This window comes from Labrus bergylta, chromosome 23 (assembly GCF_963930695.1).
Source record: "Labrus bergylta chromosome 23, fLabBer1.1, whole genome shotgun sequence".
In the NCBI taxonomy this organism is placed as follows: Eukaryota; Metazoa; Chordata; class Actinopteri; order Labriformes; family Labridae; genus Labrus; species Labrus bergylta.
The window spans coordinates 21,591,145-21,660,686 of NC_089217.1; the positions used below are offsets into that span (position 1 = coordinate 21,591,145).

At 39.4% G+C, this 69,542-nt stretch overlaps 3 protein-coding genes and 1 non-coding gene across 4 annotated transcripts in view; all 4 read right to left on the bottom strand.

Moving 5' to 3' along the window:
- rassf8b (Ras association domain family member 8b) overlaps positions 1–18,243 on the bottom strand; it is a 20,139-nt gene extending 1,896 nt beyond the window's left edge. The window contains exons 1-9 of the mRNA XM_020638808.3: positions 17,254–18,243; positions 7,001–7,171; positions 4,765–5,115; positions 3,983–4,188; positions 3,668–3,871; positions 3,469–3,543; positions 2,954–3,076; positions 2,129–2,255; positions 1–1,676 (exon numbers count right to left, since the gene is read on the bottom strand). The exon at positions 1–1,676 is cut by the window's left edge and continues 1,896 nt beyond it. Coding sequence (XP_020494464.1) covers positions 1,561–1,676; positions 2,129–2,255; positions 2,954–3,076; positions 3,469–3,543; positions 3,668–3,871; positions 3,983–4,188; positions 4,765–5,115; positions 7,001–7,139 — 1,341 coding nt within the window. The 5' untranslated portion in view covers positions 7,140–7,171; positions 17,254–18,243 and the 3' untranslated portion in view covers positions 1–1,560. The remainder of the gene's footprint in view (positions 1,677–2,128; positions 2,256–2,953; positions 3,077–3,468; positions 3,544–3,667; positions 3,872–3,982; positions 4,189–4,764; positions 5,116–7,000; positions 7,172–17,253) is intronic.
- Positions 18,244–25,407: 7,164 nt separating this feature from the next.
- On the bottom strand, positions 25,408–43,729 carry pkp2 (plakophilin 2). The gene is made up of 13 exons (XM_020638820.3): positions 43,410–43,729; positions 42,355–42,425; positions 39,073–39,662; positions 38,824–38,962; positions 34,137–34,344; positions 33,826–34,003; positions 29,845–29,962; positions 29,485–29,646; positions 29,028–29,204; positions 28,714–28,867; positions 28,415–28,607; positions 27,525–27,612; positions 25,408–26,945 (listed from the first exon to the last, which is right to left on the bottom strand). The coding sequence occupies exons 1-13, from the start codon at positions 43,600–43,602 to the stop codon at positions 26,877–26,879; spliced, it is 2,340 nt and encodes a 779-aa protein (XP_020494476.1). The 5' UTR covers positions 43,603–43,729; the 3' UTR covers positions 25,408–26,876.
- On the bottom strand, positions 41,408–41,597 carry LOC114920479 (U2 spliceosomal RNA). Its single transcript, XR_003808800.1, has one exon. It is a non-coding gene; the product is annotated as a U2 spliceosomal RNA (small nuclear RNA).
- A 2,467-nt stretch (positions 43,730–46,196) lies between the features above and the next one.
- nudt4b (nudix (nucleoside diphosphate linked moiety X)-type motif 4b) lies at positions 46,197–60,377 on the bottom strand. Its single transcript, XM_020638793.3, has 6 exons — positions 60,164–60,377; positions 59,911–60,024; positions 53,284–53,394; positions 50,824–50,868; positions 50,593–50,680; positions 46,197–49,744 (listed from the first exon to the last, which is right to left on the bottom strand). Exons 2-6 carry the CDS (start codon positions 60,004–60,006, stop codon positions 49,524–49,526), a joined length of 561 nt encoding a protein of 186 aa, XP_020494449.1. The 5' UTR covers positions 60,007–60,024; positions 60,164–60,377; the 3' UTR covers positions 46,197–49,523.
- Between the last annotated feature and the right edge of the window lie 9,165 nt (positions 60,378–69,542).

Genomic DNA, 69,542 nt, shown 5'->3' on the forward strand with positions numbered 1-69,542 from the left:
AATATTAGAAAAAAAGAGAATGTGTGGGGTTGGAGTCCCTGCTTAATGAATAAAACATGTTAGGTACCTCTGATTAAACAATGACATCTCTTTTTCTGAGGTTTTGTCATCAAATAATGTGCACAGTCAAATACAGTCATGAAGACAGATGACATCATGCCAGGAGCAACTTTCCAAAAGTAAACTTTCTGAATAGTATATGATTGTTGCCACCTGGTGGTCAGAATGGGGAAAAGCAGGTCACTGTTAACAAATCAAAAGTTTGTAAAACTGTTCAACTGAGAAAAAAAAGATATAAATGTCTCTTATACAAAAAGAAATCAAGATTTTTCACCCATAAAACGTTGAATGGTAAATAGTTTAAGTTTCTCCTATCTTCTCTTCATTTTGCTTATTCCCCTTTTCATCAAACACAAAAAGCTAATTTATCACCAAAAAAAAAAATTATACAGATAATCAAGGTTGCGTAAAAAAGAGCCAATGTTCAGTAATGCTGACATCAGTAACCATGACAATGAATCACCTGAAGTGGTGCTTAGAAGTATTTCATCAATGATATATTTGCGCATAGTTCATGATCTCCCTTGAGTTCTTTCTCAACCTTAGACTTCATGACACCTGGTTTAGACAACAGCAGAGTAAGGCATCAGATATGCTAGTAGCACAGGTGTTTGTGCATGCTCGTGCAGTGGAGTATGTTTACAAATGTCTTTATCACTCACTTCCTGAGCACTGCCGAAGTGCCCACCAGCTCCGGAGCACCCCCTGTGGGCAGCTTCGTCACTCTGACATCTCTCCATTAGTGCATGTCCAGAGGATCCTGTTTGTGCATGTGTGTGTATGTCAGCTTATATGTGTGTGTAGCATGTTCAACAACAGAGTGTAAAATTGAATTCCCCCTCACGGGATCAATAAAGTACATCTTCTTCTTCTTCTCATATTTTAAAGGTCACACACTATACTCTTTATCAACCAGTGTAAATAAGACTCAGAGCTCCTCAAAACATGTCCGTGAAGTTTCTTGTTCTAATTCCACTCTGATCCTGTATTTGATCATGCCTATAAACCCTGCTCAGAACAGGCTGTTTGTGTGTCTGTACCTTTAAATATGTAAATGAGCTGTATCTGACCACGCCCCCTCTCTGGAAGGAGATGGCCTTGACTTTCATATACACATATTCCTGTTAGAAAAACATGCATAATATGCATCAAATGTGACCTTTAATAAATGAAATGAAGATTAACCAACATCAAAATTAAGTGAATCTGCACTGTTTGACAACAATAGTTCTGCTAGCTTGTATTTGTTTTGAACTGTTAAAATGGAGCTTTTGTAGACTTGAGAGTGATTTTATGATGAATACTGGCATCAGTTTGAGTCTCTGTCCTTCAAAGATGGAAAAAGAAGCAAAACATATGAAAGTCTTTCTCTCAGAACTGTCTTCATCCTTAAGATGTTTTAACATCGTCCTCACTTTTTCTTTTCAGCAGTTTGTGAAGTTAAGTTTGAGGTCCTGGTAACATCCAATCACGCTGCAGGCTGAACAGTCTTTTTAAGGATCAAACGTAGATGCCCTCGGGGTTGAGGCTGGAGGACATGGTGCTTTGAAGAGCGCGGAGGTCGCTGGGCAAAAGCCGAGAAGAGCCAAGTCGCTTCAGAGAACCAGACTCCACTTCTGTAGCAAAACAATAGAAAGCAGTCAAGGACAAGGCACACACTTTGATTTTACAGTTTGACCTTTGAACTACTCTTTCCATCTGGGATCTATCTACTTCTCAGCTTATTGTACATATTTCCGCTGGAGGTTAAATCTTTTGAGAATGACAAAAAGGATTTTCTTCTGAGTCATTGTTAAAGTCTTGCAGTGTGTTTAGAGCTGCCACAGATTTGGTCCGTGTAATGGGGTTAGAGACTTCAGCTTCTGGAGCACAGCAAATATATCATCAAACATGTCATTCTCAGGATGACCACAGGGTGGCACTGTGTACACAACAATGTGAAAACAACCTTTGTTATCAAAGCATCTTAGTTTAAATGTGTTTAGCCATGAAATTGAACTTTTTTCACATTTAAACATGGTGATCTGGAGAGTAATAGAGTATCTGTTATATGAGAGTGTATACGTGCCTTTGTTGTTTTCTCCTGCAGGCAGAGCGGGCAACACGGTGACCTTGGTACCAGTCTGCTGAATGAACTGCTGCAGGTTGACCTGTCGGAGCTCTTTTGTCAGCTGCTCCAGCTCCTGCTCTTTTTCCTGTGATGGGAAAAAACACAATGACAACTAAAGAGATCAATAACACACTCAATGTGCATTATGAAACGTGGAGATAGTGGCTGCAGAAAAAGGGCTTGAACACACTGGTTATTCAAACCCGGTGCAAAACAAGCATCATTCTTCCTACTTTTATATTGTTGCATTATAAGCTGCTGTATTTAACATGTATAAAAAAACAATAATAGATCATACTCTGCTCAGGGTTTCTCCAAAAGTCATAACCAGAAGGAGACAGCTTAAAAGTAGCATTAGCGCCCAGATGGTTACGCAACCACAGGCGAGGGATTGTGTACTTATTCAGGCCCCTCTCTAATCAGGCGAAGAATGCTGTAATACCCTCCCTCTCTTCCCCATCTAATTACTTCATGCTATCCACACCCTGCTGGACCCTGCTTGTACAGAGAGCACTTTTCTGAACTAGGATTCATGTAGCCAAGTATCCATCGTGCATCCCTACGAGATTCAACTGTGCTTCACTGCCCACAGCTTAATGAGTTTAGATTTCTATGGTTTCACCCGTGTGCAGAGAGGACTGGGGCATAAAGAAGCATCAACTTTTTAATGAGTATTCTTTTAAACATATCCTTAAATTAAATTCCAATAACGACCTCCAGCATCACATGAGCACAAACTACCTGCTTTAGATAACAGTGTTAAAGAGTAGGACCTAAGCTGACCTGTAATCTCTTGCTGGACTGGCCAAGTGAGCGTTCCAACGCCTTGCAGCTGCTCTCCAGCCGGGCCGTGTGTTGGCTCTGCTTTTCCAGCTCTGTGCTCATTTTCTCCAGCTGTGATTGCACCTGTAAACCAGAGGCAGAGTGACTTTTCAGAGAGAAAAAAAACTTCTCAGAAGAGATGGGCAGGAGTCATTCATCCTCACAGAAAAGATGTAGAAGGACTTGTTCATGTTTGAATGTGTTGAGAAGACTGCGCTGTTTCATGATTTGTTTTGAACCTCACATTTCAGAATTCTTGAGTTTGGTCGTGTTGAAGCCCACCTTGTTTTTACATTAGCTACACTAGCTTTACATTCAGAAATCTCCTATGACCTCTTTGTTGAAAACGATATCTATTGGATATGATTTATTGTGTTTGAACAGGGTGGATGAAAAGCAATTGTGCTATTTCCTGTTCTCTTTGAACGCTACCCCATGTGTGTGTGTGTGTGTGTGTGTGTGTGTGTGTGTTGTACCTCCTCCTCATTGACCTTCTGGTTAAGCTCCGCCTCCTGCAACTGCTGCTCCTGTTGGAGACCTGCCTCCATACTCTGCATGGACGTCACATTAGGATCAAATGGAAGAACTGGTAAGGGTTTGTTTAAGAGACATGGTGAGTTTATAGAAGAAAGAATTCAGTGGATCCAGTTGTCTTCTTTATGGTTTCTTGCTCACCTGTATGCGTGTTAAGTACTCTGAGAGCTTGGCCTCACAGTCGCGCACGCCACCCTGCAGCTCGGCGAGCTGTTGCCGGAGTTGTCGCTCGCTCTCCTGCTCGATCTGCAGCTCGTTCTGCCAGAATTCCTCCTCCTCCATCTCTGCATCGTTCCTCCTCACCTGCTGTTCTAAAAGCAGCAGCTCCTCTTCTAAATGTGCCTCCTGGTAAGAGAAAAATTATCAAACCTGGAAACCTTCCTGCCCAAACACAATATAACAATAATTTTCTGCACACGGTTAAGTAACAGTGCTGGCAGCTGTAGTTTCACTGACTTCATTGGACTCGCCGGTGGCCTCCTCCCAGTCTTGCAGCTCTGCCTTGCAGCCCAGCAGACGACTCTCCAGGGCCTGAACTTTGTCTCTCTGCAGCTGCACCAACCGCCTCAGCTCTCTGGATGGACTCCCAGGTACGGACGCTACTCCAACACCTCCAACCCTGTTCAGATTGAGACTCACACCACGCTGCTGGCTCTGTTTGGCTAGATGGATGATGACAATTAGAAGCAGAAAAGAAGGGAGGGAAATCCTGGACTTCTAAAAGAACTGAAACAACTACCACTAACAATAGTACCCTTAAAGGCTTAATATGTGATTTTTCACTCTTAAATATAATAGAAATCAAGTATATCCTCTGAAAATAACTCTGTGAGTCATGACTGTCTACAATGGGTGTAACACCCAATTCCCACTGTCTGTGGTGCTTTCAGAGTTTTCAGAGTCCTATCTTCAGTTTGTTTACATCGCCGGGACCCTAACCCTAACCGGCTGACTCCTCCCCTCATGTATAAAAGTAGTTTAATTGAGGGACTAGAGAGAAGAAGAATAACATACTGTACTCACTGCTTAACTGTGTTTCTAGATCACGCTCATTTCAGGTAAATTTACATGCAGTGTGAAGATACGAGCATAATAAAGATTGCTAGCATTAGCATGCTAACACAACGATGCAGCGCAAGTTGTTTTGGTTTCATGTTGGTGCTCAAGGGCAACATCTGCTGGATCAAAAAATCACACAAAAAGCCTTTAAATATACTGGAAAAAAACTAAAAGTATACCTTCAGCATCTCTGACTTTCCCAAATATGTCCCTCAGACCCTTTGCCCCTCCAGTAAAGGTCAGAGACTTGCGCTTGGGTTCCCTTCTTTTGAGCGAGCGGTCTGTCCCTAATGGGCGGAGCTTGGCCAATGGAGGTAGGCTCTGCCGGTAGAAGCTCCGCTCTGGGACGCGAGACTGCCCGTCAGACGTCGGCCGCTCACTGACAGAGGGGCCGGTCCGTTGAAGGATGAGCTGGACGTCGCTGGCATACTGACCCCACTTGTTGAGGGATACCACAGGGTTCTCATGCGGGGCCAGGTGACGTTCTGTTTCGCGCCATTTTTCGATCAAGGTGTACCTGCCAGTTCGTCCTAGGATAAAATAACACATTGGTGTGGAGCTTAATTACTGTATAGAGATTTCAGATTGTGTTTTCTCTACCAGCATGGGAAAAGACAGGCTGGTTTATTTCACATTTCGTCTTAGAGCTTAGTTTAAAACAGACTATATAACTTCATGCATCAATTAGTTTCAGCAACATTTTAATCAACACACCTATGGAGTTGTTGTATTCCTTTTTTATTTTATGATCAGACAAAGACCTTACTTTGTTTGGCTTTAATGTTGTTCCTTCACAACTGAAGAACATAATGTTCCATTCCATATTTCTTCCTGTACACTATCTTACCGTGCAAACTTCTTTTCCGGCGTGTTTGTCAGAGCACTTTGGAGGATAATGTTAAGTATTAACCATCCAAAACCTCTGGCCTGTCTTTTATATCGCACTTTCTGAAGTGGACTACGACTGATAGTCTAATATCATATTATAAACTTTACATGCAGCAGTTTATCCTCTTTAACACACAGTCACAACTAAACAGAGATATATTTAAATTGTTCAAAATCATTATGGTCATTTATTTATTGTTCAGTCTTTTTTTAAACATTTTGACTAGTACTAAAGTCAACTTTACAATGTGCCCAAAAGAAAATCCCTAAGTTTATCAGGTATGATAACCTTTGATTGTTCAGCTCGTGCTTGTTCATCAGAACTTTGCTGCTGCTCTCTTCCTGGGAGGTCTGCTGGATCCTGAGGTATTCCTCAATGGTCTTTTCTAGGCCCCAAAGACAACTCAACAAAAAAACAAAACAATTCACTTTCTTTGTTTTGCTGTCAACATCCGGAAGAAACTTGGAGCATTAATATGCCAGGTACAGTCTGAATCAATTAAGATCAGAGTGAAAAGCAATAATGAAAGGAAGCAACAGACAGTTTCAATGAATTCTTTTACCACTCGACCACGTTTGTGCTAGGAGTTCCAAATAGTTTTACTGGCATGTATTGTGAAAGAAAATCCCAGTGGGAAAATTAAACTCATTAGACAAGTGATTGTGTTGGGAAAACTACTACCAAAAATGTCTTGTGTTTCTTTCCTCATCCATCCTGATTCAAAGATCCAGTACCAGAGCAGGTTGTCACCTTCAACTGTATCCTCATGTCTGAATGGTCTGTAGTGTAAACACTGAAGAGTGGGAAGAATAGAAATGTGCTCTAAAAGTTCTCCTCTTCCTACACACTTTGGGTCCTTGTAAAAGAAGCCATTCACATCAAAGTGCCCTGATCTGGACAAAAGGCACATAGAGCACAAAGGACGGTGAAAGCTATAACCCCTGCTACACTGACACTGTGAAAGCCACGCATGTTGTAACTATTAATCTCTTGAGGTTGGTGAGAAGTCCTTGTAAAATATCAGTCCATTTTTTTTTTTAAAAACAGCACATAGATTTCAAGTAAAAGCACATGTTCTTATGAATTCACAACGCTAGATGTCCAAAACAATCCATGCAATGACAAACTCAGACAAAGTGCCAACTAACTTCCCTGCACAGTGTGTCAATAAAACCAAAGTCTGCAGCATGACTCATCTTGTTCTGTTCAGCCCATTTATGGTGAAAATCTCTTTGTGCCCTCAAGTCACTTTTCATTTTGCTGCAATTTATCATCTCCAGTGTGTCTGACATCCTGCCTGGCCAGTATTGGACACAACCCACATTACAGATAATGCCCAAAGGGATTAGTAATACACCACTTTAAGTTTTCTCTGCAAAGAAGTTCAACCTGCTCCTTTAGGTTGTGTAAGTTATTTGATTTTAAAAAAACATGTGTATTTAAATTCCTCTTGGATTTTGTCCACCTGCAAAAACAAAAGGTAATCATAGTATAAGTTACATAGTCAAAAGTAGTTTTGAGCTTACCAATGGCTTGAGCCAAAGCAATGACTACCTCCTGGCATGTGGTGAACTCTGTGACCCCGCACACGATGCGCTGGACTCCATCCACCCACACTTTCAGCTCCATGGCCTTCATCCAGAGGCCCTCATTCCTCCACACCATACAGGGTTACTAGTAATGTTTAACTGTCCATCCTGAAGAGGAAAAACAGACAAATATCAACCTTCAGTGTTGGAAAATGAAGCCAATTTGGGAGTGCAAAGAACTGCAGTGCCTCAAGTGTCCACTTGGCTGCTAAAGTCAAACAAAACAAAATGCTGAAATCAGGGTTTCAATATGCAAATGAAATGCCAATGGGTGTCGTCACAATGACTAAAGACTATGTCCGTTATTTATGCAGTCCACAGTCTATGGTTGCAGATAAACACTTGTTTATCAAAAATATTAAAGCAGCAGATAAAAAATTCAAACAAATGGATGAAGTTCATTGTTTAATGTGAAAGGGGTTACTCGACCCCCAAAAAAGAAAATCCAGAAATACTTGATATCCAGGAGTAAAACTTCTCATTATTACATGCAGGAAAGACCTATACCTGATGATTGTTCAGAGTGAAAGCAGCGTTCTGTAAACACACCACTACAACATACAACACTTGTTCTTTGAAGTAGTTTCTTGTAGAGCTGCTGATAAATGACAGTGAGAACACACTTGTGGTGCAGTGATTGTGACCGTCTAACCGGCCTCCTCCAATATATTTTTCATTTGCCGGTGTCGGTGCAGGAAAGCTTTCAGTGGCCGCATGCACGCAGAACGAAAGCCATTTGAAAGTGCTGACACAAGCTCCTCGGCAGCAAGTCAGTCATTAGGAACCTGGCAAGGCCACGACAGCAGGCCGGTGCAGCAGAGCAGTGAGGGAGCTGCTGCTTAATGCTCAGAGCTTTGCAGCCCCACAGTGCGGCAGCCCTCCTTCTTCCCTGACTGGGCCATCAGCTCAGCTCTGATCCCTGACTTCCATATCGCTCGAGGCTTCATTTAACAATTTAGGCACCTTCCAGCTTCATCACAGCTGGGATGGGACCCCCAAACCCTCCTGCTATTTAACAACCGGTCTCCTTAGAGGCCACTCCTACTGAGACTGCATCACATCTCTGCACTCAGGGCATCTGGTGAGACATCCCTCAGAGGGAGGATGATTTGTAACTGCAGACAGATACTGAATTCTGAACCCTGTTACAGCCTAATAAATGAGACTTCACCCATGAATACAGCTTAGCCCAATAGGAAAGAAAGGAGGCGCAGTAAAATAAAGTGAAGGGAGTGAAGGTGTAACAGGCGACAGATGGAGAAAAAAAAGCAAAGAAGGTGAAGAAATAGAACAGTAGAGGATGTGTGGATCCAATAAACAGAGTGCAAATAGTTTGGGAAAATTAGGAACACAGCCTTTAATTGTGGAAGAAACAGCACATGTAGCCCACACAGAGTATAAAGGTACTGCTTCAATATATACATACATGTATACATACATATACATATATATATAAACTGCAATAGAATGTAAATAGTTTGAGGTCCAATGGTTTCACAACAAACAACATCTAATGGGATGATATAACTTTCACAGCTGCATCTGAAATGTTGTAATAGAACATTTATTCAATGACAGCTGATACTGAAATCACATTCTGAGGTTTTATTCAGGAGGAAGAGCCAGTTTACACAAGCTTGTAAACTTCATCTCTCCATTTCTGCTTCTCACACACACATGCAGAGCTGACACACACACTTGGGCAGATATGTGTGAAAGGTCCTGCTGAAGTCATTTCCTCCTTTGTGTTACAATGATCGTAAAGTTCTGATCCAGCAGCTACGGCAAATTCATTTCACTTCATTCAAGCTGAAAACAGAACGCCATAACGGGAGACTTTGATTTACTGATGTTTGTACATTAGAGGTAAGAGAGAAAAGAAATAAGCTATGAGAATCAATACTGTATTTCAAAACAGAAGAAGAATTTGGCCTCATTCATTAGCTTTTAATGAAAAACAGCAGCAGACTGGTGGGGCAGGGTGTCACATAAGGACTGTCTGAAATTTCAGACTAACAGGTATATTTAACTAAAAGATGATTTTGATCCTCAGAGTTTCTGACATTAAGTACAGACAGGACGTGGCCCACTTAGGTTACCAAATGTTTCCTTCCATGTACCACCTCCCACTGCAGAACTACGTGACAATAAAGAGCAACCTCACTTTTAAGAAAATAAATAAGTCATCACATTTTTTGTGAGATTAATTATCATGTTTTTCTTGGCATAGTCTGGTATAAGCCATGTTCTCAGGACAAGCTTTGCTCTTGCCTTTGAACTGTTGTCCAGTCCTTTTAGCTATTTCAAAATGTCACTTATTCTGTTCCATTGAATGAAGAGTCAAAATCTAACTGCATTGAGCTAATGTTACTTAATTGATGTTGGATGTCATGCCATGTGCATCCTGTGACAACACAGGAGAGAAAATGAACAAAGTGTTTTTTGTCTGTGGGTTTGTTGAGTCCTCTGGTGTGGAAGGTTTATTCTGCTGTTTAATTCTAGCTACATTCATGCTTGTGCTGCAGCTGATTGTCTGAAGGTGATTGGTTATAGGCACTTCACTTTTATTTAAAATATTTAAATGATTAACATCTTATTCTAAAATCTGTAAAAGGTACAACTAAACATGTTAAATACATTTGTCTGTTAGAAAATTCAAGGACAGTATTTCTGTAGGCTTGCACCTAATAAATAATACAATGACAATATGAAGTGGGAGAGAATAACAAATATAAAAAACTGTTTCTATTTGTACCTGCTTTACGTGCCTTAGTTTGCAACTTGTACCTACTAAGTCAAAAAATCAGATTTGTCACCACTAAATGAGCACGTTTATCTGACTTCATGTGATACATGGCATTACACACAGGACTCCATACAACAGGAAGCTGAGTGACAAAGAATCACTTGTTGTTGACATCCAATATTTTTTCTTATTTATGGTAATAAATTCTAATTTTTGCAATATGCCCAAGATTTCTTCTGTGAGGTCTCTGACCATTTTGAGTTCAATCATTCAGCTTTAGAGTAACACTCCTGCATATACACAATGGTTTCACTTTCCACACTTTGCTTAAATATCAAACATGACCATACCAAGTGGCATTGTAGAGATATAAATGGTCAGGTTGTGTGTGTTATGTGTGGGAGCTATGTGCATCATGGATGTGTGTATCAAATAATCGTTCAGTGTTTTCATACATGTGCTTATTTTACTGTACCATAACCCTCTCTGATTTTACATCAATACTTTTATATTTACCTGAATTATTAATTTTATCTATTACATTTGCATAGATGTACAGTACATATTTATATGTTTCAATTTGTTTAGTGTCTTGATCAGGAAGAAGAAGCAGCGGTCTACCGTGTACCTGTCTGCTATAGTCTGAATGACAATAAAGAAATCTTGAAATCTAGAAACTATAAGTCCATAAATTGACCTAACAATGTGTTTTCATGCCTTGTATATACTGTATACTATCAAGCTCATCCCTTGAAGTGCATGCTCCCGCTGGCCCTCTGACACAACAACACATGAGAAGGTGTTTTTCTCTGCAGCAGAGTACGAGCAGGCAGCTGTGCAGAAACAGATGTTCATCCAAGCAGGCTTACACTTTGATCCTTTTGATGAAGCTTTTCATCACCACCTAAATTAACTCAAAATCTTTTCCTTTTGAGGAAGAAGTACGCTGAATTTGGAAGCTGTGACCTGGAAACATTCTGCCACACTGGCTCCAGACTCATTAATGCCAAACTAATCAAAAGCTTTCCACAGCAGCTCTAACAGCGAGACTACTGCAGCACATTTCCATTTTCTTCTTCTCCCTGTTAATAACTTCCAACACTTGAATCCCCAAAATCTATGGCTCTCTCTCTCTCTGCAGCCATTACTTTTATTGATCTGATTTCAGACTTTTCCCTTTCTCTCTGGTCAACCTTTAATAACAGTCACGTTTAATCCCCACTCTGCCAGAGGGAGAATAAATGAATCATACAGGCTACAGAGTGAGAGTATAAAGCAGGGGTCTCCAACAGGTAGCTCGGGAGCCACTGGTAGCCCGCGGACAGGTTTTCAGTAGCTCGCCTATAGGTTGACCGACTGTGTTAAAAATAAAAATAAAAATCTGACGACGGTAAATGCACCTCTTCCCACTATTCATATATTTGGCCCATAAAAACAAGTATGAAGTACTAATGTTTTCTTGGACATTGATGTGAATTTAAGATTATTGATAAGCATTGGCTTATTGCAATTTCACACATACAAACAGTATCTTAATTCAGCTGAGCTATGTAAATAAATGCAAGCGATTTGATGCAAGTAGCCCTTGGCCACTTTCATTTTTTGAAAGTAGTTCTCAGATGAAAGAAGGTTGGAGACCCCTGGTATAAAGCATGCTGAAATCTGTGCATTTCTATTTTGGTTACGCTTGGTTTTGAATATATTATTCCATTTTTAGTATCAGAGCTTTGGGATAAATGTTGGTGTCCACAGGGATTAACCTCAGGACCTGTGGGAAAGGTGCTTCTGCAGATGTTGAAATGTCCTTTTCCGTTGGTCACAGTTAAATAAACAGACCGACTGAATGCCAAACATTCCAACTGTGTGCCAAATCCTCCACGTATAAACCAGGAAGAAAGTCCAGGACAGTAAAGTTGAACCATTTCTCCTGAAGCACCATGTAACAGACACATTCAGCTTCATGTGGATCAAGCTTCTGTTTTCTCTTACTTTGGTGTATGACCAAATAACACTTACAGTGAACCTGGTGTTATTCCCCACAGTCTCAGCCCTTTCTATCAAGGGCTAATTAGCAGAGGTTAGCATATTAACAAGCTACAATAAAATGGTGAACATGCTAATTATAACTGCTTAAACATTAGCATTTAGCATTGCTCTTGTGAGGACAGAGTGCTCTTTGTTCCTGGGTTTTAAATCGATGCTAAAGTAGACATACTGTACTTTAAAACTGCATTATTTCTATTGACCAGCAGCTTTCCTACGTTGCAAATACAGGTCCAACAGTATGGAAAAAGACCTGATTTGAGTTCACGATTGACCACCTGACCCAGCAGTTGAGAACCACTGCTTCAGGGTTCACTACCTGTGATGAAGTAGTTGACACCAGAGTAACATGTTGAGCACCATTTCATATACGGTCACTCCTCCAGAAAACAAAAGAGTTGACAACTAAAATAATCAACTTCAAATGGCAGTCCCCAAACTATTGGGTGATGTCATGTTAGCATGCTTGCATAGCATTTAACTCAAAGCACCAAACCAAGAAGAAAATTATTTGCCGATATGACGAAAAACTGAAAAACAGCAAAAATGGCACATTATGTTTGAATGAACTTCCAGGGTTACAAAGCCTTTCATGCATGTTTCTTCAGTCATTGGGAGTTCAATGAGCACAAATGGCAAACAACAAAAATATGGCAACCAACAGCAATGAGCTAGACATACTCAGAATGGAGCTTTTTGAGGGCTCATGCTGTAAGAAAAGACGGTCGAGAAGAATCTATAATACCAGTTAGATATAAGGAAATATAGGACAAAGAACCCAGCTGGGGAGAACCAGGTTCCTGAAACACCGGCTGCCAGACAGTCCTTTGCTTTTAGTCATGAAGAATACCGTGTCGTCTGGGCTCTGAACTGTCGAGCTAAACTTAGATATGACTTCAGTCTGCCTCCCCTCAAGTTTCATTCTCGGGATGCCACAAGAAGGCAGAGTTAGGGAGATACTCGGAGTAGCAGACATTACTTGAAACATGGATGGTAATTCATAAGACAGTATGAAAGCTCCTTTAATTCCCCTGAGATGAGCACTGAAGGATCAAAGACACCATTTTAATTACTCACCAACAAACACAATTTACCAACCAAAGAGTCCATTTCCTGTTTGCTAAGCCTTGTGCTCTCTCAGTCCATCACTTAATTAGACTTTAACAAACTCATTAGGTTTGAACCCCTGAGCCTGCCAACAACGTACACCACAACCATCTTTTTATTAAATGCAATCAAACAAAAACTGCACACACGTCGCTGTGAAACTACTATTATTTTTGGGCTAAACCTTCATAAAATATCTCTTAATGCCACTAAATGTAACTATAATTAGTACTAGTAGTTGACATTGTAAAGTCAACTTTATTGCCCAGCTTTAAGTTGTTATTAATTTATTTTATGAAGTACACTTTTGTTCTGATGCTGCATTTTAATAAGTGTTGTTTATACTTCAAATGGATTAGTTCTACTTTTAGGACAATTACTAATTAACATTTATATCAATATTAGATAACAAATCAATGGAAAAACTATGGGGGAATACCTCTGAATACTTCAAAATACATTTCAAATTCTGCACAAAGTACAAAAAAGTCTATGTGTTGATACCTGTATGAATGGTCTCAGAATAGTACACTTAACTGCACTTTCTATATCTAAGTATATTTAAAGTTTACTGATTTAAGATAAGATACGATAGAACTTTAGTGATCCCCATTGTTACAACAGCTCACAATGAACAAGAAAGAATAAGCAAATAGCAAAAAGTTAAAAAAATCAAAGATGTTGACATTAGTTAAAAATAGGAAGAAAAAAATAGAATAGAAATAAAATAGTATGAGGTATATACACGATTATTAACAATTATTATTAACAACAATGTTACAGTAGTATGTTGCACATATCTAATGGTTCAGAAATGACAGCACACTAAAGACCCTTCAATGTAATTTGAGCAGCTTGGGGGTACCATGTGATGAGCTGTACTGAGCAGACCAACAATAAAACATGACACAATCAGGAAGCCATTTTTAAAGCAACAAGGAGGCTAAGGCTTTAGGAGGGGGTCAACGGAAACAAGTGGTGCACAGACAAAAGAGCATGCTGCACAACACAGTATCTCTGTGTGTGTGTGTGTGTGTGTGTGTGTGTGTGTGTGTGTGTGTGTGTGTGTGTGTGTGTGTGTGTGTGTGTGTGTGTGTGTGTGTGTGTGTGTGTGTGTGTGTGTGTGTGTGTGTGTGAGCCCACATGGCGAGGGGGACGCCCCCTCACTGAATGCAAACAATCCGTCACCATGGCGACACAGCTCTGGCTTTGTCCGGGTCTTACACAGATGACTGGATTGATTGGAGGACACGCACTGGGAAAGTAGACCAAACAATCAGTAACAATTAAGAAAGCAGCCCGTGCTTTCCTGTCACTTCCTCTTTGTTTCCTTTCAACTCTTTGGGCTACGAGAAAACATGGCGGCAGGCTCTGCAGCACGGTTTCTCCAACTCAGGAATAAAAAGGGTGGAAGGTCTTAGTAGTTCTGCTGGTGGACAATGAGCACACATACATGGTTCATACAAAAACAACATCACTCTATGGAGCATGAAACTGTTTCATTACAATGTCAACATTTCTTGTTAAATTAGAATGTCTTTCAAAGTCTACGGGCACACTAACTTTAAAAAAACTCTTACATTAGTGTTACAGTGAAAAACAGCTTAGTTCTTTGATCCATTAAGAGTCACCTGCAGAAGTAGCATCTCCGTCAGGCTGAGGTTAGGCCCATTGGCTCTTGATGCTAAATGCTAAGCTTATCTTCCTTATGGTCTCTATGCTAGCAAGTTAAGTTATAAAATGTTTTTTAGATATCGTCATCTTCATACAACATGCTTACTAATCAGCTCCAACAAAAAGTTTGGCTAAGATCAATCAAAACACCAAAAACAAGGCATGTTAGTATTACCATTTCTGTTCTGAGCTTTATTCTAAAATCCTGTTGCTATCAGGTTAGCATACAATGCCAGCATGGTGACGTTTGAAAGGTTTCACATTGTTAATAATTTTTTCGTTTGAGATTCAGTTGAATCATTATCTGAAGCTGAGCACTCGCAATGTACACTAAAAAGTCTGAATTTATCGTAACAGAAAACAAAAAATATTCATAAAGAAGTAATGCTTGAGTATGCAGCTGTGATCAGTCAGATGAAGCTAAAGCAAGCTATCAGCTATCCTCACATTATTGATTGATTATTTATCACACTGCTCATTTTACTAGAATAAATGTTTTTGAATAAAATAATGAGAAATATTATGTCTGTTTTCTTGATAGAGCAATTTGAGAACAGTTCACAGTAATGTGTTCATTTCTGATTAGAGGTGATTACAACATCATACCCCCCAGCCCTCCTCCTCAATGCCTGAACCTTCTCCTCTATCTCTCTGCTATATATGCTTGTTACATGGAGACACTCTTTAGAGATTACATCCACATGGCATATGTGATCTGAGGGGACTGCATCAGATTGAGGGGCTTCAGCCATTGTTCAGACAGAGATAATCTATTCTCTTAGAGACTGTAAGGCATTCAGGTTTTACATCAAAGAAGCTCAAAGTATGCCACACTGTGGAAGTTTTATTTTTATTTTTATTTTTTTAAAGACTTATTTTGGGCTTTTTCGTGCCTTTAATGCAGAGAGAGGATAGTGGATAGAGTCGGAAACCAGGGAGAGAGAGCGGGGAGTGACATGCGGAGGGGGGCCACGGGTGGAGGTGAACCTGGGCCTACCGCTTGAGACGAGAGTCTCAATGCATGGGACGCGCACCCTAACCATTGCGCCACCAGCGCGCCCCAACACTGTGGAAGTTTTAATCCAAATATAGTTAAACATCTGAAACAGGGATGAGCATGTTATTTGGTTCCATTTCCACAGATGTGTGCACAATTAGGCTAAACAGTGAATATAATTTTATTTCCACTACTGATGTTCACCATGTTGAAGCTAACCGCATTGCCACCTTGCAGTTCTAAAAGTTTAAAGTAATCAGCTTGGTAGTGACATTAAGCCTTTAACCCTGTAAGACTTGGAGCTTAGCTGAGCAGGAGGTGGTTGAAGGGCTCTGATTAAAGAGAAATGGGGGGGAGATGCTATGTAAAAGTTTTAGTCTTCAATGCTTAGTTAAATGGAGACATTCAAAACAATTGAGTGGGAAAAAAAGTGCAGAAAAAAGTGTGGCGCAGAATCATTACGCGCAACAAATGACCTGCTTTCATCCTGGTTACATGATATTAAGGACTTTCACCCCTCTACTCTATTACCTGCTGCGTTCACTCAACGCTCATCTGGATTTCTTGCAGAAATGTTATTTGGAGGCTGGCAGGAAAAAACTTCAATAAAGTTGTGTTGGAACGTATTGAGCTGTTTGTATTCTCACATGCAGATCATCCAACTTTTAAAGAAATGTTCAGGCGGGCAACTTTAGTATTTTGACTGGTCGGAATTTTAAAATATGAGTATACATCCCAAAAAAAGAATGGGGTGTCAACTTTTGCTCTTTTGCTATAAACCCAATATAATCATCAACCAAAAAGCAAGATAAATATCTTCCAATAGGCCAGAAAGCTGGAGCAGAACCTGAAGCCATCTCCTGACCCCACCATTAAAAACTATTTGAAACAAACTAGGACAAAGTACCTTTTACAGCTCATTGTCCTGTACATGGACAATCCTGTGAATAAGTTTTGCCCTTGTCTTATCCCATGTGCACTTCAAGGACTTTGCACAGTAGAAGGAGCTCTGATTAATAGCACTGCTGAGTGGGCACTTATAGCCAAACTCTATTAAGAGATTCATCATTGAAGGGCTCAGCAGACACACACACACACACACACACACACACACACACACACACACACACACACACACACACACACACACACACACACACACACACACACACACACACACACACACACACACACACACACACACACACACACACTTAAAGACCAATCACTCATGTCCTGCTGGCTCGTGGATTAGGTATGTTACCATGAGGAAACACCAGAAGTCTACCACTCAATTTGAGGATTTATCCTTATAATTTAAACTAGCCTACTGGGCTACTTATAGCAGGATAAAAACAAATCCGCCTGTCACACATTCGTGAAGCTGTGGCGTTTAAAAATGGAGGATTGGGAGAAAAAACAGGAATAAACATGCTTAAGAAAGTTTTGCAAGTATCGCTTAACAGTCTGTATTTTCTGTTTCCTGTACATCATTAAATGCTACATAATCTTGTATAGATAGCAGCAGCTTTTAAATGTTGGCTCAGTGATGGACGCATTCAGCCTATAGGATAGAAGAGACACTGAATGCATCGGACAGCTCTGTGTCAAAAACAAACATACCTTTTCTCCGCGGATCCCTTTATTTCTTGACATTTAAATATCTACTGTTGGCTCGATATTTCTTTCAGGAATAGAATCCAGTATTTTCCACTTGTCAGAGGGTCTCGTTTATTCCGAGCTGCTCACGCGCCCGCAGCAACAGCAGAGTTGACGGCGCGCGCACATCCCCGCCTCTGAAAGCCGCGTGGATGTAAACATGTAAACAAGTAAACATGCCTCCCGTCCGGTTACTGGACCTCCGACATGGGAGCAGTTTTCAACATCTGCTGCTCCAGCCTGCTAGCCCGCTGCTCTGCCTGTCACTGAGGAGGGGGGGACAGATCTCAGAGCGGGTTGTAAATTACGTCGGAACTGAACTGGGACACCGCAAGGCATTATGGACCGGTTAAAGCCGCAATGCACTGGCGACGCAAGTGGACCCGCTCAGCTCTGATGCAGAGTCACGTCGGAACCGGAGCTGCATTTGATCTGAATCTTTAAGTTCATGTGAAGATAAAAACATGGTGGTCACGGTCACATTTTCATAAATAAAGACAAAAAAACGCTTTCAAGGTCCTACAAGTGTTTCAGAATGTAAACATCTAAGTTACTCATCCTTTTGAATTTGTGGGATTTCTTACCAAAAACAATATGATCTTATGTGTCAGGAAGTATACTCGTCATTTGCAATTCCTTTATTGACTACTTCATACATCTCCACTTCATTTTTTGTTTCTTTGTACCCCGTATGTAAAATAATTAGCCTATACAATATTTAACAGTTCTGAAAGTCATTTTAGTCTATAAAAAGAATAGAGGTCATTATCATGAAAAATGTTGTCTATACTAGATATTTAAATGTACTTGTATATGCTTTGCAAGGTTGATATTTCTGATACCATTGTTTCCAGTCAATCACAAAATCGATTAGATATGTAAAATAAATGAAATATGTTTTGAATAGTTTGTTCACGAAGTTAAACTAACTTGTTCAGATAGTTTATTACATTTACTCCCATCCCCCATTAAAGGATCAGGAATATAACATATAGAAAATAAATCTGTGTTTCAGAAATATTTCCACATTACTCCATGATTGTTCCAAATCCAGTTGTCACATATTTACTCCAGTTTGTCAACTTCTCTAGACTGAGATTTTAATGAAAAACTGTTATAACAAAAATGTTATAGTCACTGACTTTTGTGTCAAACTCTGAACAGACTCCAGACCATTCTGCAAATCAGTGATCACACACCCATCCAGTAAAAAAACAAGAAGAAAAAAACACTTTTTTTAAAGGGGGTCATGTTTATGCGCAATTAAAATGAAATATGACTTTGAATGTGAGCTACAAAATGAACATCTCTCACCACCAAATGAATAAAAACATGAAGAGCCTGTGATGGGTGCACTGGGATGGGTGTACTCAATGTAAATAAAATGCAGCAAAAGTGCCCTCTTAGAGACCTAGAGAACCGGAAGCACGGCCAAAAAGGGCCTTCATTATAAATAATTGAATCATAACAGGGATTGGGAACACATCATCATGAGCATCTTTTTCAATTTTTCACGATTGCTGTCAGTCTGCCACATCAAAACAGTGTTCTATTCTGCAAAACAATTCAACTTATTTTATCTTGATTAGCTTCTTAATATTCTCACAATTTAGAAAAAGTCGTTCCATATCAAATATTGCTTTTCAGATGTTTCAGCTACTCATCACAGTGAACTTTTCAGACATCTCATTCTGATGCAGATCGAGTGGTCACTTGTATATCATTTCACACGTGTTCCCTAAAATACAGCCTGACATAATAGGTATCTTTGGGATCTCCACTATAATTTAAGCACACTTGTGTGGGTTTGAGCTACACATTTGACAGGTTTATTTCCTGTGAGCAGCAGCATCTGAAGGATCTGTTTAACTTTGACATGAACACAGGTCTGTGAGTGCGTTTCCCCTTATTTAAATTCAAGTCAACACTCATGATGTCTTCATACACTATTAATCATGACAGGTTCCTGTATTGCTGATCAGGCAGAATCACATGACCTTCATCTTTTCACTGTAAATGTAGTGCTGATGTTCTGAAGCACAACAGTTCAAACTGAAAACCAGAGTTATTTATGAGACTAAATCTGCAAACAATATTTGTTTTGGATTGCATTCAATTAATTCTATACTTAGTTAAGCTGTCTCTAAAACACCCACTTGGTAATCAAATGTGTAAACATGAGTAATAAATCTGCTAAAACCAACAAAATATGGTTTTAGTTTGAATGAATGGTGAACATATGGTTCAGCTGTTGTGATAATCAAGCAGCAGGTGATTGATGTTTTCTTGCTGACAGTGGTGATGAGGTTTGACTGACAGATGCTTTCAGGAGAGTCAATCTTCCAACATTAATGTTTGCTACACGGTCAGGTCTCTGACAGCATGGGGCAGCGTTAGCATTTATCTGAACTTTTGTTATAAAACAGAATATGAGTAAGAAATATGCACAAAAACTGCTTATCCTATATGAAGTATCACCACACCATCTATACCAAAAGATTTGATTGAGCTCTCCAAATCACCGTCTGATATAAACGTTAGCTGTTTAGCTGGCTCAGTCACGAGTGCAGTTGTAGTCATTTAAGAGACAGAGAAACAAAATATTGTGTTGTATCTCGGTGAAAGATCATATCTTACTCTTTAACCACAGCAGGATCAACCCAAAACACAAAAGCTAACTTTAGCTTGCAAATATCTTAACCATCAGAAGTAGAACTCAAAGACCAAGAATACAAATGAACAGACCCCCACATGTGTTCAATGATCCACTCTGGGAAGATGTTCTATTTGACATAAATCACACGTATCAAAGAACAAGGTATACTAAAAAACACTTTGCCAATTGACCCATTAGCTTGGTTAGAATATCAGATATTTTCCTTCGCTTATTATACCACTAATATTCACACATCTTGAAACAGAGGCATCAGAAGTAGTTTCACAAATTGTAGAGCCACTAAAATGATCATTTCTGATTGGTTGTGCTAGCTGCTATTGAAGCTACTGCAACTTTCTGTGTACAAAGAGGAATTCTCCAGCTACACATGTTTCTTTCACACCAATTTACACATTATTAAAGTCTTTGACAAATATAAACTGCCTCTTTTTAATAGTAAAACCTGAGACAAAGAATCCCTTACATACACATAAAGCAGCTATGGAATCAGGAATAGTTCACAGAAATAAATAAGGTAAATGGATTTAGACATTCAAATGAAATAAATCTCAGTTTAATCTCATTGAAATGTATCTAACAGTGCTTGCTCTTAAATGAATCAAAGTTGTTAGTAGAGTTCATCTTTGAACCACAGCAGCTGGCTTCTCCTGTCCTCAAACCTTATCCTTCACACTTCTACTCTTCTTCAATCCTCAACTTATTTCTCGTTTTCTTCAGATTTAAGTTAGAAGTTGTCCGTTTAGACCCTACAATTTATTTTAAATCTGCTCCTTCAGAACTATCCAAACTGACTTCAAAAATCACCTGCTGGCTTCACTTTTAACCGTGGCTGAGAGCCAACTGCTATCAGAGCCTGAACAGAATCACTCTTAAAATCCTTTTCTGAAACTCCTCAACATGTCTCCTCTAACCAGCTTTCTCTTGTCCCAACACAACCTGCCTGGCCCCATGATCAGTCACGAGCCGAGCAGAGGGCTCTGTACATTTCTAAAGGGCTCCAACCTCAGGCTTACTTCTCGGCCTGCTTGCTGTGTTTGGCACACTTTGCAACACAGCGGACCCTAAGATCTGAAAATGTAACTTTGTGTAGTCTCTTTTTACCTGGATCCATCTATCAGATTTTATTTCTGGAATCCCACAAGTGCACCGTCCTTGACTCCCCCCCTCTCCTTACTTTCCAAGCAGCAGATTGATCTTCAATCCTAAATTAGAATTCAAGATTCATTTAAAATTTGATTTGTCAAGCAGAAACTTTTATGATGAATTCAAGACACGAGATCAAGTCTGACTCCTCACATCTGCAAATAGTTTTGTATGCGTTGGGTAGGCTTACTTGACAATAAATGGTACAAATCCCCCTGGCTTTTGGTCCCATTAAATAACGCCTACTTTCAAATCGTCATCAGAGGCTGCATGTTTCTACATCTTATGGCCAGTTTAACAAAACTTATGCTCCTTACTATAACTGATATCATTCTATGTTTTAGTAGGCCTAGATACAAACATTAGAAATATTAAATCAGTAACACAGTGGGTAGAATACATCTGATAATCCCTCAATGAATTTCATGCAATCCCTTCAGTTTGTTTTATTACCAACTGTGTCAAAGACAGCTGAATCTATTAGTTTATATAAATTGGAAAAGGCCTACACGTAAATCCAGAAAGTAAGCACAATTAAAGAGGACATATTATCCCCCTTCTCCAGCTTTTCAAACAGTCCCCCTGTGGACTAAATGAAACATCTGTGCTGTGCTTTGGTCAAAATATAACATGAATCAAGCACCAGAGGAGGTTTGTGACCCTGTATAAACCAGCTCTCTCAGAACACTCCGTTTTGGTGTGTGTGTTTTGGTTTCAAATGCAATGACCCCCCCCCTGAGTTTTGGTGTTAAATGCAATGACCCCCCCTGAGTTTTCCCAGAAGACATCACTCCTCTGTAGCAAGAATAAAAATGGCAGACGTGCGCAAAAGTTTTGTTCTAAATCAACTTTTATCGATTTAGAACTCCCTGTTTTTCAAGTTTTTAAACCTTTAAAAGTCGATTTTTAAAAGTCGATGGCAGACGGGCGCAAAAGTTTTGTTCTAGTCTGGGGGTGGAGTCCATGGGTGGAGATACCAGGGGAGGGGAGGGGATTTTTTTTTTTACCAGAATCAAACTGTGACATCATTGAGCATTTTTCTCTGTGTTGTAAGACTTATACAGACCACAAACAAAGGACTGGATGTGTTTATTTCACATTTTGTGGGTCAGTAGACACTCAGGTTACCCAAATATATGTTCACAAACACTGTAGAAGTGGATTTTTCAGAATATGCCCCCTTTAATTCAGTAGCCTACATTACTGAACAAATGTATATATGTTAATTCACAACAAACAACATGCAGATTCACAAAACACTTTGAGCAAAAAGACTGCAGCACTGCAGATTCAACTATCATTTCTATGGAAACAGCGATTCACAGCTTCTGCTAGCTTGCAGCAGTATGCTATAGCTGTAGCTTACCTTAGCGCGAGTGAAACAGGGCATGACTAAAGTACCTTCAGACAGTCCTCTTCATCCTCTCTATTATTCTCCATCTGTGGCAACATGAGGTCTTCACCAAATTAGCATTGGCCTATTCGTTGCTGGGATTAGCTTCAACTCTTATTTAGTAGGCTAGCCGATAACAAAGGCAAAGAAATTATTCACAGGATTAACTCGAAACTAATAATAACTTTTAGAAAAGGAACTGTAAGTGAAATGTAGCCTACTGTTATGTTTTAATATTCCAGAAATTAAATGAAAAATAGGCTAGAACAAATAGAACCAACCAATCAAACTGCACAAAGTGAAATGGCACAGGTCATCACACTTAAACGTAGACCCTCTCTCAAGATAGTTTACTGTTGATAACCAAATCCTCAAATGGCCTGTATGTTAGCTTATACATTTCAAGGCAAGAAATCAAAAAGGGAGTCATAACACAAGAGATGGCCTCATGGTAGTGAGCGCATGTGCCCAGGCAGACAGCTTTTTAAAAACTCAGCACAGCTGAAGGCTTTAATGTCTCCTAAGGAACAGGCAGAGCTGAGCTCGTAATCAATTACTCCCTGTTTTGATTAAAGTTTTTAAACCTTTAAAAGTCGATTTGTAAAAGTGATAGCTGGAACACAGAAAACAGGAATCCCCAAATAAATGATGTTAGAGGCCATTCAAAGGGAGCAAGTATAAAACCATAATGCAGTTTGAGTGCTTTAATATAGGCCAAGTATTTTTAAAATGAAAAATGTTCTGATCTTTTTCACTTTCAAGGGTTAGATTCCCCTTATATAGCTGATATAGTCAAGCTTGAAGTCACAGGGATGAAAACATGTACAATTTGATGTAATGTAAACTGGTTATTGAAATGTCAGATTATTTTGAAGCCTTCCACTGTGTGTGCTTCAAACAGCCTAGCGCTGACTCAAAACACCTAACTTTGTCTGCAGGGTGGCACTTCATTCCAGACATTCTCAAAAGATCAGAGAGAGGGTCGGAACACATTTCGTCCACTGAAAACCATGAAAATACTGAACTGCTAAATAGGGAGGGACTGGTTTTTAAATCCCAATGGTTCTTGAGTGATTATGTCAGTATAGAGTAATTTGCCCTCTGAGTAGCTTCACCCCCGACAATGGCGTCAGTGTAAGAAACAAAAAAGTTACAGTGGCTTCTCTTTAGCCTTTTTTCCACTACAGAAAGAATCCTTTCTTACTCTCTGCATGGGAACTGTGGATCTAACATGTTTAGTCTTTGAAATGTGACAACCCCGGAATAGAAACAAAGCCATTCTCATGTGTCCTTACACCTGTTACTACGTGTGGCTATTGTGGTATCTTAGACCTTTATTTGTCCATGCTAGGTCTATAAAAATAGTTACTCAGGGTTTAGATAAGCTGAGAGGAAACTGAAGGAGGTATGAGACTATTTTTATCGATTAATCCAATTGTCTTCAGTTTTGGTGGCCTAATTAAAAAGAGAGAATGTGTCTCTCCTTGTAAATCAAAACTGATCCTCAAAGCAGCGCAGAGACTAGGAGGCTATTGTTCAAAGGATTTGGCTCCTTCATAGCATTTCTCCCCCTTGTGTCAAAACTAGTGCTTGAAAATCCTGGACGTTGTCTCCAATATAGTTCACAAAGTGGGTGAATTAGAGATTAGAAATGTAAAAAAAAGCACGGTTTAGTCCCTCAAATAGAAAGGCTTAGGGTTTAATCTAAAGCACTTTAAAACACGTGGGAGCTGAAGTTCATGAATATGAAAATATTAAGTTATTTAGGGACAGAGTGTCACTCAAGGACATTTAAATACAAGAAACTGAGTGTTTGTCTGGATTTCACTGCGCAGACTGAGACGTTAATGCTACAACACCACCCTCTGCTGGATCAATTAAGAACAAATGTTTGATATGTCAAAGCAGCAAACAATTACATCAGACATGTTCATTAATTATATTTTCTCATGTAAGTCTTGGATCATGGTTGATGCACTATACCGTATGAAAAAGACAAGGCAAGACAAAATCAGTACTGCAAAACCATTTCCTGTCATGTCATGCGACATGTCTTTGCTCTGTGCAGCCTGGCAGGTAGAGAAAACTAACAAAGCTGCAACTAATATTTGATTTTGAAAAATTCAGCCACTGCCAGAAATCAGGTGGGGGGGGGGGGGGGGGGGGGGTCAGCTTTGATGGACATAATGGATGTCTTGGGGAATTTAGTTTTTTCAATAAAATGATGTGATCAAGGGGGTGCTGGATGGCCTAGCGGTTATGTACAGAGGCGGTTGTCCTCTTCACAACAGCCTGTCTCTCTTCAGCTGTTGTATCCAATAAAAGCAGAAAGCCCCCCAAAAAATATTACAAAATAAATAAATAAGTGAGAAAGACCACCAATGATTGATATTTATATTAACTCCTTTACATCCTACACCTGCTGAACTGTATGGTATGTAAAAATAAAACAGGAATATGAGACGCACAATTTGCAATAAAGATCCCCCTCCCTCTTAAAGGCTTTATCTGGAGGGGGGGGGTTTGATTGTCAAACAGCCTCCATACTCCTCCCCCATGTTCTGCTCTACTGCAGTGCAGCTCGCCCTGCCAGGCCCCGCAAGGTTACCACCGCTTCAGGGCCTCAAAGTCACCGAGACGCTCGACCAATCAAAGGTTTTCTGTTGTTTTTTTTTCTTCCACACAGGGATTTAAAAAAGGTTCAACTTGGTTATCTTATTAATGAACTGTCAGCTTAATCAGGCATTTTAAAGGAAAAGGTCAGAGATGATGTTCAAGCTTATTGATCTGAATTGAGTCAACCTTAGCTGAGGTAACCAAGATTAATACACGCCCAGACAATAAGATCAATTACACTGATCCCTTTGTTCTAGCTTTCTAAATACGAAATAGTGAATAAGAAGGGAACATTATAACTGCATTTATTTATTAAAGATTTATTTTTCCTGCGTTCTCAGAAGTAATTCACAAAAGTAAGCTTCTAAAAACATCATTAGAAGATATTTAATTCCAAACAATGAATGTGATGATTAAAACACATTGAAGGCAGAAAGCAGGAGATCAGCTTGTTTTTTTTTAGGGAGTCACAACAGGAAATGATTCTATTTCAAGCACTTTCTCCAAACAATTCTGAAACTGTTTAATATATGAACATTTTGTGGTTCCTCATGCGACTACTGGTGCACAACAACCAAACACACAGAAAAGTACTACAAACTGTTAAGCTGCCTCTACACTTCAATATCTTTTCACTGAGACTACATATATTTGACGTAAACAAAACTGAAAAAGTGCTTTAGAGGACCCATGAAATTCAAAATGTGATGCTCAATATTGTTTCTCTTGTTTGGTATGTTTTCTTTAAATTTTCGTCGTGTCATCTAATCAAAATCTGACGTGTCTTTCCTTTGACTAACAGCTACAAAAACATGACTTTTTTATGTACAGATTTTAAAAGCCATCTTATGTGACCTTTGTGAGTAATGTAGGCAGTGTTCACAATGTCATGCAGCATTTAGGGAAATATATAACTCAGCAGAAAATCTATGGAAGCCTGAAGCAGACACGTTAACATACATAGCTCATTGTTTTCTCTAAATCTTTCCTTATTTTTCAGTTTCTCATGAAATGTTTCCCATTAAATTGGGTTAATTTATGTCAAGATAACAAAGCTTGTTTTCTTGTGATAACAGGAGCCCATTATCATGAGAAAAGCAGCTTTGTTATTCCTAGATGATGAGAAAATCAAGCAGAGATCTCGAGAAAAACAGCTGAAACAAACTCGTTAAAGGTTCAGGGTTAGAGGTTCAAGGTTTCTTATTAGTAACAGAAAAGGTCAATTTGTTGTGCAGTCAGGAGATTCAGCATTCTAAAGATCTGAGTTGGGCAGTAAGGGCTCGTGTTTCAGTAGCTTAGCTGTTTTCTTGAGGTTTTATTAGTGCCGTATTTTCCATCGAAGAGCCTTGTCACGGTATGAAATCAAATTTTTAAGGTTGAGACAAAGACGCCAGCTGATATGTGTACGTGTATTTCAGCAGACAATCTACTTTCATATGTTGCTGACATCACAGTCTTATCCTTGATGCTGACTTCCTTACTGCTGGGGAAAGTGCAAACAGACTGAAATATATGAGAGCATGTCCTCTTAAGGCTTCATTGATACATACACAGTCCATTACAGTAGTTCTTCAGTCCTGCAGGTTCTGATGGTGTCTACAAGAACAAGTGGACTTTGTATTCATTGATCTGATCCTCAGTCTGGTTCTGATGGTGTCTACAGGAACAAGTGGACTTTGTATTCATTGATCTGATTCTCAGTCTGGTTCTGATGGTGTCTACAGGAACAAGTGGACTTTGTATTCATGAATCTGATCCTCAGTCTCGTCCGGAGTTCACAGCCTTAGTCGTCCTTTGATTGATGAAGTCAGTTTTCCTGTAGCCACACTGTGGAGGACAGAGATGTTGGTTACTGACTCATCTTAAAGGCAGCATATATATATTTAATTTCTCACATTGCCCAACAGTTGTACTGAATATTTTAAACTACAAGGTGATGAAAAAAACAACCAGTACATTTCAACAATATTCATAATTCATCAATGTTTGAGGTTATTGAATATTTTCCCTTTCACAATGAATCATCTACAATTCTATCAAGTGTAACAGAGTAACACTGTACACCATACAGTCATTCTTCATACTTTCTACCATTTCACTTCAAACTGTTATGTTTGGTATTTTTCCATTTTCTTCATATCATGAAGAGTTTTGTGTAAGAAAGGTAACTAAGACACCTTCAATGAGTCACTTTAGCAGAGTGATCTGTTCTGTGACAGGTGCAATAAGTAAAAAAAAAGGTTTAATCATATTTTCCATTGGGCGCCTCACAAACATTGCATAAGGAGGTGCAAAGAACGAGTAAGTAATAGTAAAATGTGTTTCCAACAGTGTCTCATCAGGAAAAATATGTGAACAACCTCATCAGTTTTTTTATAATTGTGTATTACATGTACAGGAGGTCACCTTCTTGTAGGCCCCATGGAGGTCACTGTGTCTCCACATGGTGTGCAGCAGGACACATGCTGCCTGTCCCGCTCTGGTTGGTCCAAAACTTAGAAATTAAAAGTTACAATTATTTATTTTAAACATACATCCTTTAAAGTAAATAACACAACATTGCTGTGTTAATACCGAGGGTGTAGGGTCACTTCAGAAATGGTATAAATGCATTTTTTTTTTTTTTTAGGCTTTTGTGCCTTCAATGCAGAGATATGACAGTGGATAGAGTCAGAAACCAGGGAGAGAGAGTGGGGAACGACATGCGGAAAGAGGCCACGGGTGGAAGCGAACCCGGGCCTCCCGCTCGAGACGACAGCCTCAATGCATGGGGCGCGCTAACCTAACCATTGCGCCACCAGCGCGCCCTGGTATAAATGCATTTTGTCTGGTGGATTTCTATGAACATATTTTTGATGAAATTGTTAATTTTATGAATTAACTTGCATAATTAATGGATGTTTGAAAGATTAGACGTGCCAACATCCACATGGTAGTCTATGGGGCCCCTAAGGGGACATGTGCACAAAATATAAAAGATTGCGTTTCAGGCACGGAAAACTATCTAGAGAATTTCTGCATCTTGTCTCAAAGGATGAACTTAATGTCTTTTTTCATCTCAAGGAGTTTTATGTACGCATGAAAACATGTCAAACTTTACTCTAAGAAGATGACTGCATTTGTATCTCTTTGTTGGTTTATATTTATAGATCTGTGTCTTAGATTTAATTTTTTATTGGTCAGGAGGACATAACTCTACCATCCCCACTTGATGCTACACTTCTGATTGATCCTTTCTCAAACATGAGGTGCTCAGTTTTCTACTTTTCTGCTACTTGTTCACTATAAACACTAACCCATTGTCCTTGCTGCTGATGTTAATGATCCTTGGGAGGGCTCCCTGATTGACGATGGCTCTCACATGCTGCGGCTCGCTCTGACTCAGGTTCATCAGGATGTGCAACAGGGACGCTGTTAGCTCTGTGGGCAGGTCGGTGCCCGTGTCGTCATGGGGCAGCATGCGCACCACCTCGGGCAACACTTGATTCACTTCAGTACCACAAATACAAAAATATAAAACAAAGATTGTGAAAAAAAACATTCATGGTCTACAATGGCTCCAGGTTTATTTTTTAAACCTGAAAGGATCAGTTACCGATTTCAGGATGCAGCTCCTGGTAGCGTGAGAGGTTTTTTATTAAAGATACGGCCGTCCTCTTCACATCTCTCTCGCCTTCCTCTAAAATCTTATTGACGTGTTGAAGGCCATTTTCCCTCTGAACAACAGTGAAAGTGATGGCTTCAGCTACCTGTCAGGCACAAAAGATGTTTTTATTAGCACTGGAAACACACTATGACAACATTTCTTGACCTTAAAAAAACAAAATAATGTAAGAAAAATTAATAAAATTGAAGTCTATGGAAGTCTGTGTGGTCTCATTGCAGATGTGTACTTCTGTCCCATATTACCGCGCCGCTCCCTGCTGTGATGTTCTGCAGCGCTCCGATGGCCGCCTGCTGTGTTTGGTGACGCACACTGCGGGCGATGAGTGACAGGTACATCCTGATGGTGATGGTGCTCCACAGCCACTCTATGCCACTGGGGTTTGCCTTCTCTTCCAGCAGGGGGCTCTGTCGCTCCAGATGCTGGGAGGTAAACAGGACAAGCGAGGCTGAGTTTGTTTACCACAAGAGTGTTTTAAAAACAACAGGCAGCTAATGTGCATCATCATGTTTTGAAAAAGAATCCACAGGGTCAAAGATTAGAGTCAAGAGGATTTCAGGCAGACATACATTCATTTAATGAGAGGTTTAATATCTAAAAGATGAAATGAGTGATTAAAAGAGCAGGAGTAAAGCTCTTTAATATGACACCATGAGAAAAGTTCTTGTACTGTCCATTTGGATATTTGTCTGGAGGGATTACCTCTGGAATCCTGGCACTGCGGTAAGCGAAGCAGCCGACTGGCTTTGGCTTGGGAGCCAAGTTTTGTCGAGATTCTCCGAGTTCTCTGGTGTACTTCTTAGGAAGCTCCGCCTCCATCTGATAGGACAGGTTGTGCAAAATGCAGACGCAGTTCTCCGTGGACTTTCAGAGCAAGTACATAGAAAAGAAGACAGAGAACAGAAAGCTTCTTAATCACAATACAGAATGTGAAACAGGTGATGAGACTAAAAGAGAATCAGTTATTTCTTGCGATATAATGATTGTGACTTTTTAAATATTAAATGACAAGCAACAGGATTAATGATTTAGTTTGTTTTGGAAACAGCTTTTCATTTTCACCTTGTCGTCCGTCTTATGGTCAGCGATGGCTCCCCGGATGTAGTAGACCAGGGAGTCGATCAGATTCTCACAGTCCCTCATGGCCTTCCTGCCGTCAGGGCCAGCAGAGCTCAGATTTCTGAAAAACAAAACAGTCACAACTATCAGGCCAGGGCGACGGGGGTCCTAAGCCCTACTGGGGGCCCCTCCAACCAGCGTTCATCACTGTTGTGTCTGCTAGTGTCTCCACACTTACTCGACTTCTTCTTTCTTTTCTCTTCATAGATCATTCCTCTTCAGTTTTCATTGTGGACTTTCATTGACAAACTTTGGTTATCACAGCAGAAATGCTTGTGATACTTGGCAGGGCATGGCATTGGCATACTTGGCCACCTTAGGGAGGTTTCCTACACTGTCATTGCAAAGTGTGCACATTTTGAGCCACTCCTGTGGTTTAAAGTTTGGCAGCATTAAGCAGCGCCTCTGTTTCTATCAGATAAGAAGGAATCAGTCCCATTGAAACATAATAGAATTATTTTGATTTATTATTATTTCATGCAGAAACAAAGACAGTAGTTATCACAACCAATTCTTATTATACAGACTTAAAAAATGACCGTCTTTAAAACAGCTGCTGAACAGAAGTTATCAGGTTTTTATCGTGGTTTTGATTTTATTTTACAATGACTTTTCTCTGTCTGTGGCAAACAATGTTTAAGAAAAGGCCAGTTTTTCCAATGTTTTTTATGTATTTGCTCTCTGAAGGTTAGATCATCATTTAATCAGAATGATCAGTTACTGTTTACCACTCCTTGACATGAACACATTTTAAATCACTGTGGGCTCAACTTTTGAACAATTCAAAAACCTGGCTGGATTGATTGTGGAAAAGAGTGATGGGCTCTACAAACTAACATTGAAGAGAAGGACAAAAAATGTGTCTGACTACAGAATCAAGTAAAAACAGTTTGCAGCCTCAAGAAGGAACAGCCAAACAGTTGTTCAGTGCAGAGGGACTGTGAAGCTGGAGTCCTGCTGCAGAGGAATGAAACACAAGACATAAGAAGCTGAGCTGTCTATCTCAAAATCCACAGGAAGTGACTTCAGACAACAAAAAGCTGCACAGCGAACATGAAGCTGCCCTGCATGAGTTCACAAAACGACAGCGTGTGGAAAAAAGTCAATTGGAAAAAGTCTAGAAGTCTGCACTCAAAGAAGAGCTTTGATAAGATGTTTTCAAAGTCAAAACACTAAAGCCTCACTCAGCACCACAAAGACAACAGTTCATGAAAGGTGATATCATCTCTAAGAATTTGTGTACCATCGTAAAATATAAGAGATCAAAGCACAACCACAACAAGAGCAAGCAGGACAGGCAGACGTTGAAAATGCTCTAAGAGGAAATGACGAGGAGCTCTGAGCTTTAGCAGAGACTTGATAAATTACCTCTTCTCTTGAAAAAGAAGAGACCAAACAGGACGAGCTTGTTCAGACACAAAGAGCTTTGAAAACGGGGAGAGAGGAACGGCAGAAATTGGTTGCGGCTGTTACAAAATACAGGAAATATATCAGACTTTAAAAACTCCTTAATCAAGAGCAAGACAAACAGTTTAGTCAGTTAAGTGATGAAGAGCTCAGGTCGGACCAGATGAAGGATTCCCGGGATAAAACTCAGTAGTCTCTAAAACCTGAAACAAGACATCAAAATGTAGTGAAACTCTGCCGTCCATTCAGGAAAACTATTAGAAGCTATTAGAAGTCATCTATCCCCTTCAGGTGCAAAATGAGAGGCTGTGAATCTCAACAACAATCCAGATACACACTGTTTACCTCAACATCCTCAATCTCCTGCTCAGACGCTTAAAGTACTCCTCCAGCATATTATCATCTGACCGTGGAGCCCCCTTAGTGTGACTCCATCAGACAGAGTCTCCCACACTTTGAATATGTTTGTTTGTTTGTTTAGTTTAGTTTGTGTACGGCTCATCTCACTCTGTGTGGAGTTTTTAATTTTCTCCCAGTGTCAGCGCCTGGGTTTCTCCGGGTTTCCTTCCACCATCCGGCGACATTTCATTCAGGTTCATCAGCTACTTTTAACTACCCGTCACCCATGGCGAGGACCGGCCATTGCACTCCGGCAGGGCTGACCTGTGTGGGAATCTGGACTGCAAAGTCTGTGGTAGTGGGAGACTGTGTTTGCACTCTCCCCTGATTTTTTTTTTTTTTTTTTAGAATTTCCCTCAGGATCAATAAAGTATCTGTCTAATAAAATGTATTTTTAAAAAATGGCTACATATATTTCTTTAAATATAATGATTTATTCAGTGATAAAAAATTGAAAATATGAAAAAATGTCCAGACAAAAGTTTGAACCTCGGCCATCATGTCAAAATTGACGAGATGATCAAAGCTTACTAACTGGAAACCTGGGGTGTTATTTTCATCAATGTAGTGAAATAGTTCACTATATCCTTTTAGATTTGTATGAACTACTTCCAGTTAGAAGACAACAACACTGAATGAACTAGACTGAGCAGAGAACTTCTCTGTCATCGTAACATTCAAAACAATTCAAAAAACAACAAGTAGAACTCCACACAACAGGTTCTTCTCAGGACTGTAACTAAATGTAACACATCACTTTTTAATCCAGGGGGCGCTCTAAAGGTTTGAGAACATGAAGGAGAACACGATTGGAGCAGAGAGGACTGAGTGGTTTCCGCTCGGCAGAGCAACAGAGCGCTCCATGAATAATTCACTCTTTTACTCATTGGATCTGCCTGGGGAAGTGTGTGTCTGATATCTCCTCCTTTTGTCAACACAGTCAGAATGTATGTCTAAACTAGTGAGGCAGGGATGTGTTACATAAGACCACCAAAGACACATTGTGATTTTACTCAGTGCCACAATTGACAAGAAATAGAAAAACAGGCCAGTGACCTAAGATTTACTAACCAAACTTAAAGATGAAGCAGTTCTCAAAAATACTTTTTTTTAAAGTAGCCAATAGACATCAGAGGCCATATTCATATAGCCTCCTAATTACTAAGAGTTGCTCCTAGTGAGAAAAGTCTTATAATCATTACATTTTATATAAGACTAGATCCTTGTGAAGATAAAAACATGGTAGCCCTTATGAAAGCTCCTCAGGTGTTAAACTGTGAGGAGGAGTGAGGAGGACTCAAACAGGATGAAGAGTTTCTCCAGCTGAGGAGAAAATGGAAGTCTACAAACACTACATGAAGAATATTATTATTGAATCATAGTCATAGTTTTTTTGTGGGTACAAAGTCAGACATGTTGAATCCCTGTGAATGAGCTTTACTCCTCCATCTTATTCATAAAGGCTCTTTACCTTCAGAGTGTGAAGAGGTTGCTGCACCAGTGGGCATGTGATTTCAAGCTTTATGCTCTTAAAGTACGTCTTGTCATTTATCACACAGATGCTAATTTCATAGTGTAAATAATTATTATGTTTGACTAGATTCTATGATCGGGCCAAATCGACTTCACTGTCCTTCTATACTAATCATGACAAAGAGAGAACTTTTTTTTTAACCCAATTGTTTTTGTTTGGCTCAACCAATCACAGCTTCTGAAATAATGTCCTACCTAGCAACAGGGTCAACCCCGCCTCCTCACTGAGATAACTTCACTAAACTCACTCCTACATCATTCCTTCAGTAAAAATCCTTGCTCGGGTCGTTTTACGCTACATGTAAGTCAGGAGCTATCTGAGAGGATTCTCAGGATGTTTGTGAATACGGGATCAGGTATTTGTTGAAGATAAAAGGTAAATGCAAAGATCACATTAATGGTGGTGGTTTTCATTTTTGATTAAGTGACATTAAGCTAAAAGCATTATGACTGTTTTTGTTCTAACTTTTGAAATGACTCCTTTTGTTTGATATCAGTCGATTATCTGACACCACCAGCAGTATCTGATGACTCCATACAAAAGCCCTCGGAGTATCTTGTTTCAAAGTAAACAAAGAAGCCTACCGCAGACAGCCGGTAGCGTTGTGGAAAACCCCGTGGTCAGCCAGGAGCTCGTCTTTTGGGTTCTCGCCTTCAGAGATGCCGGAACTGGGCACGAGGACGGACTGCGTGAGGATGGATAATGCCTCCCTGGAGAGGCACTCCTTCAAAAGGTCATGAGAGGACAGGTTCCACAGCAGACCTGGGGGTGGGATATAAACATGCTAACAGTGAGATGTTAGGGGTCTCATGTGTCTGCTGTAGTGACTGTGTGTCCACATGATGCAGCAGGTTATCCCAGGTCAAACAACTCGTTTTAAACATATAAAACTAACCTGTAAGTTCTTGTCTGGTCTCAACATCACGACTGCTCTTTAGCGCTCGTAAAATGGTGGCCAGGCCGTTGTTGTCCTTCACCTCCATCTTGTTCTCAGCGCTCTGGTAAACAACATTACGCAGTGCCCCGGCACCGACACACTGTACCTCCTCATCCTCACTGCGGACGAGCTGTAGGAGCTTTCCGATCCCATGGAGATAAAACACCTAGAAAAAGAGTCAATAAGTGATTGTTAAAAGAATAATCTGCAGACAGTGACACAGGAAGAACTTCTGTAAAACTTTGAATTAGAGCTGAAATGTTTCTTTAAATAAATTAATAAACAACATAAAAGGATTGAGGACACTTCCAACAATAAAGTTAATTATAACAGGAAGGATGGTATAAAGACACACAGTGCAGGATGCAACACACATTCAAGTTTCAACTGCACACATTTATAATCTATAAATGTAACAACCTCTGTGTCCTCTTTGTGTCTGTGTACATCTGACACAACTTCACATCAAGGAGAAGTAAATACATCTTCATTCATTCATCAAACCATGGGATGAACTACAACTAGTGTACATGTGTCATTGTCTGCACACTCAGACACTCATCCACGTAACCATAGTAATTTAGAGAGAGCCTTCTGCTGCTGCTTACTATTTAACAATCTGACTGTTATGTCATATTTTAAATATATATAATATAATATATATCGATGTGTTTTTGTATTTGGATGTTTGGCTGCTCGTTGTTTGTGTGAAACTGTTAATCGTGCTGCTGCCTGTCTTGGCCAGGACACTCTTGAAAAATATATTTTTAATCTCAATGAGATTTTCTTTCCTACGACAGAGGATTAGGGCCATGTTAAAAAGAAAATGTTTTTTTTTATTTTGAGATTAAACTCGTAAATTTACAAGAATAAAGTTGTAAATTTACAAGAATAAAGTCGTAAATTTATAAGAATAAAGTTGTAAATTTACAAGAATAAAGTCGTAAATTTACAATTTTATTCTCGTAAATTTACGACTGTATTCTCGTAAATTTACAACTTTAATCTCGTAAATTAATGAGTTCGAGACCAGCCTGCGCGAAAATAGAACTCTTGAAGTCTTTAAAGAATAAAAGAATAAAGTCGTTATTTTAGTCTATATCAGAAGAGCAGCAGCATCCTGTTCTCAAATGACAAACATGGAGCATCTTGTCCTAAAGGTCTCATTAATAAGGAAATAGGCTACTTTCTTGTGTAGTCGGTAAAAACAGTTAGTTCAAGAGAAGTTTTCACTTCAACTTGTAAGAACTTGTTTATCTGTAAAATGATGAACAGGACACAAACTGTCTCTGCACATGAGACACTTCAACAAGGCAGACAGATAACAGACACAAATAGTTGTGCTGGGGCTTTACTTATGCAGTTATGAAACTACACATGCTTTTGGCACATCATCATCTTCACATTGTCATAAAATATCAGCATCCTAAAAAGATAACACAAGAAACTGAAGAATGAACCACACTGACTTGGAGGAAGTTGTCTGCAGAGGAAAAGACTTTAAGAGTTCTACTTTCATCATTTTCGCACAGGTTGGTCTCGAACTTTACGACTTTAATCTCGAAATTTAAAAAAAAAGAAAAAGTTTCAACGTGGCCCTAATCCTCCGTCATACATTCCTGGTTAAAAAAGGTTAAATATATGTTTTATATCACTGTATCACTGGTTTTGGTTATAAAATAATGTCCAAAGTGCAGACCTGGGCAACATCACAGCCAGCAGCAGCTTTTATAACTGAATCATCAAACCCTTCAACACATTTATGTCTTATCTTATCGTGGCTGCTCTCATCATTTTACAGACTGGCCAATGAACACAAACAGCCAAGATAGCTCTCAACTGTCCTTTAAAAAACTGCAAATTGGGTTTGAGGTTAACCCAACCGTAATCCTAAGTAAAGTCAGAATTCCAGATAAATCCGTAAGAATCACATCCCTGAAATTAAAAACCTGAACCTACTATCAAGATTTAAAGATGGAGTTGGACTTTCGACTTTGTCCTACCAGAATTAGCTCTGCTTAATAAAAATGTGCTCTCTAGAAGTTTATCTGATAGTGCTGTAGCTAGATTTAAGGAAGCTATTTCAGCTGCTTTTGATTCAGTACCGTTATTCTGATTCCTGTATAACAAGCCTTACTGGCATTTTTCCGCCGCCCTGGTGGACACTTTGTGTATCGCTTGTGTTTTCTTAAGTTTCATTTTCACCCTCAGTTTAGTTTCATTTACACAAAGAGCAGACTGCAGTGTGCATGCAGCTCAGTTATCTCCTTACGTTTATACCTTGGAGTTGATATGTCCGTAAGTAACATGTCATATATTGTTTGAATGTATTTTTATGAAGAGATATTTCTGTTTATGAAGATTACATTAAGCCTCCAGTTGTGAGTAAACACAGAGATCTGTTTTGCTAACCGCTAAATAGCTAACATTGAAGCATTGTGTCATGTTGTATGTGTACTACACATAGACTGTAAATATTACTGGACGAACCCTGACCCGTCTGTTACATAGGCAGAAAATGAGTCTAATCGAGGGCCGTATCCATATTGGATTTGCAGTCTCAACCTAACTTCGGCTCAACCTAGCAACAGCAGTAAGGCGGGACCGGCGGGACTTAACTCCGCTCATTCAGCTCGACGTTAGCAGTCCACTTGACAGCATAGCTGGCAGCTAGGCTGCTATCATCAACTATTCCTGCTCGTCCTGAGAAAACTCTATAAACAGTAAGTTAACATTTAACTTTTCTACAACACAGTTAAAACGAATTATATTCAACCCAAATATTTAATTAAAGTCTTAAAACTACACTTTTGACACCATTGGCCATCAGATCCTACTATACAGACTAGAACATTTACTTGGAATTACGGGGACTGCTTTAAGTTGGTTTGAATCCTACTTATCAGACCCATCTCAGTTTGTACATGTTAATGATAAGTCCTCTATGCACACCAGAGTTAGCCATGGAGTGCCACAAGGTTCAGTGCTTGGACCAATTCTCTTTACATTAGATATGCTTCCTCTGGGAAATATTATGAGGAAACACTCCATACAGTTTCATTGTTATGCAGATGATACTCAGCTTTATGTATCAATGAAGCCTGATGGCACCAGTCAGTTATGTAAGCTAGAAATGTGCTTTAAGAACGTTAGGACCTGGATGACCAGAAATCTTTTGCTACTTAACTCAGACAAGACTGAAGTTATTGTGCTAGGCCCTAAAAACCTTAGAGAGACTTTGCCTAGTGATGTGACTGTCCTTAATGACATCAGCCTGGAATCTAGCACCACTGTTAGGAATCTAGGGGCCAGATTTACTAAAGGTTTGCGTGTCTTAAAACGTGTGCAAACTTGATATCACCAGCAAAAAAGTGCTATCTGATCTACTAACAGCGCGCTGTGAGGATTGCGTCTTTCAAATGAGCAAAACAACACGCATTGACCATTTAGTACGTTTGCCTTAATGAATATGCAATATGGGGCGTTTCTGCCCTGACGTGCAAAACACTGGGAGGAGAAAATGCAAATTAGTATAGAAGGACAAGTTAAGTTAGTACGCATTGCGATTTACCAAACCTGGCAAAAATTGCGGTGATTGTGACGGTGTCTGTATTTAACACCTTTGAAAGGAATGTGCTAATCCAGGCTGCTGTTATTGTAGTTAGGAGGAGACATAAGCACAACAAAAGAAGGCATGTGTTTGCATGTTTCAAATGACAGAAAAATAAATGGCATGCATTTATTTTTTTATTTGATTCAATATTCTAATCGTTAAGGAAGAGAAACACCATGATTAAACTACAGGCTATTGTTGCCATAGCCTACAGCCAAAGAAAACTGAACATTCACAGCCTCTGAATTCTATAGAATTTCAACATTGACATTTATGTCTTCCTATTTCCCTCTTTTCGCCATCATTATATTTTAAACTGGGGATTTCCTTTTTCTCGGGTCGTGCGTCTCTCCCCCAGCTCGCCCCCTCTGGTGCACTCCTCTCCATAATACGCTCGTCACCTCCCTCTAAAGCCCACTGCTGCTACTCTGTAGGACGCTTTGATTGGGGGACCTCACCACTGTTTGTAACCCCGTCTTCGATACCTTTTTCCAGGGCATTTATGTCCGATCAGACACAGCGCTGGCCAGCTGTCTGGTGCTGAGTGTAGATCGCTCGTGCCACAGAGGACACAGCTCGCACCTCCTGCGCAATGTATTACACTTCATTCTTAAGATTAAGGGAAGAAAAGAGAGGCCCTGTTTAATGCAGAGGTTTTCTTAAAACCAAAATTTTCTTTGTAATATTCAGATTTATCTGCTATAACTCTAAAGTATTGTGCGTTTATTTGCCTCTCCCACTAATACATATTTAACGCTTGCAGTCATCCTGCTTTCTGTCCAAACTCTCCGTGATTTAAACCAGTTGAACACGCAAAGCCTAACTTAAATACTACCGCCTTCACAAGGTTATTTTCTTCGTAGATCACCCGCAAAACTTCTCTCTCTCTCTCAAAGCCAAACCAGCTTAGAGAATTCATGTTTTTGCTTTGAACATGTGGGAAACTGGCTTGCAAACTGTTGTTTTTCTTACATAATTTACAGCCAACACATCCTGAAATAAATGTCATACTATGTACATGAATGCACTTACCATCTTCTTTGCTTCTGCACTCCTGAAACATTGATTCTGTATGTAACCAGCTGCGCAGATTAGGGTTTCCTCGTTTTTCTCCTCCATGAGTTTCATGGCCCTCTCTATTGTCATCTCTGGAAGCTTGTTCTCTGACTTCCTGTGTTAGAAAATAACCATGGAAGACAAAATCCGTTCTGTTTGTGTCTCAAAATTCAGTTATTAGAGAATGTAAGAATGTATTCAACATAATAAAAAAATATATTTTACAGGGTCATGATGTTCTGTGCTTGAATCTGCTGAACGGGAGGCGCCACATCCATCTGTCTTCCCATGTCTACCTCCATGCTGGTGACTGATGGGGGGTAAGAGTTCAGTCTGTGGGGCCTCTGACCACTCCTCCTGACCCGAGCCAGCCAGGAGAAGCCCTCGTCAGGCTGCTTGTCGACCAGCATCATATTCCCACTCTGTCCCTGCACCGATTCTTTTTCCTGTTTAACATTACTTTGGGTGTGACCCCAGGGAGGGCCGTAGTCTCCACTCTGCTGAAACGCTGCGTTTGCAAACACAGGCTGTCTGAGTGACCTCCCGTGGAAGCTCCCAAGAGTAGACGTGGACGCCAGCGGCCGCCTTATACACGGAGCCTCTGAGACGGCGTAGCGCTGAAATGAGTCAGAAGTGTAGTCCCTCAGGATGCCCCCCCTGTGGAACTGTACGGGTCCTGGATGGCTGTACGTGGCATAGCGATGGGTGCTGTAAGTGAGGCGGCTGCGTGGTGTCTCTGGGCTCGGAGGTGGAGACACTTCCACTCTCCTGGGGGGTCTCCACACATGGTTGGTTGAAAGTGCTAATCCATTAACCTTTGAAAATGAAACAATTTAGATTTTAATACATTGTAACCTGTTTAGTTTGATAGAACTGTCACTTTAACTTCCCACTTACCCTGCAAAATCATCCTGATCCATAATGAACAGTCAGTATGGATATACACATATATATATACAGTGGGTACGGAAAGTATTCAGACCCCTTTACATTTTTCACTCTTTGTTTCATTGCAGCCATTTGCTAAAATCAAAAAAGTTCATTTTATTTCTCATTAATGTACACTCAGCACCCCATCTTGACAGAAAAAAAACAGAAATGTAGACACTCATATTTAACTCACATGCTGTCCATTTCTTCTGATCCTCCTTGAGATGGTTCTGCTCCTTCATTGGAGTCCAGTTGTGTTTAATTAAACTGATTGGACTTGATTAGGAAAGGCACACACCTGTCTATATAAGACCTTACAGCTCACAGTGCATGTCAGAGCAAATGAGAATCATGAGGTCGCAGGAACTGCCCAAGGAGCTCAGAGACAGAATTGTGGCAAGGCACAGATCTGGCCAAGGTTACATAAGAATTTCTGCAGCACTCAAGGTTCTTAAGAGCACAGTGGCCTCCATAATCCTTAAATGGAAGAAGTTTGGGACGACCAGAACTCTTCCTAGACCTGGCCGTCCAGCCAAACTGAGCAATCGTGGGAGAAGAGCCTTGGTGAGAGAGGTAAAGAAGAACCCAAAGATCACTGTGGCTGAGCTCCAGAGATGCAGTAGGGAGATGGGAGAAAGTTCCACAAAGTCAACTATCACTGCAGCCCTCCACCAGTCGGGGCTTTATGGCAGAGTGGCCCGACGGAAGCCTCTCCTCAGTGCAAGACATATGAAAGCCTGCATAGAGTTTGCCAAAAAACACATGAAGGATTCCCAGACTATGAGAAAGAAGATTCTCTGGTCTGATGAGACCAAGATTGAACTTTTTGGCTTTAATTCTAAGCGGTATGTGTGGAGAAAACCAGGCACTGCTCATCACCTGCCCAATACAATCCCAACAGTGAAACATGGTGGTGGCAGCATCATGCTATGGGGGTGTTTTTCAGCGGCAGGGACAGGACGACTGGTTGCAATTGAAGGAAAGATGAATGCGGCCAAGTACAGAGATATCCTGGAAGAAAACCTCTTCCAGAGTGCTCAGGACCTCAGACTGGGCCGAAGGTTCACCTTCCAACAAGACAATGACCCTAAGCACACAGCTAAAATAACAAAGGAGTGGCTTCGGAACAACTCTGTGACCATTCTTGACTGGCCCAGCCAGAGCCCTGACCTAAACCCAATTGAGCATCTCTGGAGAGACCTGAAAATGGCTGTCCACCAACGTTCATCATCCAACCTGACAGAACTGGAGAGGATCTGCAAGGAAGAATGGCAGAGGATCCCCAAATCCAGGTGTGAAAAACTTGTTGCATCATTCCCAAGAAGACTCATGGCTGTACTAGCTCAAAAGGGTGCTCCTACTCAATACTGAGCAAAGGGTCTGAATACTTGTGACCATGTGATATTTCAGTTTTTCTTTTTTAATAAATTTGCAAAACTTTCTACATTTCTGTTTTTTTTCTGTCAAGATGGGGTGCTGAGTGTACATTAATGAGAAATAAAATGAACTTTTTTGATTTTAGCAAATGGCTGCAATGAAACAAAGAGTGAAAAATGTAAAGGGGTCTGAATACTTTCCGTACCCACTGTATATACATCTAGTGTCACAAAAGGTCATTATTGAGCCTTTCTTTCTCTCTTTTTAATCCTGAAGGTGTTGTCATGCCAGGTAGATGCATGTAGTGGATTGAGAAAGACCCTATCCCAACTCCCAAATCAAAAAATATATCTAGTTGCTGACCCCCTGGAGAGGAGATGATCAGATATTTACCTGACAGAAACAGAAACTACACTTCATCTTCACCAGAAAGGAGACGAGGCCTTTATGGATATTCAGTTATTTTCAGTTGTATAGTTTATTAAAGTCTGAGTATTCATATTCATTTGTTTTTAGAACTCAACACCCACATATGCAGGGGGGTAGCGTTTTGGTTTAATCTACAGGATGGATATGTTTAAAAAACTTGTTTGGCCTTTATCTGGTTTCCATGGACAAAATGTGTTTTTTGACTAATTTCATTGAGAACATGTTGAAAAAACTCTGGAGCCCCAGAACAGCAGAGTGAACCAAAACACTAAAAGAAAAAAAGAAAATTGAATAACTTAAATAGTAATAATAATAATAAAAAGCTCTATAATTTATAATTTAGCCATGGTCTCATTTTTTTTACTTTAGTAGCAACTAGTTGTTAAAATACATTATTTTTGATGCATTTCTTGTATTTAGCCAGGTTCAGAGTATATCTCATGAACTCATAAAGTTGAATAAAACCTGAAAAAGCAGTGATTCATAAGATTCCGATAGTTTACGATAGTTTCAAACATAATGCAGCAGTAGTTCATTTTATTACATTCAAATGATGGTGTAAAATGTTTAAAGTGCAGCTATGGTTCTCTAATACTGACAGGAACAACATTAAGTCAGAGGAAAACACACCTTAACTTATCGGACATGAAAGTAGAGAACTTTAAAAGCAAAAGAGACCGACATGATCAATGTCTCTGAACTGTTAGAGTGTGTGTGTGTGTGCATGAATGAATGAATAAACAAAGAGAGCGAGGTTAAACTTTCCCTTACCTTCATGTTGGGTAAAGGTCCATCAGGAGCATCAAAGCTCTTTGTTGTGTTTTTCTGTAAACGGACACTTCCTGAAACAAGTTGAAGAGGTTTTGTGTGAGTGTAACATTTCACACTAACAACCTACACACATGACAACTAAGACTGCCTCAGCTTAAAGGCATTTTCCCTCACCCAGCTGCCTGAGCTAAACAGTACAGTACACACTCTGCTGCTGCAGGCGTCTTTTGAAACTAATGCAAAGAATAAAACGAGCGGAATAAAGACAGACTTAAATCATCTGACAGAAAGAAGACATGATGAATCATTTTGTACAAAGAAGACTACTTATATGTGCTAAAAGTGCTTTATAAGTATTTTAGTTGATAATAGAATGAGCTGACCCCAGCATGTTTATTGATGGTGTATAATAAATAAGAGAAAGCAGACCAGTAGGTGAGATATTAAACTCAGGCCTTGTCAGCTGTCACTTCCATCTCCCTGTATGCTGATGAATGAAAGTGCAGAAACCTGTTGGACAGGCAAACTACTATATCACATGCATTCCAGTCACAATAATATACCTGCACTGTCCAAAAGATAGTCAATCAACATCTTGATATCTAATGTCTCTTATAGCAATGGACACCCTCAATGGACTCACAAGATCTTTAACTTAAGGATAGAAGAAAAACATTTCTCTGCTTCATCATTTGCATAATTAGATAAAAACTGGATTCAATCGCGAAGAGTGCCAAATCACACCCTGATTGAAGGTCTCAATAATACCCATAAAACACACCCAGACACAGACAAAGGGTCAAAGCAGGATCAGGACGTCGTTTAAAGAGGAATAAAGTTCAGAAGCACACATGCTTCCTACAATAGTGTTGAAAATAACATTGTTACAATTTAAACACCCAAAGTAATGTAGTTCTTACAAATGGTCCTTGCAGGTTTACAGAAGCTTGTAAAAGGAGTGGCCTGTACACATATCTTGGATCTCTTTGGATAAATTCACCTAAGCCTTCATTCAGCCGTACGTTGAGCATAGTGGTTGTTTAAATGCACCTTACCATTTGACACACTCTTTTTCGCCTTCCGAGCCAAGGTGAGCTGAACCTGCTGCTGGACCCGGAGGCTCCGGTCGTTCGACTTCTCCCAAGTCGACGATGTTGGGGTCGGCTGGGCCGGCAGAGCCAGACTGGTGTCATCCAGCACAAAGGACTCTCTCACAGATAACGCAGATTTAAAAAACACTTCGGTCATTGTGAGCGAATCTGCAAAGAGTCTAGATGGGAGCCTTCATTTAACTAGATAGGTACATTTCCTGGAGCAGTGTTTAGTCCTGCTTTGTTGTCCCACTCAGGTGAATCGACCGACTAACTGACACTGAGAGGGGGCGGGGCTTGAGGCGACGCACCTGAGGTGTCAGGTGACGCAGCATGATGGTTGATCAGTTAACCCTCCAGTTTAATACTATAGAAATAGGTAGCATACATTTAACCTACTCAAGTACTGTACATCAATTTGACTTTTTTTCCTTTTCATATTCTGAGTCTTAAGTTCTTTTTTAGGCGAAATATTCACATTTGTTTAATTTAAAGGCTTAATATGTGATTTTTTGATCCAGCAGATGTCGCCCTTGAGCACCAACATGAAACCAAAACAACTTGCACTGCATTGTTGTGTTAGCATGCTAATGCTAGCGATCTTTAGTATGCTCGTATCTTCACACTGCATGTAAATTTACCTGAAATGAGCGTGATCTAGAAACACAGTTAAGCAGTGAGTACAGTATGTTATTCTTCTTTTCTCTAGTCCCTCAATTAAACCACTTTTATACACGAGGGGAGGAGTCAGCCAGCCGGCCGTCCAGGCGATGTAAACAAAGTGAAGATAGGACTCTAGCCGGTGTCAGAGCTTGTTGAGTTTATAGTTATAAACAGTGCAAACAATAATGACTGTACATTTATGAACTTTTATTTGACTAAAGTTCACTTCTCTGTTCTGCTCATTGCTGCTGGCAGATTCTTGGCCTGTTTCCTTCTAACTCTTAAAAATGATAATGGAATCCTAGGGAGCAGTTTTTGGAAGCTGATAGCTTAAAAACTTTCCTCATGGTAACATGCTTAAAAGTTGACACCTGTAGCTTAGCGCCACCATGTGGTCAGTTAACTCACTCAGGCCTCAGGAAAATACAATTAGCAAAGCGTATCTACTGTAACCCTTTACCGAAATTATACCAAAATTGGTACATTGATTGTTTAGATACGCCACATCACACATATCCAATTTGGTTAAGATCCGTTAAATGGTGTGCCGGTAGCGACAGCAAACATTTTGCTGTAATCAGTACTGTAGGCCAAACATTTTCTAAATGTTAGATCAAACTTCATCAAATATGTCAACAGTCCCCAGGAAAACAAATAATAAATTAAATACATTTATGATCAATATTTGCACATTTGAAGCGCTGAAAGTTTAACGGCAAAAACCAAGAGTTGTCATCAGGTGATGACCAAACTCGCACATACTGGGTTCAATTTCCGAGAAAACGCAAAAGTTACTCACCGACAATGCAGACCCCTGTTCATGTGTGCTGCGAGCGCTTTGACTTTTCTTTAGAATAGAATAGAATAGAATAGAATAGAATTACTTTATTGATCCCAAACTAGGAAATTGTGGTGTTACAGCAGCAGGTTATCCAAACACACAATATTAGTAAATTTAAACACAATATAATATTAAATACAAAGTAAATAAGCACTAAAAATATCAAAACTAAGAATGAGAATATATACAACCAGGATTCAACTAAATATTAAAAATCAATCGGAGCAATTCTTGAAAGCTAATGCTAAAGTATTCAAACTTGGCCATATGGTTACTTATTATACAATACTCATAAAGTATACTATAGCGCCACCATGTGGTGTAAGTCATTAAGTGTTCAAGGCTCATAACTCACTTGCCATCAGCCGTAGGAAAGTCATATTCACACTGATCATTTGCAGTGTTGCATTCAATTTAGAAGTTCACTACTCTATATTTTCTATATTTATGTTCAAAATTTAAAAAAATAAATAAAAGTGTTCAAAGTTTAAGGTTTTAAAAACTAAATGTTTTAAGTGATGTCATTGCCTCATATTGTGAAATAGTTGGTAGTAGCTTGTCTTCTCTTTAGCTTGGTGGGTAAACCGTTACTCATGTAATCCAAAGCAGGTCGGGCTGATTTACGATGGGAACTTGTTCCAGGGGTGGTTAGAGTACAGTATGTAGTAAGTTGTTTTAAGACAGAGATGTCACGCCATTTAACCCCCAGGGGGCGTTGTGGCAACAATAATACACCTGATGTCTTTTTAAACTTGATAAATATCTCCCCTAAAATCAATTACCTGAAATACTTTTGTGACTGTTTGTGAGACATTTGTGCTTTTTGAGTGAACTTGTATAGTATACTTAAAAAACAGAACATCCCAACAAGGTTACTGACTGATGATTGTCTATGGGTGGTGCTCAAGGGCTTTAAATCAGTTTGCTTCAGCTTGGAGGTGGAAAAGAGAGTGTGGTAGCAATGGCTGCAACAGCCAGGATGGTAGCTTAAGGAGTTGCCAATTCTAGTATTACTTTAAGACCAATGGGTTAAGCTGTCCTGAAGGCACATGGTCAGTGTGTCATCTAATAAACTAACCCAAAAATGTCAGCCAATAAACAAGGAACACAAGAGATGCTAATCCCTGCTGAGAATAGAGAGTCGGGGTGGGAAGCAGCTCCGGGTTTACCCTGCAGATTTAAAGAGTATTAGTACATTTCCACTGTGTATACTGTAGATTAAAAAAAATTCAACCACAGGTATGATATACGGTTTTCCCCTTTAATGCAATCTTCTCCCAAAAACAATCTTTCCAGTCCGGGTTTTCACATTTAAAGTTTCTGTGCATAATATTCATGACAAAAATGGTGACAAATCGTTTGCACTGGATACATCCATGCAACATTAAAATTGTGTTTAGCAAACAATCATGCCGTCTTTAATTCATGTCACAGCGCTCATTTGGTGGATTTCTTTTTTTTGTACCTGAGCACATAGATTTCATTTGATGGTTTGTATCCCTGCGGTCATGATTTCTCTATAAAAGGAGCATTCACAGATCGACAGAGACTCAAACATAGGATCCAGAAAGTGGAAGGAGGAGGTGTTTTATGATACTCAACATTAACCGGTTAAAGTTTCATTGATGTTATTTGGATTTGAGTGGATTTTAAAATCATTGTAACATATAAAGCATAAGGTGATGAAGAATAATTATTATTATCATGATATAATAACTAAAAAGTTTTCACATTTAAAATGACTTTAGTCTAAAATGACAGTTGGTCTAAAAATCTCTATCATGTTAAATTCCCACCTGAACACTCACACGTTTTGAAATTTGGCACATCATTTTCACATTCATTGACCGATAATACACACGTATACACATGGAGGCTTAAGGTGGTGGGAGTCCCTTCTTTGACCCTCAAACAAGGATGATAGTTTGTGATGGCTGAAATGGTGTGCCAGAGTTTATGTATCTGCAGAATGGACTTAGTAGTGAGGCAGTTTACAGAGATCAGAGTTTAAGAGCTACGATTAGCCACGTGTGTAAGAAGGGGAGATGTGTGTTTTTAATCCTACAAAACATCTGTAAGAAACATTAACGTGTGAAAGATTCAAACTAAAGCTTCCACCCCTCTGAGCATTATCATCCTGCTTTGTTTTCCAAAAAACTGCATTTCTTCCTCCTGAAATCTTTCAAAACTCAATTTTGAATACTTGTCCTCAGTCATTAAGACACAATCTTGTGTTTTTCACACACAAAATAGCAAGCTGCTCTCTAGTTTGTGAAAAAAAAAAAAGGTCAAGATATTAAATTTCGTTTTTCAAGCACTCCTGAAATCTTCAAGATTCAATCTGTAAATCCTCATATTGTGCTGGCTCACTTCACATCTCATTCTAAAGGACATTATAAATAGACAAGCACATTCAATTCTAAATGTAACCCTGTCCACTGTATGTTTGGTCACAGACAATCCCAACTCCATACCAGCATCCTAAACCTGTGGCACATAGTCATTGATACAAAGAAACTGTACATACTGTTCTTGGTGGGTTTTCTATACATTGTTTTCCTGCCAGTTATACATCGTTAGAAAATATAGAAAATATTGAGAGAAAATGTACATGTCCATTCAAGATAAAAACACAATGTTGCTCTTCAAAGCGATTTACAAATCTCTGTATTGTTACTTGTCATCATTCAGCGGTCAACACAGGAGTGAGTGTCTCTTTTCAGTGGGAACAGCAAAAGAACAAAATATATATATATATATGATATGTGACATTTGAACTGCAAATTGGATTTGAGCCATTTCTCTTTGGGTTTCCGTCTTCATATTAAATCATAGTGTCTAGTTGGAGACGCATGAGAGATAATACAGGGAGGACCAGAGATGTGGCTGTGGAAGCTAAAGGCCCCATTATGCCCCCAAAACTGTTTGTTTCTGCTTCAACCAGAAACAAAACAGAGCAGTATAAATACTGAGATATGTGACTCCTCAAACTTTGAGGCAGCAGGAAGAGCAGAAATAAGTGGATTAATGAACAATCAGAAACTATGCCGGGCACTTTTTGTAGGCTTTACAACAAAACAAAGGTGGGGGGAGCAGCCTGAGATGAGTCTTCTTGTTTGAGTGGAAATAACTATGATACAGTAGTGGACATTGGGTCGCTTTAATCAAGCAGCACCATGAGATGAAAAAACTGCTTACTATTCATTTTGTAGAACAGTCACTGAAAATACAGGTTGGGGGGGGGGGGGGGGGGGAGTACTGGTGTTGAGATGAACTCAACTGACCTTAGCAGCAGATATAAGAATCACTGTTAAATTCTTTCACTTCGACAGCCTGGGAAACAACCAGCACTGAAGAAAAAAGGTGCCACCGCCATGAGGCTCCAAATGGACAACAGACCGGTTTGTCTGAATCGGTCAAGGTTAGTGGACTCGTAAGGTTAGACTATAAACACAGTGATGTCGTGTCGAAGGATAACAAACACAGTGTCTCAACTTGGATCCAGTTTTAAGTTGACTGAGGTATCAACTCACTCACAACCTGTGAGATATCTTAGAGTCTATGACCTTCGAGCCTGCAGTTTAGACTTTAAATCCATTACTGTGATGGTATTTTGCTAAATTTATTTAAAAAGAAAAGAAGGTTTCAATTTGTTGTGGCCATGTTGGCGCCCCCTGTGGACAAAGCTGTACATTTTATCCCAATGCTAATTTGTGTCCTGTAAATGTGTAAGTAATGCGTCTATAAAAAGATTCACCCTGCTTTATTCAAACTGTCAAATGTTTCACTTTGCCGTGGAATATTAACAAAACAAAAAAGGCGGTTTCTGCAGCGTGCACTTTGTCCAATCAATCGTCATCCAAATGCCCTGGTTTGCTTTTGTAGTCTTTGAGGGGGCTTCAATTTTATTGACACTCTCTTTCATAACCAGCACTCCTCACAGCAGCTGCATTTTTTTTTGTTGATTAGCAATAATAAGTGAGGGTGCACATTCAAATTGAATTGTCCTTTTTTTAAACTTGCCCTGCATTATATTATATGAAATCTGCTGTTATCATCATGGGATAGAGACAATGGTATTATAAAGTCTGGAAACATTCCCCATGTGGATGTGCTTTGGTGTCAATTACTCTTTTATTGACTGGAAAGCATATCCATTGTGTTAAAAAATTAAATAAAAAAATGACCGTCAGTGAAATAAAAAAGCTGAAATATAACATTCATACAGACTTATTGTAAGGCATTCTTTCATGGAGTAATTCACCAGCAGATGTGGCTGAAGCATCGTCTTCTCAAGCTTCAGGCTCATCGCTCTGCTGTATGCCAGCAAAAGAAAACTAAACGTCTTTTTTGAGATATGTATTATTTCCACAGCTTTTCCTGTCAGAGATTTCTTCAGCTCCATCGCATCAGTCTGAACAGTTCTGGCGACAGCTTTGGTCTGTCCTGCAGCTAAAAGAAGAAATGATAGAACCAGGAGAGTTGTAACTCAAAGTCATTAGATTCATGCAGACTGTACAGACTTTCAGTGAGCTGTCCGAGGGGGACGGGACTCAAGGTTTTTAGGTGCAGTCCTATCTGCAGGATGTGCCCAACACGCTGCCTGTGGAGGCGGTGGTAGCTGTAGCGCTATAATGAGGGTAGTTGTCATTGGGTGGGGGGCTCGGGAGAATAGAGTTTCCGTTGGTTGGGGAGCAGCTAAGCTGGAGCCTCCGGAGGTACTCTGCGTGGACGGGTTTGTGGCTCTGCAGCACTTTGATGGCCTCATCCACTGTGAACCACTCCCGCTTACGGCCTGCAGGGGGAGACAGAGCAGCATGCATGAATGAAGAGGGACCTTTTCTTTATTTATTTTCCTTAAATCCTAAACTATAATGTGGTATAATAGTTAAAAACAATCCAAACATGGTGTGTCTTGTGTTAATCTAAAAAACATTGAAAATAGACATAAAACACAACATATTGTCCCTCCTTTATACCTCATGGCTTTTTTTCTACAGCTTTATAAACAAACAGGTCATAAGATTTCATTGCTGCAATTCTTTTTATTTATTTTTGATCAAAGGAAGACATATTTATTTTTTCTGACTGAAATCAGGAAGTACAATGTGATGGAGCACTTTAGTACTATGTGGTAACAGCAAGGTACCACAACAGGCAATGTGCATTTCAATTCTGTCCTGCGTACATTTCTCGTCTGGCTAACGAGGTTACAAAGACAGAAATACATTCTTATGCACATGAAACAGGACATGCATAACTACCTGTATGTGTGCATGAATTAAAAAAAAAAAGTTATTTCAGATTTGAAGTGTGAATGTCGAGTGCTACATCAGGTAGAAGAGGCTCTCCACAGAGAACATAAAAGGAAGGCAGAATATTGGTGTGCAGCCTTCTGACACCTGTAATATACACCAGCTAAGAACCACTGCTGCTAACAACAGATGCTAAGAACCACTGCTGCTAACAACAGAGGCTAACAGATTTATGGTTACCTGTTGTCACTGCAGAGCTCAATGCCCAAATAGTCTCCCTGCAGTACATTAGCCTTCATATATATATCAAAAGATACGGCGTGTTGAGAAACGTGAGCTACCTATAGCATCTGCAAACATTGATGAGAAGGTGAGGGGGGGATATTACCTATGTTGACCGAGTCTTCCCAGGCCTCCAGTGTTTCTGTGACGGTCAACACGTACACGTATGTCCGGTGCTTCCGATCCTGGTTTTGCTTCAAGGAGCAGAAAGGAAAGAACACTCAATATCAAATAACACAAAACAACAAATGTGACACAAAAGAAATCATTTGCTAATCTTTTGTCTAAGTGTTCTGTGTATATGGATAGGTTTAGTTGACAGCCATTAAAAGCTTACCTCAAATACACCGAGTAGACGTCCTAGCTTGCCCTTTACACCGGCCTGGGAAAAAATAAGGAGGAAATCAGGAGTGTGTCATGACATGCAGAAAAGGAGCCACATGTAGCCTTCTCACGGGGCGCAACCTAACCGCAAGGCCATCAGCGCCCCGTTTTTAATATTTTCAAGAATATCAGGGCCGCACTCCACGCACTAAGCAATACATTAATCTGGCAGGCTTGGTTTTGATATTAAAAAAACATGTTCAGACAGAAGTTGAGTTGATTTTTTCTCTGTGTAGCTTTGTGGCTTGTTCAGTTTCTCTTAACTGTTTAATGGTTTCTGGATAAGATTATGGATGGTATAAGGTCTTCAGGGAAGGACATCATTGTAGCTGGCCCTACTGTGATTCTTTTAATAGCTTTTCTTAGTAAGGGGCAAAGAAAAAAAACCTGGTATGAATCCTGAGAGCGTTTTATAAAAGAAATGTCAGATTGTCTCGTTCATAACACTTAAAAGTTGCTTTATGAATTCAGATGCACTTTACATGAATCAAATTACTTGTAAATACATATGACATGTGTGCTTTCCCCTTCTCTAGTGCCTCTGCTCAGCATACTTCACAAGTGTCACTCTGTCCCGCTGATGTGTCCAGCAGGACGGACTGCACAATGCGAGAATGCAAAGGAATCCAGCCAGCCGCCAAGTTTAGACCTCTGACGTGGCTCTGAGTGGGACCTCTGGGATACCAGCGGACACCTCAGACACCCAGCTACCGATACCATGGCCCTGAAGGAATCTCGCCCAGAGCATGCCGACAACTGTTTGGACCCAAGAACTCCACTTCTAGTTATTCCACCTCTTTTTTTACAGGAAATTAATAATGATGTGAGAGTTGTTTAGCCTTGATGATGCACCCACATGAACTGGTGACATTTTACAGGATTTCTAAGAATAAGTATAATGACTGGAACGACCTACTCTTATCCAAGCAGATGTATGTCATCATGACTGACCTTTGAGCAAACACCGACCCAGAACATTTATATCACAGGAGTATTTTTTAAACTTATTATTCATTCACTAATTTACTTACATTATCGATATTTGTATAAGCAAATGTGAAATAGCCAATTTATGGGAGTGTTCTTTTAAGCAATTGTATCACAAGTTTGAAACTCAAGTTTGAGAATGCAATGTATGGAGAATATATTTAACAGTGAATGTGTTTTTCACTCGAGTTCAAATTGTTACTATGATCATTTTGACTTTGAATATAGACAGCCGTGTGAATATGTTATTTCAGGTCTTCAGTACATAGTGAGCATCTGAATGTGTTACAAGTTTGTTCTAATCCACATTTTAAATATATTACTTCATGTTAGTGTCTGAAAGTCTTATTTTAAGGTACTGTATATTTTGGTGCTTCTTATGAGAGAGAAAAAGAGAGAGAGAGTAGGGAATGACATGCAGGAAAGGAGCCACAGGTCGGATTCAATCCCGGCCCAGCCCGTCCACTTGGAGGACAATAGCCTCCATACATGGGGCACGCGCACTAACCACTAGGCCACCATCGTCCCTGTGAAAACCTTTCTGGTATTGGGATTGAATTGCGTGTGATTATGTTCAGATAATTGTAAAAAAAAAATAATAATAATTGCACACAAAAGTCTGCAAACCAATCAGAGTGACAAAGCAGTCTACACCATGCATTAAAACTCACATGTGACTTTTGCAGGCCGTGAGTGTTGAATGTGGACTGCAGTTGAAAAGCCAAATGGAGTTCATTTCTGCAAGGCCCCAGTATGCCCGTACACAGCCATCATTTAAAAAACAAGCTGTGCATCCGAGCTAACGTTGCTTGCTTACGCTAACTGCTGCAATATGGATAGAACATGTAACTTACCACTCAGTGGCAAAGTGAAACTAATATTTTCAAGTGTCCTCTGATTCTGTCTCAGGTGATATACTGTTCAGATCTGCACAACACAGACTGTCAGATGTGCTGTGTGCAGAGCCAGGGAGGTGTCAATCAAAATGTGATTGGTCTAAACATGAAAATGACTTTTTTTACAACGTCTTTGAATAGTATTCAATATTTGTTGCAAAATGTATGCAACTTAGATATCAATCCATCCAGTATCTATACCACATGTCCCGTTTGGGGTTTCAGGGCGGGGGCTGAGGCCAATCCAAGCCACCATTGGGCGAGAGGCCGGGTACACCCTGGATTAGTTGCCAGTCAATCACAAGACAACATGGATATTATATAAGCATTCTTATGATAAAATGTCAGATGCTTTCTTTGTATAATACCCTAGAGAGGTTGTATTTAGGACTTTTTTTTAAAATCAAGCTGAATGAATCGCTGCAAATATGCTATGTTCAAGCATTCATATCTCATGCAGCTTGCCTTGGAGTTGAGATTAGGTTCATGTGATATTAATAAAAACAAGATGAGTTCTTTGGTTTACTCACCTCCTCAAACACCTCTCGCACTGCGGCTCCACACGGCTCCTCTTCTGGCTCCATCCCTCCTCCAGGAACGATCCACTGGTCTGGGTGCCTGCTGCTGCTAACCAGCAACACCTGGAAATTAAAATGCAAGGTTTAAAGCATGTCCATTTCTTACAGACACCTCTGACACAGTAGTTTCAGAGGTTCATTTAATGGAAGATACACTGTTAGCTTCACTTGTTGCCTCTTTTCAGTGACCTTGACTTTAACTGTCAGACTGAAACGGAGGACTCAACATGAGACTCAGCTCTTGACCCTTTTGACTCGGGTCTCAGGGACATGATATGATTGATGATGCTGCTGCTATTTATTCTGCGTTGTTGCTAACAGATTTTAAATCCAACACAGCCCTGAAGGCTCAAAGTATTTTAATCTGATATATTTGCTACAAATAGAATGATCCATATTTGTAAAAAAAAAAAAAAAAAAAAAAAAAAAGCGTAATAAGTAAAACTGGGCAACAGCGTCCAGTCGTATTTTCTTTTTTTTTTTTTTTTTTAAACGGAGGAAAATTCTCCTCTTTTTTTTTTTGAATGAGTTGTGTTTTGCAGGGTCATCAGGTATTTATCAACTTTCCAAAAATAACTTTTGGGGGGATTCTTCAGCATTGTGATGAAGCTTAATCAAAGGCGGAGTTAAAACAACCTGAACCCAGCAAACAATGAACGTTAACCAAGCATGAGCCACTGGACTCTTGTCAGCGCTCCCTGAGCGGCCTGTGTTGCTTGAATGACACTACAGTTGCAGTGAAGTCTGATACGCGTGGATCGGATGTGCCTGTGTCCGCAGTATCTATATAGCAACCACAACAGACATATGCACACCTGCTGTGAGCATTAACACATACAGAAACCTAATGATGATCAAGTGTTGTGATGGACCATTCTTGTTTAACAGTTCAACATATGGTGACATCACTGCTGTCAACCATCTGATCTCCATGTCCACTAATCTGCCAGAGGAGTCAGTCTGTCACTTAATCCTAACTCGCCTTTCGTACATCTTCCCTTACGCTCTCTAATGGGATTATGGCTGATTGGACCAGAGGCCTTCTCGAGGATCTGCTGAGGGCCAAGGCCCAGGGAAGACCTGATTGGTCGGCACATGCTGAGGGCATTGTCTTTCTCACGTGTCACATTCACTCAGCTGAGCCACCTGTCGCAGGAAATTACGCTTTCTCAGTGGATTGCAAAATGTAAAAAAATAAAATAAAATAAAAAAGTGCAAAGTTGAAGCTCGTAACCTGCTTGAGTGAGCTCTTTGATGAAAAGGTTGACCTTTGTCAATGAAGTGATCTTAAGCAAACTCAGTGTGAACCCTTGATCTGAGAAAGAGGTCGTTCACCTTTGGATGCTTCAGTATGTTAGATGTTTTACAGGATATTTGTCTGACAGCTTAAGTTTAATTATTCAACTTCTTCATTTGACTGTTATCTGCATTAAGTCACTTCACATGTACTTCCATGCAGGCTTTTTCAGTGGCAGACAAAATTAAAGATCTCATTTATTTCTTTGAGGTTTTTTTGATGCGTTAGATGTTTTAGAGAACTGCAGTCAGACCATCACTGTCTGAACGTGTGTGCCTTTGTGTTAAGCTGCAGCCAGTGAGGCTTAAAAGGAGATCACTGGTGTCAATGTGTCCTAAGCCGACAGCGTGAGATGTATACAAAACAAAAGCCACAGAGCTTCCGGGACAGTGAGGACATAGCAGATTTTTGCTCTGGTTGTTCCATTTTTATCTTTCGGTTGCTGTGCTATAGAGGAACGCCTCAGAATACACAGGCTGCATTTAGGTTTGCTTCAATGGATTCAGGAATGTAGAGCACTGAATCCACATATTACAAACTGTATGTAATTAAGAATTTGTTGCTTCACATGTGCTTATGAGAGGGATACAGCGACATGTTCAGAAGAGGGAGTGGCAGGGGTTTGGTGTTTGGTAAAATTACATTCTTACAGGAAAGACATGTTTGTCATCAAACAAACTCAAACCTGGAAACTTCCTTTCATCTCACTTTCCACAAAATCAATTAAAAAAGTTTTGGAAATTTAGCAAATGACCAAAAAATTTAAGTATTTTAAGTTTGTGTGGTGATGACTGAAAACATATCTAAACTCTTTTAACTTTGTCTGATGAACCGTTTGACACAACGTCAAGTTACAAATGTTTGATGTTGAAATTCATTTAAAGGTGCACCCATGTAGTTTTTCCTTTGAATAAAGTTTGTGTTTTTAGTTCAGAAATATAGCACATCATAGTTTTACTTCTCCAACTTTCAAATGTCACTACCAAATCTACAGAGTGCGACTTTAAATTGGATATTATTTAACACTATTTACCATAAGTTCATTAAAGTTAGCATTAAGCTAAATAGCAAAAAAAAATGTTCATTAGCTTAAGCTAACTATTAGTTCTTAACACTTTGCTATTAGCTTATTATGAAGCTTGTATCCATATCTCCAGTAAACTGTCAACAACTATCAAGTGCTGGTCCATTATTTCAGCCTAAAGCAACTATCACTTACTCTTTTAGCTAACTCTAAAACCTTATCAATGACCTCGCTCTTGCTGTATATCAATACTTTACACATGCGCCTTGGTAAGCCTTTAGCTTACTATAACAGATTAAACCATTTCCTTTTACTATTAATATTACTTTATTTATTCATTTATGATCAATCATATTAATACTTTCAGCTGTGCACACTTATGTAATTATTACTTTTAGTCTGACTCAATCCGTGCATAAATTATTTTTGCATATCATTGCGTAGGTAGTGACATTCAAGACCAACACATCATTTAAAAACAAATCCTTAATCTTCCTGAGCTTTCCCTTCAACTTTGGACAATCAGAAAAAGCAGCTTTGCCGAGAAGCAAAATAACTAGCACCAGTGTGACAGAAAGGTCAAGGGTCAGCTGACAGGTGAACTCTAAGCACAGAAAACCCACTTATATTGGGAACAGGCAGGCTGGAGGAGATTCCCCTCCCACAGTGAAACAAGTTTTTCCCAGTGACATTTTACTGTTTTGCAACTCACACCACTTGGGGGGGGGGGGCTAGTGTGAAAAGGGAGTTGAGTAAATTCTTGAGCAAACTAAACATGTAGACCTTCATCTGTCAGACCTGTGTGGTGTCATCTCTTTTTCTAAATAAGCAGAGATGTGTGTGTGTGTGTATATATATATATATATATATATATATATTTTTTTTTTTTTTTTTTTTTTTTTATAACCAGCTAGTTTTTTACATTCTTAACTCATTTTCTCAACCTAAGCTGTCAAAAGTGGCACTGGTGGTAAAACACAGGCTCTGACAGAGAATTCTCTGGCATGGTCTCAAACAGGGACAGCAGGCAGGGATATTCTGGAGGACATTAATACCTCCTCCTCCTCCTCCCAAAGGAGGAACGTCTGTAGCTGTCAAATAAAGAAGGCCCCAAATGCCATGGGGGTGATGGGGTGGAATCAATAGTGCTAAGACAGTAATACAGTGTCTGCATTACTCAAGTATCAACAAATGAGAGAGGAGTGGTAAAGAGTGAACACAGAGCCAAAGAGAGAGTCCAAACTCCCACATTTCTGACTTTATCATAAAAGTCCACTTTTATCCACTAAACTGATAACCGCCTCCTCCCATTTCCAGTACATCATTATTTACAACCTGCTGCAGTGCCTTCAATATGTAGCCTCTGGGTTACACTCTGATAAACATGGAGCGCACTGCAAGTCAGCCAGAGAAATTCCAGCTCATGAACTTGTGGTATTAAATTAACCCTACACCACAAAACACGGTAATAATGATATACAGTTTGGTTTTGGTTTTTGCCCCTAATTAAAAAACACACAAATCAATGGCTGGGCAATGAATCAAGTTTCAATTTCAATTATAATTTTGTCTTCCCACGATCATGAAAACAAGATAATCGAGATCAAACGATGACAGTGCTTGCTGCCATGTTGCGCTCGTTTAAGGTTTTTGTGATGTGTAGTATATGTTTCTAAGTGTTTGTGGTATATTTTGGCCACCAGAGGGCCTCACTACTACCTCAAAACATAGTTCATACATACATACATACATACATACATACATACATATATATATATATATATATATATATATATATAAAATTGTAATATTTTTTACATGTTTTACTTATTTACTTTCATGTGTTGCATGTTTTTTTTAAGTTTTCAGAATGTTAAAATGTGTGAAATAAGAATAACTACAACTCCTCACAGCACCATGTAAAATATTTTAAGAGGTTCTCTTGGCAGGTGAGCACCAAGCAAAGAAAATATGCTGTCTACTGCTGTGAACTACTCATCTACCCCTGAGCCTCTGTCAGGTTCCTATTTTCCCCTGTTGGGAGTTTAAAATGCTGTCATAGTGTACACCCAGAGCTCAGCTTTCTCCTCTCCAATCCAAAACAAAACAGTCCAGCAGTGTGTATGGCTTTCATTTCACCACAGCCAGGTGTCCTGTGTCTAGGAACTGATTGTCTGTGCGTAGGCATGTGTTTAAGGAAAGTATTGATTACACAATGGCCCATAGTTCAAGTGTCTTTAGACAGAAAATTGCCATTGTAAGCACCAAATATTGAAATCAGAGCCCCAGATTTGCTCCTACTTGAAGCACATTCATCTTGCATGAGCAGACATGTCAGTCAAAGCCTGAAAATCCTGAGGTTAGTGGTCACACCTTCACGCGTTTGTTGTGACAATATCTGTCCTTTACTGTGACTACAAGTAATAAGCAACAAAACACAGTGTACCTTTTAATGGTTACACTTAAAACTCACAAGGATGACATAACATTTATGCATTTATAATTGAGTGGATATTGTGTTGTGTTTCTGTTTAAAGCTTTGTATCTGTGTGTTGTACAGCCAAACACTGGAGAGCTTGGCAGAGCTCTCTGTCAGTCTAGAGACACCAGACTGGGCTTCTTTTACACTATATTGTGTAACAGTTTGTTTATCCCAAGCTCAAAAAGGAGGCTAAATTTAGACTTGTAAGAATATGACAAAATAGTAGAGACATGGGTCCTGATGTTTGGGCATAAATATTGCTTTCCAGTAATATGGAATCATGCCTATTATTAACCCTGCATGGAACCCAGTAAGTTGTGGGACATAAATATTATGTAAGGATAACATGTGTTACACAAAAAACAGCTGAAAGTCCTTAAAATATAACCCTAGGCTGTGACTACCTTTGAAACAACATATTAAATTACCAATTTTGCCAAGCGTTGATTTTCTGGAAAAAAAATTAAAGACAGTTTTGCTCAATCCAAAACTACATTACTATAGTCTGTTTAAAACTGTCTAACCAAAAGATAGTGCTATTTATGAAGCTGGTCACTTTTGTATACATTTGTAGGCCTTCGTAGACTCTGTTTGTCTGTGTGTGTGTGTGTGTGTGTGTGTGTGTGTGTGTGTGTGTGTGTGTGTGTGTGTGTGTGTGTGTGTGTGTGTGTGTGTGTGTGTGTGTGTGTGTGCGCCCACATGTAAGAGTATTTGACCAGGTTGGATACTTTTTTTTCTGTTTATTTTGGTTCGCTCATTTTCTGTTTTTAAGGACTACTGTTCGATTCTTCTTTGTGTGATTTGAGCAAGTTTTGTTGAGTTCACTGAGTTAGGCTACAACGTAAAAAAAAATGTTAACATAATTCTAACATTGTTGTTGTTATGTATTTAATATATATGGGCTAGGAATGCCACTGAATTTACAGTAATCCCTTTCCAAGTTATTCTACTGTGTTGTATACAACTGAAAAAAGAGCACACCATATCAATGATTTACTTGGTAGAGGTCCCTTTAAATCCTCATCCACTTAATAGCTACGCAGCTGCCCGCTCACTGCTGGCGGGATGCAGCATGATAATGAATGACCATTGCGTGGTGATACGCTTTGCCTGTTTCGTATTAAATGTGGTGACGCGACATTTGATAGACACATTCAATAAAAGTAACATAGACTAGCTGCTATATTCGTATCTCCTCACTCGACAGAAGCCGACATGTTACACCCGCTATTAAAAGAAACGTGCCACAGAGAACCTCGCCCCCTCTTGTTATGTACTCCAAGCTAGCAAAAAGCTAACAGGAAAAGCAGTTTTCGTCTTCAAAATAAGACCTTTAGTTTAATTTAACAACCAATTCGAATGGGTGTCTTTGTTGGGCCAGTTTTATTTTGAAACTCATAACGGTAATGGCCAGTTGTCAATAGAAGTTACCTTGACAACAAGGCTTTTCTCTTCTGTATCTACGTGCTTCTCAAACTAGCCTAAACTGGATTGCCCAAGGCTCATCAACAGCGGCAATATCACGGAATCACAAACCAAAACATTGTAATTATGACAAAGAGATATCAGTGTAAATATCGTTTTACTGACAAGGTTGAGTCATAAATCAAACCTCATTTGCACGAACAAAGCACATTGTCATTTTTACCCATATTAATCCATCTGTTGTATGAATGACTGGGGGATGACAAGCCTAGGCCACAAAGTCAAACTCAACTCAGATGTATAGTGTATGTGGTTCACTAAAAGATAACGTAAGACTGCGGAATCTCTTACCTCTTCCTCACGTTCATTCTTAAAGCACAGACATGCTGCTCGTTTCTTGAAGCCCTCGCCATCGTATGTCCTGGTCTGGTTTGGCTTGAGCTTCATTATTAAATTGTCCTGCTCCTGGAGATAAAACCGGCAAAAAAAGAGAGAAAAAAATAAGTCCAACGAGCTAACAGCAGAGCCGCCGCATCGCTGTTGCTCTCTGCATCCGTCAGTAATAATAATATAAGGAGGATGGGTTGGAAGGATTCCAAGGTACCCGTCAGACAATCTTGACTGATGTTTCCCCCCAAAAAAATCAGTGCGCCTGGATAAAAATCAAGTAGAAGTAAAGCTCCAGCTGTAGCTGTGATTTGCACTCGGCGTTGTGTGTGCAGTCCCACAGACAGAGAGCTTATGTAGACTCCAGCCTACACAGCACATCCCTCCTCTGAATCCATTTGCGCATGGCCGCTGATTCAGTACAATGAACAGGCAGACTGGAGTTTTAGATATACAGCTCACTCCTCTGAGGCAGGGCTGAGCTCATTGGTTGGGTTAATCTCAGTGGGCGGGCCTACACTCGTGGTGAAAACAGGTACAATAAACAAATGCGTAATTTGGGTTGATGTGTACCAGATTATAGTGCTGCAGAACACGGGACTACTTGGCAAACTGACCTCCCGTGTTTCAGATTGCAGTCATGGATGAGGATGTCTATTTGAGGCTGAAATGCTCAACTCTTCTGGCCTGTTTTGTGCTCGGAGCAATTTGTTCATGATGCCATTTGCTGTAGAAATACTGAGGCCAGGAGTAAAAAAAAAAATCAGAAAAATATCAACATTTAAATATAAAGACATCTTAGGTCCAATTTGCTCAGTTTACAACTCATTTCTATTTAGTTTACTTTACTATACATTCTCAACACTGTAAAGGATTAAACTAAACTTAATGAGCCAATCCAAAGACACATTTGTGAATTAAAAAGCCAGCCCCCTTTAAAACAGTTTTTGATAAGTCGTATAACATAAAAAGTTTCATATAAAAGCAAAAAACATTTGAAGTGTACAAAAAAAAAACAATGTGTAAATCACTACACAAGGGAAGAAGGATTTTTCTTTTTCAAAATATTTCACAGTAGGGAAATCATTGGTTGTTTGTTACAACTTACATGGGCACTTCATTTTCATTCATTTTAGGGCCAGACCGAGTTTTGGGGCAGATAACGATATTACGGAGGAAAAAAATCTGATATTGATATATCGGCCGATATTTTTCTTAGCGATAGATAGATATAGATATAGATATAGATATACGCTCATATTGCGTTGATCCCTCAAATGCAGTTATCAAAGGTTTGTGGAAAAGAAATATCATGAAGACAAGATGGCCACCTAACTGGAATGTAACTGCACATGTTCATACATCACCCCATGCCCCCCTGGACAGTGATGATGCTTGTTGTGAGCCATATAGTGCCCTCTGCTGGTGACAGCCAGAAAGAGAAGTGCTAGTTTAAACCAATGAAACTCCAATAAAATGCTAATTGACTGGTGAATAAATAAAGTGATATTGGTGCAGAAAAAATGAGCTGATAGTTACATGGTACGCTAATATTGGTCGATGTTATCGGCTGGCTGATTAATTGGTCGGGCTCTCATTTATTTATTCAGTAACACCTGAGCTGACCAGCAGAGATACGTTCAATTCTCTGCTGCCAATGAGGTCTGTGGCAAAAGTGAAAAACAAGGTATACCATATTAGTCAATATCAACACATGACTTAAAGCACTTATTCTCAAATAATAAACACTGCATAATCCACAAAAGATGTTAACGCTATTTTAGTCATAACCTGGCTTTTGGCCTCACCTATTCTGGAATTATAAAACCCCAGGCTAAGCTTAGTGTTATGCCATACACAAATAAAACCAGCCCTGTATTCATCACAATAAAATCAGCTGTGACTTTTTTATTGCACTTTTATGGGAGTTTTCTTTTGGGAATTCCATGTTTGAAAGTTCCACCTATAACATCACATGTACTTCCCTTTTGTTTGCTGAAGGAAGGATATAAAGAACATATTACATAAAGTTTTAAAGTACAGTGGAAGTAGAACAATTAGTTTATCATACTAAGGTTAAATTAGCATTGTTAAAAACTGTGTTCAAATGTTTACTTCAGTAAAAGTTGACAAGTAGAAGCATCAAAATATAAGTTGATAGGTTTAATAAGTGATAAAAGGCAACTACAGAATAATATAAATGATATTCTACTAATCTGATGTGTAAGCATATCAGAACTAACCACTTTAAATATGAATACTGGGAAGACTACTGGGAACTTTATTCCATAAAAATACATCATGATTTATGTACAAGAACGCCAAAGTTGATATTAAAGTGACATGTCATCCCTCATGTTCTACCAGTAATGAAGTGGTTTTGTTTGGTTCGTTCTGACATTTCTTAGGGGCAACATTGTCCACATAATCACCTAAGTTTAAATGTTTATGTGATTTATATTTATAATGCAGTGTGTCAGCAACTACCACTCCACACTACGCACTGTTTCCAGTTTAAACCACATCAGAGGTAATTACAGAATCATTACAGAGCTTATCGTCAAAGGTATTTTGACAGCAACATATGTGTAAATTTGGTGGTTTTATTTACGCTCAAAGGTCACTGTGATGTAAGACACTCTGCAGGCAGCTGTCCCTGTGAATAGTCACCACACCTAACCACCCCTCCTGACTAAACACATTATTGTCATTTTTGTCTGAAATCATATCTGATGGCGCGCCCATTTTGTCATCGTGTTTCTGTCATTTTTAAGTAAATGAATAATACAGTCAAATTACTCTACTGCATTGTGAGCAGCTGCAACTTAGAAGCTAAATAAAGACAATCACTGCATTAATGGTTCGTTTAAAAGATAATGCTGAATAGAGGGGAAAATCAAATGATATTCTGATTCATTAATGATTGTTTGTAAATGTAGTCATGGCAGTAGGAATCTGTTCGAGGTCAAATCTGTGCACAGTCACTTTGAAAGCCTCAGTTCAGCTTTGACCTGTAGAGTGAAGATGAACCACATGTTGTAACTCACAAGATAACTTCAGGAGTCAAACTTCTTCCAGGAGATAAAAAGAGTGATCGAAGAATGAGATTGATCACAATGGGTCAAAGAGTGACACAATCCATGTGTTTGTGAACTGTTGCCAGAGATTCTTTATCTTATCTGACTGAAGATTGAGTGTCTTGTAAAAGAGGGGAATATCGATCGACCTTTATGAGGACATTTGAGACACATACACACACGCGCAGACTCTTAGATTTAAACACTTACACCACAGAAGAAAAAAAAACAAGACCCAGAAATGTAAAAAATGTCCAGTTAATTATGTATATTAATATTACCGTAACATAAAAGATGGATTTCTATGAAATGTTTCCCAGTCATCCATTATCCCTGAGGATAATCCTACTTTGTCTGGTGATCCCCTGACATTTTTTAAAAAACACCTAAATGAGGTTTCTATTTTTAAATTGAAATATCACAAGAATAAGACAGATGCATTGCTGTTACTGTGGCTCAGTGGTAGAGTTGGTTGTCTCTCAACCAGAAGGCCAAGAGTTCAATCCCCAGCTCCTGCAGCCATATGTCAGATGTGTCTTAAAGACACTTAACCCCAATTTACTCCTGCTGTTTTGTCTGCTGTGTATGAATGTGTATGAATGGGATTAGTTACTTCTGACTGTGACTTTGCATAGACACCTCTGCAATCAGTGTGTGAATGTGTAGGTGTGACCTGTGGTGTAAAAGCACTTTGAGTAGTCAAAAGACTAGAACAGAAACACACATGTTCAAGTCCATTTACCATTGCTATGAAAATTGGTAAAGACGCTCATGAGTCATTAATTCATTATTAATAATAATGAATCACTGACAGGTCATGGCTGCACGGTGGTGCAGTGGTTTGTGTCAGTGCCTCACAGTAAGAACCATCCTGGTTTGAATCCTTGTAAAATAGAGCCTCTCTGTGAGGAGTTTGCATGTTTTTAAAAGTGCATGCGTGGGTTCTCTCTGGCTTCCTCCCACAGTCCAAAGACATGCTCGTCAGGTTAACTGGTGACTCTAGATTGTCTGCAGGTGTGTATGTGAGTGTGGCGGGTTGTGTGTCTCTATATGTCAGCCCTGTTATTGACTTGGGTATCAATCCAGGGGAGACCCTGCGACCCCAAACAAGAAAATGAGGAATAGGTAGTGGATGGCTGGACTTACAGGTAATCAAGTTTCATTTTCAACTTAGCATATACTTTGGTTACCCTTTGGAGTTCAAACACCTGCAAATACATCAACATTACCATTAGCCTCAGGTTCATGTGTTTAGCATGCTAACATGCTTAACTAAGATGATGAACAAAGTAAACATGAGCACTATAAACAGCAGCATCTTCACAACATTAGCATTTAGCACTGTCCTCCAGAGGGGCTAGCATAGCTGTAGCCTTTCACTGGTGCATTACTTTTGTGTTTAAAGAATATTTAAATGATGTACTAAACCAGGAGTGGTTTTAAGAGAAGAGAACTAACTGATGATCAGTGAAGTTTAGAAATCTGTTGACCCTAATAGCCCTTAGTAAGCCATATTGTCTCTGGGGTGGGTGTGACATGTGGTGTAAAAGCGCCTTGAGTAGTTGGAAGACTAGAAAAGCACGATATAAGCTCAAGTCCATTACCATTTACACATATCTTTAGTAAACCCAACGGATGAAAAAACAACATGCAGGAGACAAGTTATCACTTAACAACTGTTATCACCATAATGACAACAATACAATCAGCTTGCAGTTGATGGTGTTACTGCCAGCACTACAGACTCTTATTCTTGTTGTAAGCAGGTTATATGGTCATAAAACTGTATCATTCAAATGTAAGTGTATAATGTGTATTCCTTGAAATATTGACAGTTTGTATCTATAGATGATAAAATATACGTGGCATATATTCAGGTTTATTTAAATGGATTAGATCAGGTTACTATGGATTTCATGGATAAGGGTAATTGTATCACACTTTGGTGGATTGTTACAGGAGGACAATAATATTAGAGGACTGCAGTTTGTACAGGGCAGAGGCATTATAAAATGAATGTATTTAAAGATTTGAATGTTACATGTGATGGTAAATAATTTATAATGGACTGAAATTAGAAGCTGCTCTAATATCATAACAGATGCTTAGTCATGTTATCATCTCAGAGGAAAATCAATCTTCCTGTCATCTACTTGAAGTGGTTAATCATCATCTTCCAGAATAGCAAAGGAAGGTAATTAAAGAGGTCCTCTTTTAACTGAGGTGTGAGGGGGAATAGAAGGATCCGGTTTCTCTAAGCTTACATCGCAGCAGATGGAGGGGTGAAGGAGCGAGAGCTGAACGTCTGCCTATCGCAGTCCTCACTTTATCAGGAGAGTCAGAGGACATCTGCTTTCTGTGAACACATCAGACTCAAACAAGACACACCTCCGAATTCTTACAACACACACATTTGACACACTGATATCCAGTGAACATACTGTGTGGTATTTATATATTCAAACTCATACAGTCTAATCTGTGTCTTCATTTTCCTGTGATCCGCTCAGTGTTCGCAGCCAACACTGATTACAGTATCAAATCCTGAGCTGATTAGCTCATCCTTAAGTCTCTTCTTGGACCTAAGTGCCAAGCCTTCAGACATGGAGCATGTGAGGGGGGCAGTTTTTAGCCAGACAAGGAAAATTAGAGCTTCAACAATGGTGTGCCTTCTAACAAAAAAACTCTGATGCATAATTTTATCACAACTAAATTTAGAGCATGCAGTAGCTAACAAGCTAATTTTAGATTGGACCATCTGTTTTCCCCTAATGTTCAGTACAAAATGAAGCTTTAGTGAAGCCCGTCTTTAAATATTTATATCACAACAGTATGACATCTGTTCACAGGTGCTCAGGTTGGTGTGAATGTTTTCATAGGATGCAGCTCATCCAATGATGAACAGAACTGCTGACAGCCAGCCAAGGCCGCTAAGATGGATGTGAGCTGCTGTCACTATTGAATATAGAGCCTCTGCAAATGGATCTATGCCTACCAGAAAGCTGTGTCTACACTGAGGGAACAACTGAGAGCTCAGAGAACCAGAGCCTTTCTGTCTTTTCCTTCTCAATGCATTAAGTTAAATCCATCACTGGTTCGGATTCATATCCAGATCTGAACACCAGGGCTCAACAAGTTAACACATGTTAACTAGTACAGTGACAGCTAGATAAACATTATGTGGTGGTTAAAAGTAGAAAAGTTTGCATTAAAATGTTCTAAAATGACCTAACCTGTATGTATCCCTGTTAGATTTGTGAAATTCTTTTCCTAAATTATTAGAAATTATGAAATAATTCTAGACCAACACATTATTATTGTTGTAGCACTTTATTAGCAAATCCTAGCTAAAGGTTAACAGACATTTGGCTTAACATTAGCTTGTTATGCGGTAATAACAATATTACTGTACATTGTGAGGGCTTAACTGGCTAATGTAAAGGTGACCTTAAAATGAGCAAGGTAACTCAATTCTGTTGAATTGTTTCCTATATATTAACAAGCTTATTGAAAATTCTAGATATTTTATATGTGGTGATATTGGCATTTTTGCATATAAATGTATTAAAATAACTTTATGTATGTGAGCCTGTAAATGTTACTTAGTCTACTTGTTTTCTTAAAATATAAGGTCTTTGCGAGCTAACTAACTGCTAATGTTAGCTAAAGCCAAAGTGACCGTTGGATTATTGATTGCTAGCTATGTGGTGATTAAAAAAATGTTTTTTAAATGTTTTTGAGAAAAATTTCATTAAATGACTTTTCATATGTAAGCTCAAATTTTTGGTTAAATTGTTTACATACATTTCCCAAATTATTATTAGTGAAAGAGAGTAGAATTAAGACGTTTCACTGTAATATTGTTCTACAGTTAAACATTTTCTTCAGAACTGTCTGTCTGTTGCTTTCAATGGGATGTGTGTGTGTGTGTGTGTGTGTGTGTGTGTGTGTGTGTGTGTGTGTGTGTGTGTGTGTGTGTGTGTGTGTGTGTGTGTGTGTGTGTGTGTGTGTGTGTGTGTGTGTGTGTGTGTGTGTGTGTGTGTGTGTCATACTTCCCTGCTGTATGGGTTTACACTGCTTCATAATTATGCCTTATTTGTCAGTGTTTGTCTCTATATTGAGTATTTCAAATAAAAAGAGTTGGAAAAAAAATATTTTCTTCAGAATAAAATTGAACGTATGAAGAGTCAGAGCTTTGATTAAAATCAACTGCTGGCTGGACCGATACATGACACACACATTACTGCTCCTGTAATTAATTAGCATTAACTCCCATAATGCACTGCAATTGTATGGAACGGGTCGGACCGGAGTCTGTACACTGTGAGACAGCTGTGAAGACAACTCACATCTCTCTTCACAGTTTAGACAACAGTATAAATGACAGGTCCTAGGGCTGCACATGAATGAATGACAACATGTTGGTTGTGATGCTTGAAGGACACACTGCGATCTTGTTGGTGCATATTAAAGCCTGTCATGATGATAGCTGTTGATGAAATTGACTCAACAGCGTAAACATCACTTAGAGATGATAAATCAGAGAGACAGGGACAACTAGGGTGGGGTCATGGCTACCTTTTTTTAAATCTTCAGATGAACATTAAAAGAAAGTTGAATAAATAGCATTTAAAGGAATTATGTACTCACCTATTTTTGCAGCATGACTTTACTATGACTTCAAGACTTTATTATTGTCGTACTGTAGCTCAGACTGTTGAGGCTACACAATGATGCCTCTGTCTCCTCGAGGTAGAACAAAAACACTCACACTCTATAATCATGTGACGATTAGAGACTTTAAAGGGCATAAACATAGCCAGACAGGGACAGTGTTGTGGCTTGAATGTGGGAAAGTGAGAGAATACCCCAAGGCCATGGTGACACAAACATGAGTTAAAAGAAGAAGATGATGCAATTCACTTGAAGAAGTATAAAACTCAAGAAGAGACTTAAACCTTTTTTCACACATAAAGAATGTCCCTTAACAACAATGTCATCTTTGAGCCCTATACTGAAACATCTCAGGATGAAGAAATTCCTTTAGGTTTTTCTGCCCAGAATTACAGCATAGCTGCATAGGGTTAAAAAATGTGTCAAATAACATCAACTTACAAAAATGCATTTTACTTTTATGATGAAAATCCAACAAGGGGTAAAAAAAAAGAGGAATAAAATAACAAAAACATAAATGGGTTGGGTCAGGGTAAGAGACCAACATCAGTTCTGCTTACAGAAACACAGAAGCAGGAAAAACCTTAAAGGTAGTGGGCTAACAAACAATCAGCCAATATAAAGTCAATATTGTGAGTTCTCACAGGTCGTGTTTTGCCTTCATACATACTAAAGTTTGCGAGGGTGTCATTCAACAAGTTTTTCTATCTGTGGACATACAACACAAACTGACCTCATCTCTTCTTCACTGGTTCCCTGCATACTGGAAAACTGGTCTTCTTTTTTCCAGTTGGTTAGATGTGTGTGTGACATATCTGCTCTATTAAAATGAGGTAATAAATGTTTTGAAATGGATTTTATGTTGGCAGAATGACTGTCTACAGTCTAAAAGGTTTCTTATTTGCACTTTCACAAAGGTAAAGATCTGAAACAGAAAGGTGAACTGTTTAGGTAGTCAAAGTAAAATGAATATACAATTATTTATAGAATCCTTTTTTTTTTTCCCGTAACACACTTTTGAGCTAAAAAATGCCTAAAAGTCCCCTCTGGTCCCCCACTTAAGAGTTTTTAATTTTGCCCCCTTTCTTTGCTTATGTGATAATGATTTGGACATTTTGGCTTTCCAAGGTTGGACAAACAAATCTTTTTCAAGAAACTGTAACAGGGGCGCTGATGGCCTAGTGTTAGGTTAAGTACAGAGGCTATAGTCCCAGCAGGAGGCCCGGGGCCGGGTGAGACCTGTAGCTCCTCCCAGCATTCTCATTCTTCCTGACTTCCTACTCTTTTCACTATCCTCTCCAAATAAGGACTAGAAGCCCACAGATCAACCTTTTGAGGGAGTGTTAATGTTTTATAGAGTTAATTTAAATGGTCTTTATTGAAGAAAACTATGTAAGAGCATTCACTGTGACACTTCTGGATTGACATTTTGAGTCTCAGAGATTTTGGAAGCATTATGTGAGCTCTAATTAGAGCGATTGATTTGACAATATTATCAATGATAAATTGCCTTTTCTAATCCTTCAGATCTTTTCAGACATGGGTAACAGAACCAATTAGACCCAAAACAAGGCCACAATTTATTATTTACATAGCTTGTAAAGATTGTTGCCAGTCACAAAAAAACAACTGAACAGCAGTTTTTTGTTGTTTTTTTTTTTTTTACAGTGAAGGAGAATTGGTTTCACAACCTCTCTGAAACGCCTCTGATATGACATTCTGCAAAAATGAATAGCGAAACATGGTTTTCTATCCAATAGTTACAGTAAGTACATTGCACCACAGCATGACATGAACACACACAGATACTCAACACTGCAGCAAACTCTTTCTATATGTCTCAGC

Coding starts and splice junctions, on each gene's coding strand:
- nudt4b (XM_020638793.3), bottom strand. CDS start 60,006: ATGAAGCTCAAGCCAAACCAGACCAGGACATACGATGGCGAGGGCTTC. Junction 53,395..59,910: donor AGAATGAACGTGAGGAAGAG/GTAAGAGATTCC, acceptor TTTAATTTCCAG/GTGTTGCTGGTTAGCAGCAG. Junction 49,745..50,592: donor GGAAGACTCGGTCAACATAG/GTAATATCCCCC, acceptor CTCCCCCTGCAG/GCCGTAAGCGGGAGTGGTTC.
- pkp2 (XM_020638820.3), bottom strand. CDS start 43,602: ATGACCGAAGTGTTTTTTAAATCTGCGTTATCTGTGAGAGAGTCCTTT. Junction 28,608..28,713: donor GGAGCTGCATCCTGAAATCG/GTAACTGATCCT, acceptor GTGGTACTGAAG/TGAATCAAGTGTTGCCCGAG. Junction 27,613..28,414: donor ATCAGCAGCAAGGACAATGG/GTTAGTGTTTAT, acceptor TTAATTTCTAAG/TTTTGGACCAACCAGAGCGG.